General features: G+C 53.9%; 2 protein-coding genes across 2 annotated transcripts; both read left to right on the top strand.

Moving 5' to 3' along the window:
• The first annotated feature begins 21038 nt into the window (after positions 1–21038).
• LOC101526109 (uncharacterized protein C1orf127) lies at positions 21039–33571 on the top strand. Its single transcript, XM_058661009.1, has 10 exons — positions 21039–21060; positions 21233–21352; positions 24359–24483; positions 25538–25681; positions 29981–30019; positions 31048–31185; positions 31676–31760; positions 32739–32935; positions 33127–33318; positions 33476–33571. The coding sequence occupies exons 1-10, from the start codon at positions 21039–21041 to the stop codon at positions 33569–33571; spliced, it is 1158 nt and encodes a 385-aa protein (XP_058516992.1).
• A 3013-nt stretch (positions 33572–36584) lies between these two features.
• On the top strand, positions 36585–38356 carry LOC131479645 (uncharacterized protein C1orf127-like). The gene is made up of 2 exons (XM_058661008.1): positions 36585–36767; positions 36992–38356. Exons 1-2 carry the CDS (start codon positions 36585–36587, stop codon positions 38234–38236), a joined length of 1428 nt encoding a protein of 475 aa, XP_058516991.1. The 3' UTR covers positions 38237–38356.
• The last annotated feature ends 31177 nt before the right edge of the window (positions 38357–69533 follow it).

The following is a 69533-nucleotide window of genomic DNA, read 5'->3' as shown; positions in this document are numbered from 1 at the left end:
GCCAGGTGCAGCCGCCCAAGGGCTTCACCCCATACTTCCTGGCTCCACCTCTCTCATTTCCAGCTGCCTAATTTCTGCCATTTTGATGAGTGCGAAATGTTCATAATGTCGTCTTGATTTGCGCTTCTCTGATGTCTAGCGACTTGAATATTTCTAGTGTCTGGGTTCTTAACTGACAATTTTCTTCTTGAAATTAAACTAACATATTTTCTAAATGAGTTCAAGCAACATTTTTTTAAAATAAAAGATGTATTTATTCAAAAGATGGAGATTCAGTGACAGAGGGAGAGAAGTAGGGAGGGAGAAAAAGAGATTTTTTATTTACTGGCTTACACCCCAAAAGGCCACAACTTTCTGGTCTGGGTTGGACTGAAGCCAGGGGCTCCCTCCAGGTTCCCCACATGGCTAGCAGGAGCCCAAGTACTTAAGCCATCTTCAGTCCCATCTAGAGTGCCAGCGTTGCAAGTGGCAGCTTAATGTGCTGTACCACAATGTTGCTTCCATTCTAAATTTTTTTTTTTAAGATTTTATTATTATTGGAAAGCCAGATATACAGAGAGGAGGAGAGACAGAGAGGAAGATCTTCCATCCAATGTTTCACTTCCCAAGTGAGCCGCAACAGGCCGGTGGGCGCCGATCCGATGCCGGGAACCAGGAACCTCTTCCGGGTCTCCCACGCAGGTGCAGGGTCCCAAAGCTTTGGGCCGTCCTCGACTGCTTTCCCAGGCCACAAGCAGGGAGCTGGATGGGAAGTGGAGCTGCCGGGATTAGAACCGGTGCCCATATGGGATCCCGATGCATTCAAGGCGAGGACTTTAGCTGCTAGGCCACGCCGCCGGGCCCCCTAAAATGTTTTTTATTAAGACTTATTTATTTTTATTGGAAAGTCAGATATACAGAGAGGAAGAGAGACAGGGAAGAATATCTTCCATCTACTGATTCACTCCCCAAGTGGCCCCAGAGCTGAACCCACTCGAAGCCAGGAGCCAGGAGCCAGGAGCTTTCTCCAGGTCTCCCATGCGGGTGCAGGATCCCAAGGCTTTGGCCCATCCTGAACTGCTCTCCCAGGTCACAAGCAGGCAGCTGGATAGGAAGTGAAGCTGCTGGGATTAGAATTGGCACCAATATGGGATCCTGGTGCATGCAAGGCAAGTACCTTAGCCACTAGGCTACCATGCCAGATCCCCACATTTTTTAACCAAAACAAACAAACAAACAAACAAAAAACCCCAAAACAAAAACCAACCAATCAACCAAACAAAAAACCAAACATGCATACATTTACCCAATATTCCTCCCTGTTGTTCCGTGAAGTGCTTGTTCTAGAAAGGGGCTCACAGAGGCTGCTCTGATGGGCTTCTTTTATATCTGCCAGGATCAAAGTTCAGCTCTCTTCAGTCATGTGACTTCTCGGCAATCCCCAGGATCTGTGTTTCCTCGTGTGTCCAATGCAGCAACAGTGCTTAGATGAACATCCTTGGCAAGAGTAGGTGTTTGGTCCAGCAGTTAAGATACCTGCGTCTCAGGTGGGAGGGCCCAGAGTCCACGCTGGCCCTGTTCCCGGCTGTAGCTTCCTGCTCCTGCAGACCCTGGGAAGGTCCAGTGGCTGGATTCCTATCATGCATGTAGGACACCTGGATTGAGTTCCCTATTCCTAGCAACCAGCTCTGGCCCCAGCCACCGCAGGTGCCCGGAGAGTGACACTAAGTAGGTTAGGGAGGAATATCAGCTGTGATGGTTAAACGCCCTGGGGCTCAGGGAAAAGGGGCAGGGATCACTGCCTGAGATGTCAGAGAGCTGGAGGGGTCTCCCTGGGTGGGTGTAAGAGCTGCAGGGGGTCTCCCTCAGCTGGGGCAATTGGGCAATCTCAGGTCGAAGCTCCTTCAGAGGAAACTTACTCACCCTGAGCAGTTACAAGGCCTAAAGCTTGGATGGGCGGTAAAGCCTGAGCCCTGGCAGTGAGCTCCTTCACGACCTGGGGTGCATTGTCCTCCTGCCACGCTGGGGCGAGAGCACACAGGGCAGGGGCACAAGGGATGCCTGTGGCTACCCACTAGTGCCCAGGGGACCTCTCGGGCCTCCTGGCTCTGCTGGGGTCCTCACTGGGAGATCAGGCAGAAGCCAAGGGAAAATCCAGACACAGTGAGGATTGCCCAAGGAGTGGGAGTAGACAGAGGGCTGGCTCCTGCTCTGTGCATGCTGGCCCCTACCTTGGGCGTGGAGACTGGGACCTGATATGTGTTCTCAACTCTTCTGGAAGGGCCTCCTGGGAAAAAGCCCAATGCCCATTAAACCAGAGTTCAAGTTCTTTACAGGGAAGGGGAAGGCAGAGCATCTGGCTGGACTCTGGAGTCTGGCTGAGCTGGGCTAGAAGCCCAGGGAGGAGATGCTGAGCAGGTGGCACCTTCCTGGAGCCACACTATGTGTTACACACGGATCCCCTGCAGGCCAGGGAAACCCATGGGCCCTTTCTCAAAATAGAGTTGCAGGGGCCCAGCACTGTGCTGTAGCCGTTTAAGCTGCTGTTTGTGGTACCGGCACCCCTAACGGAGCACTAGTTCAACTCCTGGCTGCTCTACTTCAGATCCAGTTCCCCGTTACTGTGCCTGGGAAGGCAATACAAGATGGCCTAAATGCTTGGACCCTGGGCAACCTTGGCACACGAGCTGTTTACCTCTGGCCTCCCAGGCTAACAAGGTCTGATTGCTTGCTGTGTTTTGTAACTGACTAGCGAGACAAACATTCAGCAAACCTGGTGATCACTTGGTTAAATATTGGTTTCTGCATCATAAAATGGTAATGATGGTGCCAACTTTCCGAGGATGGCAAATTTTAAAGGCCTCTGATACGTGGCAGTTGGAGTTAATATTTTGATTCATACTTAGTTCAAAGGAGGTCTGTGAGTGGGCCAGGGGCATCTGTTTCGGAAAAGCTGGTTGAGTGGGTGGGCAAGCTTTCGGTTCAAAAAGGCTTTAGCAATTTCTCATTTGCAAGACAGGGTGACAGTGGATAGGGCCGTTGTGTAAACTTTGCGGGGGCTGTAAGCAGGCCAAGACTCAACTGCTGTTGCAAAGACAAGATTCGCTCTTAAAGCGTTTTTATTTATTTGCTTGTGAGAGGAACAGAGTAAAAGAGACAAGAGAGAGCAGACAGCAATTCATTCCCAAAAGCTCCCGGCACAGCCGGCTGCGAGCGGGCCTGGCGGGAGATGCAGCTAGGAGCTCAACCCACGTCACTCACTGACTCGAGACCCCACACCACTGCTTCCCGGGACTAGAGTCAGCATCAAACCCCAAGACTCTACTTCTTTTTTTAAATTAAATTTTAATTTTGTTTGAAAGGCAGAGTTACAGAGGAGAGAGAGAGGGAGAGAGGGAAGAGAGAGAGAGAGAGAAAGATATCTTTTCATCCACTGGTTCATTCTCCAAATGGCAGCAACAGCCAGAGATAGGCTGATTTGAAGCCAGGAGCCAGGAGTTTCTTCACTGTCTCCCAGATGGGTTCAGGGTCCAAGGACTGATCCAGCTTTTACTGCCTTCCCAGGCCACAAGCAAGGAGTCAGATTGGAAGTAGAGCAGCCGGGACACAAGCAGGTGCCCTATGGGATGCTGACATAGCAGACAGAGGCTTACTGTACTATACCATGGCACCACTACAAACCTAAGCTGCTACTTTTGTTCCTCCTCTTCCTCCTCGTTTTCATTCTTATCGGAAAGGCAGCTCAGATTTACAGAGAGGAAGATCTTCCAGCCACTAGTTCACTTCCCTAGTGGTCACAATGGCCGGAGCTGAGCCAACCCGAAGCCAGGAGCTTCTTCCAGGTCTCTCACGCGGGTGCAGGGTCCCAAGGCTTTGGGCCGTCCTGAACTGCTTTCTGAGGCCATAAGCAGGGAGCTGGATGGGAAGTGGAAGAGTTGGGATTTGAACCGGTGCCCATATGGGAACCTGGTACTTGTAAGGTAAGGATTTAGACACTGAGCCATCATGCTAGGCCCACACCTAAGTTTCTTAATTGATGTCTTCCTCACTAGGCCTATATCCCACCCCGATGTAATTTTGAAAATATGATTTTCCAAATGGAGGAATGAAATTTGAGCTCATTTGGAAGGACCTCAGTGTCACTGATTTTTCTAAGAATGCTCTAGAAAGGAGGCTTTTCTATGGGCATAGGGGTGTGTGTTTCTAAGAGTGGGCATTCATGGAAGAATTTGTATGGGGGTGCGTGGTACGTTTAATAAGGATATGTCTGTAGTTTGTGTGTGGGGGGGGCAGGAATGGAGCTTAGGTTGTTCACATAAGGAGGAAAGTGTACTTTTCAGTTTCTAGTTCTACTTCTCTAAGTTTCAGCAAGAGCACGGGGTGAACCTGCAGGTTCTCTTCAGGGAGTCCGGTGCCCAGACGTTTGCCCTGGCCTTGGCGTTCCTGTGTGAGGCCTAGGAAGTGGGCAGGACACGTCCCTGGTGAGCTTTGCCCAGCTGTGTGTTCTGTGTGCTTGTTGGGCGTGAGGCGGGCCTGCCACCTGTGTGTTGGGATCTTGGTGACAAACAGCTCCCACCTACCTCATTGGGACCAGAATTCCAGTTCTGTGCCCCTCAGGTGGTGGGGACACACCCAGGACCAGAAGGAATGGAGGGAGAAGCTGGTCAGCAGAGGGCTGGGGGGCAGGGGAAGCCAAAGAAAGTGGGTGTAACCATGGGTGACCCCTCTGGGTCAGACTTGGGGTTGGGTGTGTGGGCATACAGGGCACACTTGAAACTTTTCATCTCTTGTAAATTTTCACAAGAGAAGAGAGCCAGACCATAAAAAACTCTTGTTGGGCCCAGCGTAGTAGCCTAGTGGCTTAAGTCCTCGCCTTGCATGAGCCAGGATCCCATATGGGCGCCAGCTCTAAACCCAGAAGCTCCACTTCCCATCTAGCTCCCTGCTTGTGGTCTGGGAAAGCAGTTTAGGATGGCCCAAAGCCTTGGGACCCTGCACCCGCGTGGGAGACCTGGAAGAAGCTCCTGGCTTCGGGTTGGCTCAGCTCTGGTTGCTGTGGTCACTTGAGGAGTGAATCATCGGACAGAAGATCTTCCTCTCTGTCTCTCCTCCTCTCTGTATATCTGACTTTCCAATAAAAATAAATAAATCTTAAAAAAAAAAACTCTTGTTGTCTTAAGTCTTCCCAGATAAGTAAAGTAGCTGGAACGATTTTCCTCTAGTTTCATTTTTTAAAAAAGATTAACTTATTTTTATTGGAAAGGCAGATATACAGAGAGGAGGAGAGACAGAGAGGAAGATCTGTCCGATGATTCACTCCCCAAGTGACCGCAATGGCCAGTGCTGCACTGATCCGAAGCCAGGAGCCAGGAGCTTCTTCCGGGTTTCCCATGCGGGTGCAGGGTCCCAAAGCTTTGGACTGTCTTTGACTGCTTTCCTAGGCCACAGGCAGGGAGCTGGATGGGACGTGAGGCCGCTGGGATTAGAACCAGTGCCCATATGGGATTCCAGTGTGTTCAAGGCAAGGACTTTAACTGCTACACTATTGCGCCGGGTCCTAGTTTCGTTAAAAAAAAAAAAAAAAAAGGTTCCAGGCCCCACACAATGGCTCAGTGGCTAAATCCATTCCTTGCACTTGCCAGGATCCCACATGGGCGCTGGTTCATGAAAAGGCTGCTCCACTTCCCATCCAGCTCCCTGCTTGTGGCCTGGGAAAGCAGTAGAGGACGGCCCAAAGCCTGCAAGAGAGACATCCGAGGCAGGTTTCTGGCTTCGGATTGTCTTAGCACCGGCTCTTGCGGCCACTTGGGGAGTGATTGAGCCGATGGAAGATCTTCCTCTCTCCTCCTCTTTGTATATCTGCTTTCCATATCAATCAATCAATCAATAAATCTCAACGATAATAACAACAACATTCCAAGAATTATGAATAGCATCCCAAACAGGTTGGGGGCCACCACTAAATTAAGCAGCCAGCTGTGACACCATCATCCTATGGCTGCTCTGCTTCCAATCCGGCTCCCTGCTACTGTGCCTGGGAGAGCAGTAGCAGATGGCCTGAGGACTTGGACTTCGGCCACTGACATGGGGAGTCAGACAGAGGTCCCCGCTCCAGACGTTAGCCTAGCCTAGCCCTGAGTAATGTGGCCATTTTGGGACTGGCCAGAGGATGGATGGAAAAATCTGTGTATCTCCCTCTTACTCCATCACTCGAAATTTCAAGTACATAAAATAAATGTTTAAAAAATGTAATTTAAGTCTGATCATGAAGCAGAGAGTGCAATCCTGATGTTCTAATTGACCTCCCCATAGCCCGCAGCCTTGACCTTGGTGGGACTGCGGTCTCTGATGATGTAATCAAGTCAAGGTGAGGTCATACTGGGTTGAGGTGGGTTCCAGTCCTCGTGTGTCCTTGTGAGAAGATGGAAATTTGGACATAGAGATACACAGGAAGATCATACAATGATGATGATGAAGGCAGAAATGAAATGATGCGGCCAGAAGAAGGGCACCCCCAGGGGCTGCGGGCACCCCCAGGGGCTGCGGGCAACCCCTGGATGCTGTGGGGGAGGGAGCCTCTATCCCTAGGGCTCTCCAAGAGCGCATGCCTGCCAACAGCTGGAGTTTGGAATCTTCCTCTGAGGAAGATGCACTGCCCTTGGTTGAAGCCACCCAGTTGGTGATTCTTCGTTGTGCGACAGCATTGGGGCACTAAGAGTGTCTGGTTTGGGACTGGAACTGCAACAGAGCAAGCTGTCCTCATCAACTCTGGGCAGGTGCTGGTGTGCGGCGGGGGACCAACTGATAGGTAATATTGCATGACTTAGTTTTAAAACTTTTTTTTAACTTTTCCCATTTTTTATTGTAATTTTTACAATCTTTACCTAGTTAATTAGGGTAAAAAGTTCAAGGGCTATAGGGAAGGGGTAAGACTATTATTTCCATATTGTTTCCTTCATGTATCTGAGGTAAAGGGGGATATTAAGGGAGAAGCCCCACCCAGTCTCCCACCTATCCCAGGTCCCAGATGTGGGGCATGCTCCGAGATTCTTGCTCAAGTGGTTTTGATAGTTCACCAGTTATGAATTGCTGCCAATCTCGCCACTCCAAGCCCAATGAGGTCGTTGAAGAAGCCACTGATTGACATAGTCCATCATAGAGTCTCCATTTGCCCAGTGTTTCGCTGCCAACATATAGCTGAGGTGGTTGATTGACTTGTTCTGTCCTCTGTCTTTTCTTGGTTAGGGTTCTGAGTCCAGCAGTTACATTGGGGAGATCCCCAAAGAAACTTTGTCTGAGGTATTCCCAGACCAGATTCTTGTGTATACTAGCAAGTACAGGGCCCAGCACAGTCCATCGCCCCATCAGCTGGTGGTTACAATTGCTAGGTTGGTTCTGTTTTCAGGCCCGACTTCCACTGGAACCAATAGGTGTTGCAGTCCAGCCTGGTTCTACCCAGCACACACTTGGCCCTCACATAAACCAGTGAGAGCTGCAGCCTAGTCAGAGCGACCCACAATAACCCCCACCAGGCCCACCCCCTTCCCTGGTTTGCCAGTATGTGTAGCAGACTAGTCCAGTCTGTCCCACATCCCATTTGGCCCTCGTACATGTCAATGGATATTAAAGCTTAATTCCATCCAACCAGCTCAACTATCCAGCCCTCACGGATGTTGTTGAGTGCCTCTCTGTCTAGCCACCCCAGCTCTGTCCTATTATTCATGTCCTCCCGTGGGAGTGGTAACCCAAGAGGGAGGTGCCCACTATTTCCCTCCCAGGCCATTCCCACTCCCAGATTATGCACTTTCCAGATGGTTCTGTGGTTTGACTTGATAGAATTAGCCCCCAGTGCCAGCTTCTGCCAGCTGATGCTGCGGCTAAGCCCAAACAACCCTCACCCACTCTAATTTTGTTTGTACCAGTAGGAACAATCAGCTGAGCCTGGCTTTTCCCTGATCTAGTCCACATGAGGCCCACAGGTGTTGTAGTCCTGCTTAGTCTGGTCTGCACCCATCCCAGCTCACGCTCTCCAGTGGGAGTAGCTGTCCTCATCAACTCTGGGCAGGTGCTGGTGTGTGGCCGGGGGCCAACTGATAGGTAATACTGCATGACTTCGGTTTTAAAACTTTTTTTAAAATTTATTCATTTGAAAGGCATAGTCACACACACACACGAGGCCTTCCATTCTTGGTTCATTCCCTTAATGGCCACAATAAGCCAGAATTGAACCAAACGAAAGCCAGGAGGTAGCAGGACCGGGAACGTGGAACATCATCCCAGGGGCGTTAGCAGAGCAGCTAGGACCCTAACTGGTGCTGCAATCTGAGATGCAGGCACTGCAAGCAGCCATTTAACCCCTGCCACCACAGTGCCAGCCCCTGTGATTTTCTTACTTTCGTTCACTGCTGGAACCCCAGCCCTGGGGCAGGAGCTGGTACAGAGAAACGCTCGCTGGATGCTGGCTGAATGAACGCCCGAGTGAGCATCTTATCTATTTTACAGAACTTTGGGTAGTTCCCTACACCTGCTCTGCTCTTCCTTTACTCACTCGGCATAAGCATTAATTATTAATTTATGAGCTGCTGGGTGCCAGCATTTGGCTGGAATTTCTAAGCTTCTCGACTCTGAGGACTAAGCCAACTTTCGGTAGGGAAACAAGTGCCTGTCTGTAGAGCTGTTACTTGCTTCGCTTGTGAAGGGCAATAAAAACCACTGGAGCCCAGATCCCCATTTTGTAGGTGCCCTGTGAATTGTATCGCCACAATGTCCCGCAGACCGGCCTCACTCTCCGTTCTGAAGGCTGGCAGTCTGAGGTCAAAGTTCAGCAGGTGGTTTCGCCTCTCTGCCCTCCCCCCAGGCCTCCTTCCTCACCTGCCTCTCTGGCTGCCTGGATTCTGATCCCTACTTCTTAGAAAGGACACCAGGGACAGGCATTGTGGCTGCTGCTTGTCATGCTAGCATCCTTTATCAGAGCTTGGATTCAAGTCCTGGCTGTTCCACTGTCCATCCAGCTTTCTGCTAACATGCCTGGGAAGGCAGCAGAGGCTGGCCTGAGCACCCAGGTCCTTGCTACTCACATGGGGGGCTCTGGATGGAGTTCCCAGCTCCTGCTTCAGCCCTGGATGTTGCAACGTTAGTGTCAGCGAGCTGTGAGGGCCATGGCCCAGCAGCCTGCCAAGGGTGGAGGGAGGAAGCAGGTGGGAGAGGAACACAGGAAAAGGCTCCATTGCCAGGCAGGGCCCTGCCACCTGTGGGGGTGGGCGATGGGATGAGGCCTGCAGCTACTCTCATACTTCCTGCTTTGTTCCTCCTCGGCCATTCTCAACCCAGCAATCAGAGTGAGGCTACAAAAACCCGGGGCTGGTGCTAGAGCTTAGCAAACTAATCTACCTGTTAGTGATGGCATCCCATCACTTGACGACACCCCAGTTCATGTCCTGGCTACTCTATTTCCAATCCAGCTCCCTGTGTGTGGACTGGGAAAGCAGCTCAGGTCCTTGCGTTCCTGGGCATATTTGGGAGATCCGGAAGAAGCCTGGCTCCTGGCTCTGGATCAGCTCAGCTCTGGCTGTTAAAGGCCATTTGGGGAATGAACCAGCAGATGAAAAATCTGTCTTTTCTCTCTCTGTAACTGTCTTTCACAAAAAAAAAAAGATATAAAAAAAAGTCTATGTTGATAAAAAAACCCAACTGCTCCTTTTCCTCCCCTGTTCATGACTTTTGCGCATTGGCCTGTTTATTTGCAAATTCTCATTTGTTTTGCAGGAACTTGTCAAGGCCTAGCTTGCAGGCTGCTCTAGCTCCCTTGAGCTCAGCCAGGCAGGACCCTGGGGCTTTTGGGCAGCCCTGTGAGGACATAGGTGCTCTCCAGTTAAATTTTAAAGATGTCTTTAAACGGACAGAGCTACAGAGAGAGGGAGAGAGATCTCCCATCTGCTGGTTTCCTTCCCAATGGCTACGATAGCTGGGGCCCGGGGCAGGCTGAAGGCAGGAGCCAGAGCTCCATCTGGGTCTCCCACATGGATGGCAGGAGCCCAGGTACTTGGGCTTTTCCAGGTGCATCAGCAGGGAGCTGCTGGGACTTGGGACCCGCGCTCTGATGTGGGATGCTGGCATCCCAAGCTGCGGTCTAATGTGCTGCACGATTCTGGTCCCCAAGGTTGTCTTAACTTCTTTCTCCTGTTGGTCCAGGCTGGCTTCTACTAGGAGCAGAGGCGGAGGCTCTGCCACCCGGCCTCACCGAGGCCTTGACTGAGGCAGGTGCGGACATTTCCAAGCAACTGATTCCCGCTGTCCTGCTGTTCCTTGCTTTGACACCTGTTTGCACTCACCCGGAGCAGGGAGGTGGGAAAGGAGATGGGAGGAGTTGACGCCCACCTGTGCTTTCTGACACCTGGGTGACCCCTCAGGTTTAGCAGAGTGGGAGGCCGGGATGGGCTGGGAGGCAGGCTGGTCTTTCAGTCTGAACTTGGACTCACTCCCAGATAAATATCTGTGGGGCAGGAGAGGTCAGCAGCGGCAGGATGTGGGGGTCCCTGACGGCTGTCTGGTAAGTGCCCCTCTCCCAGGCTGTGGAGAGGCGGGTGAGGTTCAAGCAGCCCCATTCCGCAGGTGTTCCCTCTAATTTAGGAGTCTTCCGTCTGGAAGAATGGAGGGTGGTGTCAGAGCACACGGGGCTTGGCCGATGCAGTGGCTGCTTCGGACAGGCTGTCTCCCACCAGGTCTGGTCAGGGTCGTCCTGCCTTCCCCAGACCCCGTGTCGCCTCCAGCTCTGACTTTTCAGTCGTTCTGTCATTCTGCCAGACTGTTGGGAGGACATAAGCATCTCCTGTTTGTCCTGGGTGAGTCTTTAGAACAAACCAGGGCTCAGGTGGCCAAGAGATGTCCTGGCCACCAGGGGGTAGGGAGAACATCTTAGCTGGGATTTGCGGCAGGGTCTGCTGTCTCCTGCTGCCTCTCCCTGGCCTTCTCTTCAGCCAGTTCACAGATTAGTTCCCTGGAGGGAGAAAAGCAGAGCCACTTCCTGAGGATGCAGCCTCTTGCCTGCAGTCGGTGCTGAACGGCCGGTCTCAGCAGCCAGGCCCTCAGCTGCCTTGGAAAGAATAGTTCCATGGTCCTCATCTTGTGCCAGGGAGCCTTTAAATGTTTTACATTTTGTTTTTAATATTGTTTACACAGTTGAGAGGGATGCCCACCTGTGTGGGCCTCTGAAGGTGGATGGAACAAATGTTTCAGTTCTCTCTCTTTTTTTCTTCTGTGTCCATGGCAGGGGTGGAGGGGAAGGAGGGAAGGGGCCCTCTGCAACTGTCAAACTACATCAGCCCCTGGGGATGGGGGCAGTCTGTTTGATGACACCTCAGGGACCCGATGTAGGAAAGAGTGTTCTGAGGAGGTTACTTGAGTGGTTTGGATAGTTCTGAAATTACCAGAGTTGAGAAAATCTTTCCAAGGTCCATTGGCCGACCAAGTGCACCTTAGTGCCTCCACAGACCCACTTACTGCAAAGCTTGGCCAGGAGAGTGGTCCAGCCTGTTCTGCTTTCCATCCTCTGACAAGGCAGTCAATGTCTCGTGCTGGCCTAGATGACCGACTGTCACGTCCTCCGTGTACATCCGGGCATGCTGTCCACTTCATAGGCATCAGCAACTGAAGAGGCCCAGTTCTGATAGATGCACTCCAGGGTCTAGTTAGGGAGTTCCCCAAGAAAGCTAGCCTGGGGGGAACCTCAGACTTGACTCATGTGTGCATCCGTTCAGTCTATCATCTGCACCAGCTAACACACATACCGCTGGATACAGCTGCCCGGTCAGTTCTGCCCTAGCCCCATCTCTCATACAAGCTGGTGAGTACTGTGGCCTAGCCCTGCCCAGCCTGCCACAGGTCTGATTTCCATACATATCAGTGGGAGCCCTGGCCTTGTTGGGGTGACCCCCAATAACCACCCCAAGGCCCACCTCTAGTCTCAGTTGTTGTGCTACAGCCTAGTCTGGTCTGCGTGCATCCCATGGGTGCTGTAACCAGCTCAGCCTGACCCACCCCTAGACCTAGCCCATGCATGTGCCAACAGTGCTGCTGTCTTGACCAGCCAGATTAGCCCCCAGCCCCGCCCCAACTCCAATGCTCACCAGTGAGAGCTGCAGCCCAGCAGGGCAGGACCCACAGTTCCCCCACAAGGCTGTCCCTCCAGCTCTGGATTTTGTGCCTCTGAAAGGTCACTGTAGGCCAGCCTAACATGACTTGAACCCAATCCTGGCACTTGCTAGCAGGTGTGATGGCCCATTGACCCACCTGCATCCATTCTGGCTGTCTCTTATACCAGTGGGTACAGCAGCTTAGCCGAACCTAGCTTGCCGGCAGCCCCAATCCAGATGCTAGCTGAGGGGTGCTGCAGCCCTGCCTGGACTGGCCTGCCCCCAGTCCCAGGTCTCATGTTCACCAGTGGGAGCAGCAGCTCAGCAGGGGAGTCCCTGAGGTTTACTCATCAGGCCTGTACCCAGTCCCAGGTCTTGCATGTGCCAGCCTGGGTCTGAGATGGAGATCCTTGATAGACTCCTGGCCCAGCTCCCGAGCTGTCTCCTGGCTGTTGTGTACCCTGGGAGGCAGCAGATAATGGCTTAAGTACTTGGGCCTCTGCAACTCGTGTGGGAGATCCTGCTGGCCTGCCCCTGATGGGGCTCTTGGCTTCTGCCTGGCTCAGCCCCAGCTGTTGTGGGCATTTGGAAAGTGAAGCAGCAGAATGGAGACCTCTGTCTCTCTGCCTCTCAAATAGAAGAGAAATGAGTCCATGAAAAAGCAAAGGAGGAATGAAATGCTTCCAAAAGCCACCAGGAGTGGGACTGGAGGCAAGGTTGGGCTGCTCACACAGTAACTGGTGTTTGGTGTGAGGTTTGTAGGTCCACAGCGGGAGCCACGTGCCATGGGCTGGCCCTGTCCTGGCACCCACCCACCTCTGCCACATGCTTCCCATAGCGGCTCGGCTTTGCCCAAGGCTGGGACCAGGGGGCTGGGTCAGGGCTGTCCCAGGTGGGCTGCAGAGGTGAGGGAGTGAAACCCCCACCCACACTTTGTCGTTGGGGATGCTGAAGCAGGAGGAACAGTGCTGATGGGCAGGAGTGCCAGCGACCTGCTGCCCCTGGCAAGGCAGCTCCTGCGACCTCCCTCCTCCCCCAATAATGGCGGGGGAAAGGGTTCCTGTGGGGTTAGTGCTAAAGGCCAGCTTCACCCTCTGCTCCTGTCTGATTAATTCATGTTGGACTCCTTACTTCAAGCCCAGTTGCCCCAGCCAGGTCTCTGTGCTGTGAGTTAATGCCATAATAATAGCGTGCCTCCCCCTTGCTGGGGTCAGGAGGAACGCTGGCCACAGGGCCAGCAAGTGGCCAGCAGAGGCACAGGGCAGGGAGCAGTGGGCTCCAGGGATGGGACTCCACATTGGCCTCTTTGTGTGTCTCTTCTTTCCTTTTCTTTCTTTTTTTCCCCTTCTTTGTTCCTTTTTGTTTTGGGGTGGGTTTGTTCCTTCCCAGTAGCGCCCTGTATCCATCCCATCCTTTGAAGAGAGTGAATAAAGCTACAAAGCAGACAGCCTGCTGGCTCATGCTCTCCGAGGCTGCAGGCTCAGCCCAGACCCCGCAGGAAGGGGCTCTGTCATTGTTGGCCAACCACTCTGGGGTGACCATGGGCCTTGGCAGTTGGCCTGCTGGGACTTGGCCTCGGGCCCTGGCTCTCTCCTCACCTGCTTTTGTTTGTCTTTGTCAGTTTCATTTCTAATTTCTTTTTTAAAAAAGATTTATATTTATTTTTGTTGTAAAGTCAGATATACAGAGAAGAGAGACAGAGAGGAAGATTTTCTGTCTTGTCCACAACGGTTGGTGCTGAGCCGATTAGAAGCCAGGAGCCAGGAGTTTCCTCTGGGTATCCCACGTGGGTGTGTGATAGCCTAGTGGCTAAAGACCTTGCCTTGCATGCGACAGGATCCCATATGGCTGCTGGTTCTAATCCCGGCAGCTCCACTTCCCATCCAGCTCCGTGATTGTGGCCTGGGAAAGCAGTCGAGGACAGCCCAAAGCATTGGGACCCTGCACCCACATGGGAGACCCAGAAGAGGCTCATGGCTCCTGTTCCTGGCATCGGATTGGTGCAGCACCAGCCGTTGTGGTCACTTGGGGAGTGAATCATCGGATGGAAGATCTTTCTCTCTGTCTCTCCTCCTTTCTGCATGTCTGACTTTCCAATATCTTTGAAAATACAAAAGTTTTACAGAAAACTGAGTGAGAAGCCAGTCTTATTCTGGTACAAAAAAATTAGACCTCCTGACAGGTTTTTCATAATGTACATTTTCCAGGAACCTTTCAACGATAGAGACTTTAAAAGAATATTTGTTTATATTTTCCCTGAAAACAAGTGGCTGTTTAACGCACTGTACCACATGAGCTCCCATTTGCATGGACTTTAAACATTTTTTTTTGCAGCAAAATAAATTTATGTATGAGCTTTTTGGAAGTACCTCATGTGACATGACCATGTGACTGGATTTAACTCCTCAGGTAGTTAGGGAACCAACAAGATGTTACAATCTGCTCGAAGGAGATGCCACACAGCAGTAGTCAGGAATGCCTGGAGGAATTCTCTCTGAAGAAGCAAAATTGGTCAATATTGTTTAGTCATCCAGACACAGTTGCACTTTTCTGGAGAGGGACCATTTGCTGTGTGTGTCAGAGTCATTTGCAGAACTGTCAGAATTCCACAGCATTCCATGATGGGCAACGTTGTAAAATGGCTCAAAGACCATGAGTCAGCTAGCTTTGACATGAGTACTTGGACTGTTCTCAGCTTTCTACCAAAGAAATCTGGCAGTTTTGGGTCCGATTTTGGTTGCAGCTGGGATGTCAACTTAGGTCTCCTGTGAGTGTGGCAGGACCCAACTTAAACCATCACCTGTTGTGTCTCAGGGTCTCACTGGCAAGAGGCTGGATTTGGGAGCTTGAGCTGGCAGGATCAAACCCAGGATCTCTGACAGTGGGCTAGGCTGGCTAAATGCCTGTACTCAAACTTACCTTCTAATTATATTCTTCTACATGCTTTTTGAAGTGCCCTCAGGCTTTTCCATGGGGGGGGTCTTTTTCTCTGGTTTATGTGAGAGGCATGGGGGTTCGGGTAGGGTGGAGAAAGTGTTCCCATGTACTACTGGTTTATTCCCCAAATGCCTACCACAGCCAGGGCTGGGCCAGGCTGAAGATGGAATTCGGTCTGGATCTGCCACGTGACAGGTAGTGACATGAGCACCTGAAGAGAACCTGGGACTCCAGCCTAAGCACCCCAACATAGGATGTGGGAATTCCACCTGCAGCCTTTCCTTCAGCAAACTTTTTACTTTCTAAGGTTTATTTTTATTACAAAGTCAGATATACAGAGAGCAGGAGAGACAGAGAGGAAGATCTTCCATCCGATGTTTCACTCCCCAAGTGAGTGCAATGGTAGGTGCTGTGCCGATCCAAAGCCAGGAACCAGGAACCTCTTCCGGGTCTCCCACGCGGGTGCAGGGTCCCAAAGCATTGGGCCGTCCTCGACTGCTTTCCCAGGCCACAAGCAGGGAGCTGGATGGGAAGTGGAGCTGCTGGGATTAGAACCAGCACCCATATGGGATCCTGACATGTTCAAGACTAGGACTTAAGCCGCTAGGCCATGCCGCTGGGCCCTCCTTCAGCAAACTTTAAAAAGAAATTAATCTTATTAATCGAGAGGCAGAAAGATAGAGAAGTCTTCCAACCAACTGGCTCATTTTTCCAAATGTCTGTCACCGCCAGAACTGAATCAACAGGAAGCCAGATGCCAGGAGCTTAACCCAGGCCTTCACGTGGCGGGCAAGGAACCAACTCCTGGAGTTATGTATCACCTGTTGCCTTCCAGAGCTCACACGAGCAGGACTGGGAGTGGGCAGCGGAGCTGGACCTGAAGCCCAGGTGGTCCAGGCAGTCTGATGAGGGAAGTGGGCTTTGCATGCAGTGTCTTAGCCTGTGGCAGGTAGATGCCACGCATCTATGTTGCTGTTGCATCTGCTATGAGGTTGTTTTTGTGGAAGCGTAGTGCTCCGTTGGATAGTCGAGCACACTGTGCCTGCAGCTGACAGCATCTGGTGGCTTCCAGCTAGGAATAGGGTGCTGTCAGGAAGGCCCCGTGCATGTCTTTGGGGCCCCCTGTGCTGGCAACTTTTGTGGGGGAGGACCTGCACGGTCACAGATGGGGGTGTTATCAGTGTCCGCGGAGTCTACCGATCCCAGAAGTGCTTGAGCTAGGAGCGGGCAGGTGTCTGCCATGGCTTCCTGCCGTGGGTAGTCCTGTTTTCCAACTCTCCCCAAGGCACCTGCCCTAAGAATTTAGACTTTGCTGCATTTTAAAAAAATATTTATTTATTTATTTGAAAGGCAGAGTTAGAGAAAAGGAGCAGGATCTTGAATCTGCTAGTTTACTCTCAAATGCCGCAGAAGCCAGAGTCGAGCTTGTCTGAAGCCTCCTGCTCCACGTTTCCCACAATGCTGCAGGGGCCCAGGTCCTGAGCCACCCTCTACTGCTTCAGTGCCCATATGAGATGCTGGCACTACAGGCACAGACTTTGCCTGGCTTAACACAGTGCCAGGTCCTGGGCTGCAGGGCTGCAGCCTCAGCAGCCAGAACCATTTTTTAAAACAGGGTCCTGTCCCTTCGCTGCTTGGAGCTCTCCAGGCACCTCATCATTCCTGGGGTAGAATCCCCGTGGGCCCCAGGGCCACCCGAAGGCCTCGTGGTTCTGGCCCCTACTTTACGTCCTCTGCTTTCCTGGCTCCACTGACTTACTGGCTCCTCGAACATCCCTCAGTCTGCACCTGCTGCGCTTGGGCATCATCTCTCAGGCATGTTTTACTCCATGGGGAGAAAACCTGGAATAAACAAAACCCAAGCCAAGCCAAAGCTCACAGGGCACCTCTGGCATGTACGGTCCTGAGTAGCCCGTGTGGTCTTCCAGACACCATCTTCCGGCCGAATGGTTCCTGCCTGGGCACAGGCAGGCAGACTGCCCAGGAGAGGGCGTGGCTTCCCTCTCAGTGCCAGGAGGCTGATTTGAGTTTGCCTGCCAGCTCACCTGCTGTTACTGAAGCATTGATGTGTCTGCTCTCTTCACTCCTGTGAGCCGGCCGCACCATCTGCCTGGCTCCCTCATGAATAAGGAGTCAGTAAGCTTAGCCTCATTCATTTTAGCTGTGGTACAGTTATGCTGGAACCCTTTTTCTCAAAGATTTAGTTTTTACTGGAAAAGCAGATCTACAGCGAGAAGGAGAGACAGAAAGAACACTCCCCCATCTGCTGGTTCACTCCCCAAGTGGCCACAACAGTCAGAGCTGAGTCTATCTGAAGTCAGGAACCAAGAGCTTCCTTTGGATCTCCCACGTGGGTGCAGGGTCCCAAGGCTTTGGGCCGTCCTCCACTGCTTTTTCAGGCCATAAGCAGGGAGCTGGACCGAAGTAGAGCAGTTGGGACACAAACTGATGTCCATAAAGGATCCTGGTGCCTGCAAAGTGAGGACTTAGCCACTGAGCCATTGTGCTGTGTTGTTTTTCTAAAAGGCTTATTTATTTAAAGCAGGTGTGAGTGGGGGAAGAGGGAGAGACAGAGAAATCTTCCAAACACTGATTCACTTTCCAAATGACTGCAACAGCTGAGGCCGATCCAGGCTGATCCAAAGCTCCATCTGAGTCTCACACATGACTAGCAGGGCTCCCAGCACCGGGGTCATTTCCACTGCCTTCCCAGACGCATCAGGAGCGAGCTGGATCAGAAGCAGGATCACCAGGAGAAGAACTGACGCTCTGACGCGGGATGCTGGCTTTGCAGGCAGCAGCTTCACCCAGTGCATGGCAACACGGGGCCGAGTTCTGCTTCGGTGTTTACAGACCCGGGCATTATCTGTTTGTTTTTTCACTTGTTGATGCGTGAGTGAAGGGATGCAGACAGATCGGGCTCCACCGTCTTGTACATCTCCTCTGCAGTCTCCTTTCTGTTCTGCAGGGCCATCTGCTTTGCCAGTGTCCAGCCTACCGTGTCCGCAGGGAGCCTCCCCTCCAGGCCAGACAGGGACAGGGCAAGCCTGGCCCTCGAAGATTCGACAGGTACATTCTGGTTCATTTGACAGTGGTGCTTCTCCCAGGCTTTCGGTCAGGTTGGAGCCGTTCCAGCAGGGAGCGTGGCAATCAGTGTGTGTGTACAACTTACAAGCGAGAGGGCTTCAATACCTGCACACAGACTTTGTAATAAAAGTCAAATAAATCTTTAAAAAAAAAAGATTTATCTTATTTTTATTGGAAAATCAGATATACAGAGACGAAAAGAGACAGGAAAATTTTTCATCAGTTGATTTACTCCCCAAGCAGCTGCAACGGTCAAAACTGAGCCGATCCAAAGCCAGGAGCCCGGCGCCTCTCTTGGGTCTCCCATGCGGGTGCAGGGTCCCAAGGCCTTGGGCTGTCCTCAACTGCTTTCCGAGGCCACAATCAGGGAGCTGGAAGGGAAGCGGAGCCACCAGGATTAGAACCAGCACCCATATGGGATCCTGGAGTGTGCAAGGTGAAGACTTTAGCCACCAAGCTACCATACTGGACCCAAAGGGACTTGTTTAAGGTCCTACAGCAGTGGGTGGTAGGAATGGGGCTGCAACACTGGGCAGCTGAGCCCCTGCACCTGGTGAAGGCCCTGTGAGAGGGAGGGAGAAAGAAAGAGAATGAGAAGGGAGAGGTGTTCTCTGGTTCATTCCTCTGATGCCTGCAACCACCAGAGCTGGGCCATCTGAGGCCAGGAGCCTGGAATTCCATCCTGGTCTCCCTCGTGGGTGGGAGGGGCCCAGCGCTGAACCATCCTCTGCTGTTTTCTTAGCTGTGTTAGCAGGAAGCTGGATGGGGAGCAGAGCAGCTGAGACTCGAACTCAGGATTCCAGTATGGAGTGTGGGTGCCCCAGGCAGTATCTTCTTTTCCTTTTTAGTATTTATTTTCTTTTTAATATTGTTTACATAGTTGAGAGGGATGCATGCCATGTGGGCCTCTGATTAGGGTCGGAGGGTCGAGGTATGTAGGAGGAGCAGGATGGTGGGTGGGACACATATTTAAAGTTTTTTTCCCTTTTCTTTTGTATCTGTGTGAGGAGGAGAGAGGGTCACTCCTTGTCAAACTGCCTTAATATCCCGGAATGGGGGACGATTCCTTGATGGCGCCTTAGAGACACCCATGTAGGGGAGAGTGTTCCGAGGTGTTACTTGAGTGGTTTTGATAGTTCTGAGAAGTTGTTGGTTTCATTACTCCAGAGTTGGGCAAACCTTTCCAAGGTCTATTGGCTGACCAAGTCCACTTTAGTGCATCCCCAGAGCCTGACATTTGCTGCAAAGCTTGACCAGAAGAGTGGTTCAACCTGTTGTGCTTTCCATCCTCTGAAATGAGCTGGCCATCATGTGCCCCATGCGCATCTAGACATGCTGTCGACCACTCAGGCATCAGAAACGGAGGAGGCTCAGTTCTGATACGTGCACTGCAAGGTTGGACCACACATCCTGTGATCTTCCCTGTGGCTGGGGTTTGAATTCAACAGTCTAGTGCAGGAGTTCTCCAAGAAACCTCACCTGGAGTGACCTCAGACTTGACTCTTGTGTGTGCCAGCTGATGCAGGGTCAGGTTTGGTCTGTCACCTGCACCAGCCAGTGCCCATGTCAGCAGATGCAGCTTCCCACGAAGTGGCTGCTTGCCCACGACAACACTGCAGTGCCTGCACCAGGACTATTTTCACTTTTTTTTTTTTTAAAAAAAGGATTTATTGGTTTATTTGAAAGGCACCGTGATAGAGGAGAAGGAAGAGAATCTTCTATCTTCTGGTTCCCAAGTACTTGGGTCATCTTCCAGATGTGTTCTTGGAAGCTGGATCGGAAGCGGAACGAGCTGGGACTTGAACTGGCACTGATACGGATGCAGTACTACGGGCAGTGGCTTCATCAACTGTGCCACAATGTCAGCCCTGGTGATGCTCACTTACATTGTTTGGATTTTTATTTTGTATTTACTTGAAAGATACAGTTACACAAGGAGAGAGGGTGAGACAGAGAAACAGAGATCTTCCATCTGCTGGCTCTCTCCCCAAAAGGCTACAGTGGACATGGCTGGCCCAGACTGAAGCCAGGAGCCAGGAGCTTCATCCGGGACTCCCACATGTGTGCAGAGGCCTGAGGACTTGGGCCATCTTCCACTGCTTTCTTAGGCCCTAAGCAGGGAACTGGATCAGAGGTGGAGCAGCCAGTACTCAAATCGACACAGCAGGAGGTAGCTCTACCCACAATGCCACAATGCCAGCCCTTGGAGCCTCACTTTTGACTTTAACTTCACGTCTGGAGGCCCCCAAAACCATTTTAAATTGAAATACCCCAGAATCCATGGGCAACGCAGGGCCAGGCTTCTGAGTATCATCTCCCTGGGGAAGTGGGTTCTCCCACTACCTTCTCCTGGCTACGAGGTGCAACCACACATGGGGCAGGCTGCCAACCAGGGCAGAGGCTTCTGTAGCTGTCACATGGGTGCTGCCCATGGTCTCCACTTGATTGACCTGTGCTGGGTCCCCTGCTGGAGTCAGGTTGAACCCTGAGCATCCATCCCCGGTGTGGGCTGTCCGCATGGGTCCCTCCTGGCGGCTTTAGCCCAAGCTGATAGGAGAAATGGTGCCAAGAGACAGGAAGCTGCCATCTTCCCGCTCCTCCAGGTGTCAGATGGCTCACGTCGGGAGTGGCTTTAGTTCCAGCTCTCTTAGCTCTCCACTGTGAGGGAGAATTAAGTTCATACTGCAAGGTTGCACTTCCAGTGACAGCTACCTGACTGGTGTGAAAACTTCAAGAAAAACGCTGCTGTGTTTGATGGCGAACACACACACACACACACACACACACACACACACACACACCCCTAACACCACCACAACTCACGCCTTTTTATGGAGTGTGTGGCGAGGGGCGGGGCAGCAGACCCTCCCACTGTCACTGACTGGCAAGTCCTGACCCAGGAGCATGTGGGCTCTGGGCACTGGGGGTGAGGTCCCTGTCCTCCCTGAGCCTGTGGTTTACATGGGGCAGAAGCAAGCTCCCAAATCCTGCGAGCGCTTAGACACCCTGATTCCCCCATGGTGGCAGAGGCTGGGGCCTGGAAGGGGGGAGCCGCCTGCCTCCTCTCCCTCCCTCCCTCCCTCCCCTTGTCCCTCCAGAAGCGTCATCCTGGTCAACAGATGAGGTCGAGTGCTTCTCTGGTTACATGACCCTGTGGATCCCCAGACTCCGCCTGGTGGGGCTGAAGCGGTGGCTGGGCCAAGTGCTGCATGTGCCAGGTAAGAGTCACCGTGGGCCGCGGGAGGGACCCCCACAAACTCATCGTGGGGCCTCAGCAGCCCAGCTTCCTGCCTGGAGTTTTCTCTCCCATATGGCGCTGTTCCGTCCTGTCACTCAAAGCTGTGCTCCCTGGGGCTTGTCTGATTGTCTCTAAAGTCCTCCCCATCTCCCACCTAGCCCCCAGCCCCAGTCACAGTCCCAGCCATCAATGGGGCTCTGCACAGGTGCGGCCCGCATGCCCTTTGTCTGGAGCCAGGTCCTCGAGCTATCCTGCTGTCAGAAGCCTCTTTGCGACCATGGCAGGAGTGCCCACTGGAGCTACATCGCCCTGCCAAAGGAAGGGACCAGAGGCCTACAGGGCCCTGGGTAGCCACTGGACGCAGGAAGGCACTGCCCACCTGTGTGGATTCCTGCACATTCTGAATATGTTAAACAATATTTACTATTTCATGTATTTGAAAGGTGGAGAGAGGGAAGGAGAGAGAGAGAGAGAGAGAGAGAGAGAGATTTGGTTTACTTCCCAAATGTCCAGAGCAGTAGGAACTGGACAAGGCCAAAGCCAGCAGCGGCCAGGAACTCAGGCCGGGTCCCCCACATGGGCTGTTACCAGGGGCCCCGGTACTTGAGTCATCACCTGCTGCCCCTCAAGGTGCACTTTGGTCGGAAGCTGGAATAGAAAGCAGTCGGGAACTGAGCCCAGCCTCTTCAGTATATAGAACCTGGGTAGCTCCGGGCAGTGTTCTGTACGCTGCAGCCCACCCTTGGAAATCCCAACAGCACCCTCTGATGGCTCATGCAGCCTAAGCATGTCCAGGGAGGCTCGGCCGCCCGGTGCCCACTGGCTCGGGACATCTCTGGAGGCAGCATTTGTGTGTGAAAAGGCCACTTTTCCAGCAGAAATGCTGTGGCCACATTAAGCTGTCGCCTGTTCTTTGGAGAGCCATTATTAATGGAAAACAATAGATTAATAGTTTTAAAACGCTTGTTCAATAAGTAATTTTTATGGCTCTGGATAGAGGCCATTAAACATTTTCTGTATGTTATTATAAAGAAGTTTTAAGCGTAAAATCATAAAGTCAATAATCAGAGAATTAGTCACAGCGGCCAGCCACAGCCCATTAGTTTCCGGTGCTGTCAGAGACACCTGTGGCTTTTGAGGGAGCGTTTTCATTTCGTGCTGTAGCGCCAGGTGGGGCTGGAGAAATGACGGTGCCTGCTGCCTTCCATAAACTTGAGGGGACAGCGAGCAGGTGTGAGCAGCGGGATGCCAGGCAAATATTTACAAAGTGCAAACGTGAATGCAAAACCTAAGCGACCCGGGTCAATTTGCACATCTCGCTCCAGACACCTTATTTCCCCAGCGATCTGCCTCTGCCCGAGGCCTTGATGTCTTGCTAAAGATAGCCGGGAAAGCTGTGAGCTGTGGAGAGGGGAGCCTGTCGCCAGAGAATCCACCACGCCAGCCGGGCTGGAAACCGCCTGCTCATCTCCCATCAAGCACACACTTGAGTCTTTGAAAATGAAGCTGGGAGCTTTTAAAGATGACTTAAAAAAAAACAAACCTTGATGGGCGATGCAAGATAATCATGGAAAGTAAAAGAAACTGAAGGCAGGTAGTATAAGGTGCCCAGTGTGTTCCCACTCGGTGATGCATTCCTCTTGATGCCTCACCCACCCACCCAACCAAGACCGGCTGGGTATCCTCTCCCGTCAGACCAGCTCCGGGCACTGCACAGGCAACCATGTCCCACACAGCCTATTTCTCAGGGCCCTGACAGCAGAGTGCAAGGTGGCAAGCAAACATTATCAGAGATAAGCAAATGGTCTGATGGCAGGTTGGAAGGAAATGAGCACTGTACCAGGAAAGCCGGCCGAGAAAGCAGGGTCAGGGTGGGCCCCGATGGGGTCAGGGAGCCGGACAGGTGTGTAGGAGAGAGTTCCAGACCCAGGGCCCATCCCATGCGTCCTGAGCATGCTGGGGAGATGGGGGAAGCAGACAGCAAGGGGAGGGGCTGTGAAGGGCTTGGGAGGCGCCCAAGCAGAGGAGGGACCTGCATCTGACTTGGTTCTCAGCAGGATCCCACTGGTGGCAGTGTGGGTGGCAGACACCAGCCCAAGTGAGGCACCCACATCTGACACAGGAGGGAGCTGCAGGAACCTGGACCAGAGCGGGGAGACCAGACCAGGCTGATTTAATGGGATTTGCCACTCCTGCTACTTGGTGGCTTAACCTCCCAGTCTCTGTGATTTGTGGCCCAGAAAACAGCCAATGGAAAATTCCAGAAACAGTTCATAGGGTTTTTTCTTAAGTTGTGTTTTTTTTTTTTTTTTTTTGTAAGTGGAAAGATCTTCCATCTGCTGATTCACTCCCCAAATGGTTGCAATGGCCAGTGTTGAGCTGGTGCAAAGCCAGGAGCCGGGAGCCTCTTCCAGGTCTCCCATGTGGGTGCAGGGTGCCAAGGCCTTGGGCCATCCTCCACTGCTTTCCCAGGCCATAAGCAGAGAGCTGGAAGGGAAGTGGAGTAGCCGGGATATGAACTGGCACCCATATGGGAATCTCAGTGCTTGCAAGGCAAGGATTTTAGCCACAAGGCTACTGTGCCGGGCCCCAGTTAATAGATTTTAAGTAGTTTTTATCATATCACACTGTAATCCTTGTTCTAGTTTAGTATTAGTTACTGCTGTCTCACTCCGTTTGGCTAATCTAATGAATAAGATTTTCAGTGCACTTCAAAAACAACGAAACTATTTGGTACCACCTCTGATTTCTGCTGACCACAGAGCAGGGTATCTCAGAGAGGACCCCTGAAGGTGAGGGGTCTGCTGTGGCTGGCAGGTGCATCCACTGGGCCTTTCTGTGGGTGCAATGCTTCCCAGATCTTTCCCTGTCGCTGCCTCTCTCAGGCACCCCTAGGTGAGGAGCAGACTGGCCGGGCTGCGTTCCTGTGGTGTCCAGCAGTGTCTCCAGCAGGCTTGAGCCATGATGCTCCACTTTCTCATTGCAGGGACCTGGAGGGAGCCCAGCCACCTGGATCCTTTACTTGCCAAATGTGGCTACTCCCTGCATCCTACTCCCAATGGGGACTTCATTTTTCGAGTCCAATACTCGGCCTGCTTTGTGCAGAAGGAGGTAGGCATGTAAAATATATGTATTTTTTCTCATTTAAAAGATAGAGACAGACTACAGTTATTTGTTGGTCCACTCCACAAATGCCTGAAACAGCAATCTTAGCTGGGCCAGGCCAAAGCCAGGAGCCAGCAGTCTGGGTCAGCGGGGCCCCCATCTGCTGCTGCTCACCCAAGGTGGACGTCAGCAGGAAATTGGAATGGGAAGCAGAGCTGGGTCTTGAACTGAAGCAACCCAGCTCGCGTCTTTACTGCCAGAGCACGTGCCCTGCCATGGGGACCATTTCTTTTTAGATTGACTTATTTGTATTGGAAAGGCAGATCCACAGAGAGGAGAGACAGAGAGAAAGATCTTCCATCCACTGGTTCACTCAAATGGCCACAATGGCCAGAGCTGTGCTGATCTGAAGTCAGGAGCCGACAGCTTCCTTCAGGTCTCCCACACAGGTACAGGTTCCCAAGGCTTTGAGCCGTCTTCCACTGCTTCTCCAGGCCATGAGCAGGGAGTTGGATGGGAAGTAGAGCAGCAGGGACACAAACCCGTGCTCATATAGGATGCCTGTGTTTGCAAGTGGGGGATTAGCCAATTGAATCATCACACTGTGCCCCCTCAGTGGCCTAATTCTTACGGAGAACCTCCCCCTGCCTGCAAATCCAGGAGCTCCAAAATTGGTCACGTGCCTTTACCTCGGAGTCTCATTCTCAGCTGCCTTGGCTGTAAAAGGGACACAGAAAGGCAGTCTTGAGACTGTGAGAGTTGAAGGACATGTGGGCTCTGAGTTCATGTCTGCCAGCTGTCAAAGGGAGCTCGATGGCAGCGGGGTCCGAGGACGCTCCCGTGGGGGCTGGGAGGCCAGAGCCCGGGGGTAGGGGCTGACCTGGGTACCGGCTCCCTGCTGCTCTTGGCCTGGCCTCCCACCCCTTCACTCTGACATGTGCCAGCTTTCGGGCAGTGCGCGTTAATCAGATTCGCTGCCAATCGCGCTGACCTGTAATTGTGGCCTATTAACTATGTTTTCCTCTTTCATCTGGACGCACGCCTCTCACCCCGCCTCCAGACGGCAAATTACAGGTTGGAAATCAGGATATTTCAGAAAGGGGTGAAGAGGTTGGAGCGCAGTGATCGCTACGTGATGCGGTGTCCTCGCATCCAGCCGGGGCTCGGCTGGCAGAGCATTCGCTGCAGCCCCAAGTTCATGCAGGTACTGGGTTCCCAGGGTCCGGGAGGCGGCTTCGGGGGCGGAGGCATGGCTCTGGACTTCCCTGGCAAGGTCTGGGCAGGCAGCCGAGGCTCCTAGCAGCAGCTGGAACGCATCATGGCACCCTCCCCTGGAGGGCTCTGTTTGAACATGGGTTAGGGGTCTCTGAAGTGCTGGCTTCATTCCCTATGTGGGAGCCACCTGCCTTGTTATCATGAATTGCTCAAGTTCTCATTTATTCAGCTAAAATGGAAAGCAGTTCACCAAGTCTCTGGAGAAACAGAGCTGAGAGATGTTTGTTTTTCTCTCTGTCTCCCTACTTCTTCTGTAGATAAACATTTGAATAGACAATTAAAAGGAGCAGGCGTGTGCTGCAGCCCGCACTGAGGGGGTCTGGGATTGAATCCTACCTGTGGCTCCTGAGTCCAGCTTCCTGCTAGGGCAGACCCCGGGAGGCAGCGGCGAAGGTGCCTGCTGGTGGTCTGGGAGACTTGGATTGAGTTCTCACTCCCAGGTCTGACCCCAGCCTGACCCTGGCTGTTGCAGGCAACAAATGGGGGCTCTCTTTCAAATAACAATAATAAAGATGCTTATTGTGATGCAAAGACAACTTTTATGAGTTCTTATAAAGGATATATTTATTTTTATTGGAAAGGTAAATTTACAGAGAGGAGAGACAGAGGGAGAAGATTTTTCTGGTTCATTCTCCAAATGATCTCAATATCGGGAGCTGATCTAATCTGAAGCCCAGAGCTTCCTCTGGGTCTCCCATGCAGGTGCAAGGCCCAAGCACTGGGCTGTCCTCCACTGCCTTTCCAGGCCACAAGCAGGGAGCTGGATGGGAAACGGAGCAACCGGGACACAAACTGGCACCCACATGGGTTGCTGGCATTGCAGGCTTTACTCCCTTCATGCAGACCTCCCAAAATTTTGGGGCCCAGCTTGATGGCTCAATTCGCTAATCCTCACTTCTGAGCATTGCTGGGAGCCCAGTTTGTATCCTGGCTGCTCCACTTCCCATCTCAGGCCCTGCTTGTGGCCTGAGAAAGCAGAGGAGGATGGCCCAAAGCCTTGGGACCCTGCTATGGGAGAACAAGAGGAGGTTCCTGGCTCCTGGCTTTGGATCAGCTCAGCTCTGGCCATTGTGGCCATTTGAGGAGTGAACCAGCGGATGGATGATCTTTCTCTCTGTCTCTTCTTCTCTCTGTGGATCTGCTTTTCCAATTAAAAAAATAGGAATAGTTTTACACAATATGCATCTTCCAAGAGCTTTGTGAAAATGCCTCATGTGTCTAGCTTGCTCTGTGCCAGACTTTGTTCTGACTCACTTCACCTCCACAGAACTCATGTGCAGCAGGCGCTCTCACCGTCCACATCCCAAGGATGAGAGAACTGGACAGAGATTGGGAGGTGGTCCGTGGTGCCACAGCTGGTGAGGGCAGGGCCGAGTTCACACCAGCTGGTAGCTGAAGCCACGTGAGCCTCACCCTGGCTCCTGAGGACAGACAGCCACCATTCAGACTCCTGCCTGACTGCCTAGATGTCTACCTTTGATGAATAGCTGGAAATGTGTAATTGGATGCGAAATAGAGGAAAAAAGTCAGGCTTTATTTTTATAAACATGAAAATGTCCAAGAGAAGGCTGTGTTTGGCTGGCGGGATGAGAAGGGAGGAGGAGGGGAGAAGCGAGGGGAGGAATGTGGTGATGGCCAGAATTCATTCCGCAAGTGTACCTGCCACCAGGGGTTTTGGGAAAGCTCATGGATTTGCAAGGTAGCTCCAGATAACTTCCAGGAAAAAAAAAAAAAAGCTTGTGAAGGTCTGATTTTCTGCTCCAACTTCTCTTTCAATTTGTTTTCCCATGAAGTTTCTAAAGCCTCCTTGTGTAATGGCAGGTGCTAAGACACATATCTGAATCAGACAGAGACCCTGGTCCCAGGAGCTTGTCATGCTGTTCTCATCTGGCCTGGGTTTTTAATCCCTTGTAGCCAGCATTTGGTTGTATGCTTTTTATTCTGTTGCTTTTAAAGAGTGTGTGAGAGAGACACACACACAGAGATCTTTTGTCTGTTGGTTCACTTCCAGGTGAGCCACACCAGCCAGGGCTGAGCCAAGGAGCTCAGGACTCCTTCCAGGTGTCCCTTATGAGTGCAGGGGCCCAAGCACCGCAGCCATCTTCTGCTGCTTTCCCAAGCACATTCGCGGAGAGCTGGGCTGGAAACAGAGCAGTCAGAACTTGAACTGGTGCTCCCAGGAGATAGATGCTGGTGCTGCAAACAGCAGCTTAAGGCACTGCACTGGAATGCTGGTACCCGGCCTGGGTTTGGGAGCAAAAGCTGTGGCTGCGGTCCGGGCTCTGCCTCCCTGCCTCTCTACCTTCTGCGATTCGGCCTTCAGGAACAGAGGCTGAAGGGCCTGGTCTTTCTCTGCCCACTTGCCTTGGTCAGGGCTCCCAGGAACCCGTGGACCCTCCAGGACCTGCCATTTCTCCTCTGCACTGGGCCTGTAATTCTGGGAGCAGCCGCCAGGGGGACAAATCTTGCTGGTGTCATGAGACACCAGACACAATTGCTCAGAGAGGCTTGACCGACTCCCTACCCTGGAGCTCTCTCTGTCTCCTTCTGCAGATGAGGTGCGGGACTGTGTGGGGGACGGGGGGAGTCACGAGGGCGCAGCACATAAGCACAGAAAGTGGGCCTTGGTTGCCCCAGCCCCCTCTTCCCCTGCCCCCAGAACCTCATCGAATTTACTGATTCATTCCTGGTGACTTCTGCAGCCGCTGCTTCCATGGCTGCACCTTGAACTTGCATTAAGTTTTAATTAAAGCCGTTTCACTGGCCTTGCCCTTGGCTAAATGCAGCTGTGGGCACAGGGCACATAGATATTTAATACTCTGCCTACCCCCCCCCCCCGCTGATGGCACAAGGTGCCCAAGGGGGTACCCGAGCTGTACCCTGCTCCAGCGATCCGCCAGCTCGCTTAAGTGTGCCCACAGGCCCTGAGCGGGAGGCCGAGCAATAACTATTCATTGCCCTGGGTTAAGTGTGCCCAGGGGCACCCGTAAACTCAACGCAGTGATTAGCGATGGCTCCCAGTGAAGACTGCCCCAGGTCCTGGGCCATGTCTGCAGGCCCTAAATATAGCCTACAGCAGGCAACTTAAAGGGCAGCATGTGCTCCGGCTGCAAAGTGGTCACCTCGCCCCTTCCTTCTCACCAGGGGGACAGTCACCCACCTTCCTAAAACCCATCTTCCTAGTGCCCCATTGCCTCCGTCCAGGGGCATTGGGGATAGTGGGCAGCTCCGGCCATGGCAGGGGTATGCTGAGTTATATGTGGCCTCTTGCCAGCTGCAGGCATCTTCCTGAGTCTTCCTCAAGTCTTCCCGTTTTTCCCAGAGTCAAGTTCATGGCCAGGCCCACAGGAAGAGCTCGCTGTGGGCTGTCCTGATCCTGCTGCTCTCTGGGGCCTGGAGCAGGCAGTGGAGCTGGGACAGCTGAGAGGCCCAGGAGGTGTGGGGGACCCAACTGCTGCTCTTTGCTGCTGGGGTAAGGGAGGGGACAGGTGGCCCTGGCAGGGGAGTTGTCCAGGTGGGTCAGTCCCTACTGGCCTCAATTATGGAGGGTGGGGGTCAGATGACCTTGGAGGGCCCGTGGGTTTGTGACTCTGCCCTGAGTGTCCAGCACAGGCAAAGCCATTGTGGTGACTGACGGCAGGTGGAGTGCGGGGTTTCGGGAACGCCCCCCCGGCCCCTCCCCTGTGAGGTCTATTCCCTTAGTTGGGGCGCTGTGGGCTGCCCCGTTTGCTAGGAGACTGGCCTGTCCTGTTTGGGTCCTGAGCAGAGGGACCTCCCACACCTGACAGGCACTACCCTGGCACCCGCGTGGAAGCTCTCTCCCTCTGCCCTCACCTGTTGGACCCAGAAAAGGAAGAGAAGCAGGGTGAGAAAGAGGAGAGAGAGAAGAAATAAACTAGAACAAAGGCAGCTGGGAGGCCTGGGAAACCACGCCGATGTTGAGCGGGTTCAGAACAGCATTTGCGCCACACGCACCCCACCCTTGGCCTTGCCAGCTGTGCCCGGGACCCCAGCTGGCCCCTTGGCCAGGCCCGGTGCGGTAGCTGAGGCTGCGACATTTCCCTGGCTCTGTTGACACTCAAGTCCCAGAACATAAATGATTTTCTGGTCTTAATGAGCAAACAACCCAGCAGCTGGGCTCTCTCGCTGGCCTCCTGCTGGGGTGATTACCAGCAGCTCACCTTGTCTCACCATGGCCAGGAAATGATGCCTTGTGTTTGTCCTACAGGTCTCCCGGCCTCTGCCCTTTGGGAGCGATGGTGGACGGGTAGGTAGCACCGGGATCACTTTCTGGAAGGTTCTGCCAGGCATGGGGCCACAGGGGGTAGTCCCAGGCAGGTGTGTGTGGATGGCAGCAGCTTTCGGAAATTTGGACATGCTGGCAGGAGGCCAAGGTCATCCGGCAGCCATCCTGGGAAGGCTTTGGGACACTGCCAAGGTTCGTTCCCATGCTGAGTTTCTCTCTGTTGAGGCCTGGGGACAGGGAGCTGAGCCCTACACAAGGCTCACTGGGCCCACGTCGCATGGCTGTTTCCCTGGATTTGCCTTCTGCTGGTTCAGTGTGCTTTCCATAACCTTCTAGAAGGAGCCACCCCGTTCTTCCATTTCATATCCCCTTGAATCTGGAATCTGTGTGTGACCTTGAGCTTGCCCAAGGCCCAAGTTCTCCCTGCCAGTCCTCCTAGGCTGGAGCCTCCTGCTGTGCCCTGCTCCCAAAAGCAGGCACCCCCTTTACACAAGGCCCTGGATGTAAAGTCCACTTGAATGTGACAACAGGATCCAAAGACAGGACCTCTGGACCGAGTGGTTGGCATTACTGCTGGCTCACCGTGCCTTTGCTTCTTTTGGCTTTGTAACTTATTTATTTCTTTGAATGCCAAATGGCTGCCACTCTCAGGGCTGAGCCAGGCTGGTGGCAGGAGCGAGAAACTCCATCAGGGTCTCCTACAGGGCACATGAGCAGGGAGCTGGACTGGAGGTGGAGCATCTAGGACTCCAATGGGCTCTGTAAGACAGGATGCTGCGTTGCAAGCAGTGGCTTAACGTGCTGCTCCACAAAGCCAGCCCCAGCTCCGTTTCTTTAACTGCACTGTGTATGCCAGGCACCCGGCAAAGGACCTGAACCGCACGGTGCAAGGACACCCAGGTCTACTTTGTCTCCCCCTATCAGTAGCCTGGCACACTGTTCCTGCCCCAGCATATCCTCCCAGGGCCCTGTCACTGTCCTGATGTCCCCTCCAGTGTCCCCTGTGTCTCCTTGGCTAACCAGTTGGTGCCTGTGTCTTGCTTCTTCAGATGCCCTGGCTGCTGTCCCTTCGAGGGGAGCTGGTTACCTCCCTGGAGGACGCTGGCCTGATGGGATTGTCCGTGGACATCAATGCCACCACGGTCACCGTGCAAAGCCTGCGACAAGACCTTCTTCAGAGGCGAGAGGTCAGCAGCCCCTCCAGGCTGGGGTTTCCTCCAGGCACTGCGTGCATGGGAGTAGTTTACCTTAGCACCCTGCAAGCGCCGACTCCCATGTCCACCTGTGAGACTGGCCAGATTTAGGCAGGCGGCTTTGAAAATTGGACCCCATTAGTGTAAAGTGCTCTGCTCGGCAGACGAGGGGCCCTGCAATCATGCACTCAGCACGTCCTGATGGTGGTGGCAGGAACGTAATTACCGTCTCTTTAAATAGCCCCAAGTTGCCGGGTAAGAGAAGACGGCTCACATGACATTTGCTCCGAGCTAGCTTCCTTCTAAAAATATCCCTGCTAAATAATATTTCCTGGTTGCGTCGAGGCGATGGTCCCAGCCAGGGCTTGGGGCTGAGTCCAGAGACAAGTTTGAAGGGGGGGCGGGGAGGGCTGGAGAGGGGTGCATCCAGAAGGAGCCATTTCAGAGGCCACAGTGGGGGCGGGGGACCCTTCTCCCTCACCAGGTGCTCAACACCTCAGTAGAGCTGCTGCCGCTCTGGCTGCTGGGCGGCCCCTACGCCTACTCGCTGGAAGCTGCCTGCCCACTGGGTAAGACCCAGGAGTGCCTTGATGTCTCCCTCAGAGCCCTCTGCACCTCACCCCCCTTCCCCAACCTCATCTCAGCTTGGAAACGCTTGGGAGGAAGGGAGTGTGCACTTGCTGTAAGAGTAAGGGCCTGCAAAGCTGGGACTCAGTAATTCGTAGGGGGTCCCGAGATGGGCCCCAAAGACAGGAGACCCCTCATCCCCTACCGACAGTCATTCCTCAGGGCCCTGCTGACCTATGTGAAACTGTCCAGGCTCAGCCCCTGGTGACATGGTCGCCACGTGTGTTAGGTAACACCAAGAAGTCCCAAAACTGGAAGACTACTTCCTCCCTGCAGAAAATTTAAGTTCTAAAGAATTTTGTATGAAAAGCAAGGTGGATTAAAGGCTGTATCCTGTGTGGGAAGAGCAGGGTGACTAAGAAGACGTGTGTGTGTGTGTGTGTGTGTGTGTGTGTGTGTGTGTGTGTGTAATTCATCAAGGTCTGAGCTTCAGGAGGAGGGCCTCTGGGGAGTTTCTGGCCTCACTTTGGGGCCAGCTCTTGCCAAGCCTGAAAACCTCCGTCCTCTCTTCTCATGTTTGCAATCCCTTTATTGGGAGACAAACGGTTTCATTTAGCAACTGGAGAGCTGGCTTCACACACCTCCGGAGAGCTGACACCATGAAATTCTTGCTAAAGTGTAAGCAACTGCCAGGAGCCGCAGCTCAGGAGCAGCGAGAGGCCCTGGGGCCGCAGGCAACCTTGGCAGGGACTTCCTGCTCCTGATGGCTGTTTGCTTGGGGGTCTCTGCCAGCGCCAGACTCCCCTCCCCCCTGCCGGTGGCCGGTGGCTGGTGGTGGCCTTTTCCTCTTCTCTTTTCCATCCTTTTCACCCGGGGCAGCGATGCCGGGACACACAGTCATCTGGTGTCGCTGCCTCGGCAGCAGGTGGCTCCACACCAGCCAGAGACGAAGCTCACAGCGCATCATGTCCTCATTCTAGGGTGGTCACCATCTGCCTCAGAGGTCTTCATTCATGTCCCCAAGCAGAGGCTGGGTCTGGTCAAAAGAGGTTCCCGCATCAAAGGAACTCTGGGCCTACGATTCCTCCGGGTCCACCAGTCAGACACCTACACAGTCACTGAAAACAGGGACTTTGTGGTGGTTGGCATCCCCGCGGCTGGGCTGCTCAACGGCCAGGTCAGTGTCCTGGCGGCGTTACTGTCCTGTCCTTTCCGGAGGCCACTTCTCCTCTGGGCAGTCAGACCTCGGGTGCAGCACAGAATGGGCCTGGCCACTTCTGCCCCCAAGGACAGCCGCTGGGAGACCCCAGCATGCCACCCTCATCCCGCCAGCCCACCAGGCCCAATTTGGTCCTTGTTGTCCCACAGTACTGCCAGGTGGCCCAAGGAATCCCAGGAATGCAAGCTTCCTACCGGGTGGACTTGAGCTTGCAGTTCACAGAGATGGAGACCCCGGTCCTGTGGACACTGGAGAGCACCTTTCCGTGCGTGGGTAAGGGAGGCACTTCGAGGGTGTGTCTGTGGTGGAGAGACATGCCCAGCATCTACCCTCTCTTTCATGCCCTGGGCCGCTTTCTCTTGGGACAATGTTTTGCTCCTTGGATCGGGGGACCCACCTACCCAACCGGACAAGGGAGGCATGAGGTCGAACAGGAATGGGAGAACAAGAGCCGCACAGGATTCCTTGGTGCCGAGGTCCCCGCTTCTGGAGTCTCAGTGCCAGGAGTGCGAAGGGGCTGGGGACGGCAGGGGAGGGGGTGGTGGCCAGGGCCGGAGTGGCACGGAACGCAGTGAGGCAGGCCATGAGCGTTGATGTCCCAGCCATCTGTAGCACCTTGGTGAGTAATCTGGCAGTCTCGGTTTTTCCATCTGGAAAATGGGAACACCAGTTCCTGTTGGTTGGCTGAAAAGAGGGAGGGGGACCAGTGGCTCCTAAGAGCCTGTCTACCTGTCTCCAGGCAAGCCCAGGTCCTCAGCTCATTTCAAAGACCATTCAGGCTTCTGGGGCTAAAAGCACTCCACGATACAACTTCCCTTCTTTTAAAATTGATGTGTGAGGGAAGGAAGGGGAACATCTGCCAATAATACTTCCCAAACGCTGCCTCCGGTGCCAGGGCTGGGCGAGGCTGCAGCCAGAAGCCTGGAATTTGACCCAGGGCCCCCGTTCAGTTCGTGGGCTGCCCCGGCTGCCTCCTGCGGTGTGTCTTCTCTGGGACCTGAGTCAGGAGTCAGCTGGGACCCAGGCTAGGGCACCTGACGCTGGTTGCGGGCATCCCAGGGGGTTCTGCACCGCTGGGGCGAACACCCGCCCTGTGACTCACTTCTTAGCCCCCCTTCCCCTGCGGAGCCTCTTCTAAACGTGGTGTGTGTCCGCCATGCCAGCATGTGGGGATTTCATCTTGAAAGGGGCTTTGGTGCCGGCGCGGCTACCAGCTGACCTGGCGTTCACACGTGTGAAACCACCACGAGCAAACCCTGTTGCAACAGAGCGTAAGGAAACACACATAATCTACAAATGCTGTTGCTCACTTTCATCTCTGACTTCCTCACTGTCCTCAATCGAAGACAGACGCGTAGGAGATTCGACTCAGATGTCACAAGCGGCAGGAATGCCTGGTTACCAGGATATGATGTTTCGGTGCTGCATAAAAACGTAATTATATTCAGAACTATATTTAAAGATTCAAAGGGGGACTTGCCTACCACGTCTAGCCCCTCGATTCAGAATTGGAAACAAAGGAAAAGACGGAGTGGAGGAGGATCCACTAAAAACGGCATCGGTTCCCCAAAGTTTTGTACGCACCTCGGCTGGTTTTTAACAGCCTCCTGCAGCAACAATATGGATGTTGGAAGGGGAGAGAGTTAAGACTTTATCCCGCAAAGGTTCACTAAGCATTTGCTGGGCAGGAGGCCCCCACGCGAGGCTCAGGAGTCTGTCCCAATGGACCCTGGGTGTCCAGCAGCGTCCAGTCTGCAGGGGGAGATAAGAGAGGCCAGAGGTTACTCATTGAGTGGGGAGCCCGGGAGGGAGACAGACAGCCGCTGGGCCCAGTCTGGGGCTTTGAAGAGAGGATAACAATTAATGAGTCAAATGCAAAAATAGTAGCAGCAATTAAAAAAAAATTTAGGAATTTTTTTTCCCTCTTTCGGCCTCTCTGGAAAGATTTACACAAGAAAAGAACTCTTGTAGTCCCTGTCTTGTGAATTTCATATCAGCAGCCAGAGTGAGTTCTCTCCCCTCCCCGGCTCCCGCCGCACCTAGCCAGTCTCTCCTGCGGCCTCTTGGTTTTTCTATTCTTATCATGGCTGCGAGTGCACGCTCCTGCTGCTTGCCTACCTGTGGGGAGCCCTGAGATCCAAGACTGAGTCTTGTCTGGATTTTTCTTCTTCACCAGCCTCGTCTGTGGCCTGGCTTTTTCTCCACACATCGCATGCACTGGCTGGATTGCAATTTTGCTAGGAAGTTTTCAAAGAATGTTCCAAGGAAGTCCTGGAGCTCACGGGCCACATCCTGGCTGTTGCGGGCAGGGGAGTGTTCAAAACAGTGGGCAGGTGGAGTGTGCACCTTGCGAGAAACCTGCAAACGGTTGAGAGAATTGCTTGCACATCTGTAGAGGAAGCTTTGTTGATTTATTTGGAAGGTGGAGTTACAGCTAGAGAGGAGAACGAGAAAGAGATGTTCCATCGCTGGTTCGCTCCCCGGATGGCTGAAATGGCCAGTGCTGGGCTGAGGCTGGACTTTTACCCCGTCTTCACCTAGCACCGGGGCCATCTTCCGCAGCTTTCTCAGTTGCATTCACAGGGAGCTGGATTGGAAGTGGAGCAGCTTGGGGTTTGAGCTCACGCGGGATGCTGGCAGGGGCTTTGCCTGCTGCACCCCAATGGTGGCCTCTGTTTTCATATTAAAAATAAAGGCAAACTAGTTATTCATTTGTTTGAGAGAGGCAACCATCATCTGCTAGTTTACTCTTCGGATGCCTGTAACAGTTGGGCCTGGAGAGCTAGGAACTCAATCCGGGTTTTCTGTGTGTGTCCCAGGGACTTAATTCCTTGAGTTCACCTGGCAGGAGAGCTCTGGTGGGCACTTGCAGTCGGGGATTGTTGCTGGGAGTCAAGCACAGGTACTTGGAGCATGCGACGCTGGGGTCCTGGCAGACCTACCTGCCCTCGGTTTGTACATGTTACACAGAGGTCATGGCAGACAAGGCCTCTACAGGTAGAAGGAAGGAAGCCCATGGCTCATGGGTGTGGGGGTGGGAGCTCCTGAAATCCACAGCCCCCGCACCCTCTGCTAGGCTGGAGCCCAACCCCATACCATAGTGCTCTGATCACCCATGAGAAGAAGGTTCTAGAAAGACTTCTGCCTTTGAACTCTTGTCAGTTGAGGAAACTCTGTGGGTCAAATCAGACTTGTGTCAGGACCAAGGTCTGTAAGCTGGGATTGTTTTTTGTGCACCCCTCTCCCAACCAGGGGCACTCAGTAGCGTCTGGCATTTTTGGTTGTCATGACCCAGGGAGCTGACAGAGTTGGGGGAGTCCTGGGGTGCTGCTGGCTTTCCAACAATGCACAGGACATCTCCCCAAACTCCACAGCAGAGTGGGTTGGGCCCAGAACATCTGTGGTGCCAGGGCTGGGCCTGGCCTCAGGGTGGCTGCCAGGGAGCTCTGCCCAGTGCCATGAACTCTCTGGGGCCAGGTCTCTCCAAGCTCCCCCTTCCTGCACCAGCAGAAACGGGAACGTGCCGGTCCTGACGGCAGGGTATCCCAGCAATTTTACTTTTTCAGGAGAAAAGCCGATTACTGCCTCTTTTCTGGAAGGTTCAGGCATGGAGCTGCCGGTCCTAACAACCGTATCGGGCATTGCCCCGTCCACCCCGTCCCCAGGGCTGGAGAGCCCTCTGGCAGGAGTGTTGCCTGCTGCCTCTAGCCAGCTCGCTGTTGCAGGACCTGCTGCCCGGGAAGGACTTTCTCAGGGCCCCGAAGAGCTATTGCCTGATGTGTCCGTTAAGGCAAGTCCCCGGCTGTCCTCCGCCCATGGGTTCCTCCAAAGGGTTCGGTGCTCACAGACCATGGTGAGGTCAGTTGGGCATGAGATTCTTCCAAAGAAAGCTGGCACCCTTGCTCCCTCTACCTGTCTTGTCTGCCCACAGGAGGCAGGACAGGGGTCCAACAGTTGCAAACATAGAGCAGGGGAGGGCAACTGAGGGGTCCCACCCAGGTCCATTCCACCCAGGGGACCCATGGCACAAAGCCCAGTGCCAGCCCTGGACAGCCAGCTCAGGTCTGGCAGCTTCCACGGGCTCTCTTTTCTGATGTAGCTGCTTTCTCTCCACAGCAGGGGCTTGGGCAGTTCCTGCCAGCAGCCAGACCCACAGGAGGAAGCTGGGCCTCCACTGCCTCTCTCACCCCCCAAGCCATCGAGGATGAGCTTGGTCCCCAGGCTCCCTGGGGGGAAGCGGGATTACCCGGGCCTCCCCCACCTCCCACCACACTGTCCCCTGAGCCCCTAGCAGCCTCCAATCCTCCACCCCCAGGGTCCCCAGACACCACTGCTCTGACTCTGCCTTTGTCCTCCGAAGTCTTCCGTCCTCTTTCTGCTCCATCAGAACTGCCCAAAGCATTCCTGGGCTGGGGTCCATCGGTGGCCCGTACTGAAGGTCTAACGACAGAGGGGCCCTGGAAGGACCCTGCCCAGTCTGCAGGAAGTCCCCTGCTGCAGGGAGGGTGGTCAGGGCAGGTGGTGGCTGCATCTGAGGACCTCAGCAGTAAGGATCTCCAGTCGCTGGTGAAAGCCTCAGTGGCCAGCCTGACAGAGGAGGTGCTGGTCCCCTGTCACTCTCCTGCAGAGACCCAAAAAGCTGTCTCTCTCCCTAGTGTGGACCTAGCCTCCCCAGAACCAAGTCAGGACATACAAGGGCTGGGACACACCAGCCTGCGAAGGTTGGAAGTCACAGATGTCACCCCAAGGGTGAGGTGGACAGACCTCAGAGCTAAGCCAGGGACCTCACTGCCCCAGCCCACAGGGAAGCCCAAGGTGAGCCCAGCAGCACATTCAGAGAAGCCTCTGGCCTCCTCCAGGAAGCCCACAGCCTTAACCATGGTCAGGTCATCACATAGAATGCAGGGCATGAAGTCAATCCCCAGGTGGCTACAGGGCCAGGACGTGTGGGGGGCTGTACAAACATCCAGCTCTTCATCTTTGCAAGCCCTGAGCCCCTGGGCACCCGCAGAAGCATCGGTGCCCAGCGTGGCTGGGCCCAGAGATAGGCTCTCTACTGGCCACAGGACCTTGGCTCCTCAGAAAACAGGGCCACCCACATGGGCATCTAGCTCTACAAGTGCTCCTGAAACTGGGCGTCCCACGGAGGGCCCCTGTGGGGATGCTGGGGGTGAGTCCCAGGAGTGCCCGCTATCCACACCTTCCCCCTGCAGCCGAGGGTGCACTGCTGGCTCCGAGGGTTCCAGTGATGCCCGATAACCCAGCGGTCCACGGTGCCCAGCCCCGGAGCCCGGCTATGGTTGGACAAAGCAGCTTGGGCCAACCAGAGGAACCACATTTAGTGCTTCCCTGCCAAGGCAGCACTCCCATCCCCGCCCCCTCCCCAGGCTGCCCCCCTGGAAGTGGGATTTGGAGCGCGGCCAAGACAGGAGGCCCCTCCTGACAGGCTTGTGGAGTAAATAAATAAATAAATAATCAGGGTTGTCTTGGCTGATAAACGGCCCCACCTCGAGGATGACGGCCCCTCAGCCCCCCGCCCGGCTGCCCCCTCCTTGCTTCTTCCCCAGGCAGATCCATCCCCAGCAAAGGCCTAATAGCCCCATTTAAGGCTTTTCCTTCTCACCACGGAATTGAGCCGCTTCTGCCATTACGAGGTTTTCAGCTTCTCTCTGAAATCAAATTACCGACTCCATTTAATTTTTTAAAAGCTTGGATGATTTCCCTTCTTGAATGGGAGCCGTGACTTCAAGGCCAGCCCTCCCCTCGCCCCATGCTGCCAGGCTGTCCCTGTGGGCAGCAGCCCCCTCCCTGGGCAAGCCTGACACCTAGAGGGAAGGCAGGCCCATGCCTCCGTGCTCCCCGGGCACCTGGCCCACGCAGCCTGGCCCTGGGCTTGCATCAGCTCCTACAGCCCACATCCCTGGGGGTTTCAGAAGCTGGGGGGTGGTTGGGTGGAGTCCAGTGCTGCTCCCCCAGTTACTTCCCATGGCATGTGTGCAGGGAGGCCCCTAGCCCTCGATAGGTGTCTGTGGAGTACCTTGTCCATGCCAGGTGCTGTGCCAACTCTGGGGAGGTTGGGGTGAATCCCACAAAAAGGCCCTCATGCGGAAGGGAGTGTGTGTGTGTGTGTGTGTGTGTGTGAGTGTGTGAAGGCTGACAGGCTGTGTGGACACATTCATATACCGCCTGACAGCACACAAGGGTGAGGAGGCTGGAGACAACCTTGCAAAATGCTGGGGACAATGTGGGGGCCTGAGGAGGCTGGAAGGACAGAAGGAGGCTGTTGGACTGGGTAGCAGGACCAGGAGGATGTGGGTGGTGATGGAACGGCAGGGCTCCATGGCCCACAGGGAACCTGCCAGTGCCTTTATTCCTGCTCCACAGGGGGAGTGACAGGAGTGGCCTTGGGTTGAGGCTTTCCAAGGCTGCCTGGTGGAGAGTGGGGCTGCGGCGAGGCCTCAGGGCACTGGGCTGGTTCAGGGTCCTTCCTTGGAGTTTTGGAGCAGGTGGCACAGCGGGGGGCGTGGCAGTGTTGTGTGCTGATGTGGGCAGGTGTCTCTCTTTTTAAAGATTTAATTTTATTGGAAAGACAGATTTACAGAGAGAAGAAGAAACAGAAAGCTCTTCCATCTACTGATTCACTCCCCAAGTGGCCTCAATGGCTGGAGCTGAGCTAATCTGAAGCCAGGAGCCAGGAACATTTTCCAGGTCGCCCATGAGGGTGCAAGGTCCCAGGGCTTTGGGCCATCCTCCACTGCTTTCCCAGGCCACAAACAGGGAGCTGGATGGGAAGTGGAGCAGCTGGGACATGAACTGGAGCTTGTATGGGATTCTGGTGCGTGCAAGGTGAGGATTTAGCCATTAAGCCATCGCACCGCCCTTCCCACCCCCTTAAACCTGGGCCTCTATGTGTATCCCAGCAATCTCTGTTTCCATGTCCTCTGGCCCCCAGCCACCTCTCTCCCTCTGTGCCACACCGCTCTATGGCATCTTACCCCAGGGATGCCCTGAGAGCCAGGGGACACCTTCCCGGATCCTCCGGTTCCCCACCCCTATACTGGAGACGAGACTGAGGGCCTGGAGTTAAGCAAGTCGCCAGCTCCACCTGGCATGAAAAGGTTTCCACCACTCAGGGGCTGGGCGCTTGCCCGCAGGAACAAGCTGCTTCCTTTTCTCCCTTCCCTGGCCCCCGCTCCGAGAATGAGCAGGTGTGCTGAGCAGGCACTGGGGCCACTGCTGCTCTCCTTCGAGCCGGACAGCCTTGGCTCTGTGCTTCGCGCTCTGGGACCCCAGGGTGAGGCGTGTGCTCCTGTGGGTGTCATGGTCAAAAGGCTGAGCTATGAACAGTGACGTCCTGGCAGGGCCACGGCTGCCAGGCGGAGGTCTCTGGACTCCCTTGTGTCCTACAGAGCAGCCAATGTTGATCTTTCCGGATCTTTACTGAGAACAGAACCTGTCTTGGCTGCACCTTGCGACACCCAGGCCTGGGGGTTCCCCTTGCAGAAGCGCTGGATCCCCGGGGGTTTAGGTGCTCCCACTCTGACCTGGCAGAATGCCGATCGCTCTGTCTCTTGCATGATTTGATACTGGGCATTTGCATGTTACTTAAACTGGGGCTGGAGTCACAGCTTGGTAATTCCCCACGCTACTGCATAACCAGGGGTCAAAGAGTGAGGGAGGGAGTGAGCGTGGAGAGAAGACCTCTTGCTGGGTGCCAGACCAGTTCTGCCCTGCCCCACCCCAGTCTTGGGATTTGAGCAAGTCAGCCCACTCTCTAAGCCTTGGGTTTCAGCTCTAGGAACAGGTGTCTGGAGTCTGCAGATCTAGGGTGGGCCCTGCCAGCTGCTGGAGATGGTGAGCTAAGGGTCCCCACCGTGGCTCAGGGGCGCCGTCCTTCTGACTCCTGTGCATCCTCCATTTCTAGCTTGGCCCTGCCCCTCTGAAGCTCACGGTCAGGGCCAAAGGCTGCCAGACACAGGTGGGAGGCCAGGACGGCACTGTGTGGACAGAAGCCCATTTTGGCGTAGCCGGACAGATGCCAAACTTACCTTGCTGCGCAGGCAGTGGTTCACCTACCCTTCATTCCCCACCGACGTGTCTGGATCGCAAAGTCAGCAACACCAATGTCCCCTGGGAACTTGCTAGAAATGCAGATTTTTAGACCTCCCCCAGCCCTTACAGACCTAGAAACCCTGGCAGTGGATCCTAAGAGATCAGAGGGACCACTCTGTCAGCTGAGAAGCAGTGCCTGGAAGATGATGAGCAACTGGCAGCCAGAGGAAGCCCCCTCAAAACAGCCAAGGCAGCCGTGCCAGTCCGCGGCAGCAGCCCCCAGCCTCGAACCCCAGCTGCCTCATAGCAAGGCCAGGGCTTTCTCCTGGATCCCTTGGGTTCCTGGGCTTCCTTAGAAGGGTAACCCACACATCCACCAGCTGGAAGGGACGTGGGAACCTTTCAGCTTCTGTGGCCCAACTTGCAGTTGCAGTCTAAGAAGGCAGCATCCAGGAAATATAAATTTGCCTGGCAGTTGAGTAAGAGCTCTGAAAGGAGTCACACGTCAGGGAGATGGGACTTTATTTCTCAATGAAATAGCCTTTTTATGGCTGGAATAAAAGTGCCAGGGGGAGCTGATGCCAGGAAGTAGCAAAGACCATTTGATAAACTCCTTCAGCCAGGGTGGGGCTGCCCAGGGGAGGGGAGGCTTGGCAGAGAGCAGGCCCCACGTTCCCGCATGCATGTCTCTCTGCAGGTTGAAACCGCAGAACCTCCTGGAGGTGGGAGCGCAGCTGCAGTGCCGAGAGCAGGCAGCAGGGGGAAGCATACCCCACTGTTCCAGCCCGTCCAGTGGGCGCTGTCTGGGGGCTGCCAGGCGGGCAGTGGGCGGGGGGGTGGTCTCGGAGGCTCAGCTCTCAGGGGAGATCAACAGTCACCCCTCCTTGGGACATGTTCTGTTTGCATCCAACACTCCCATCCCCGACCCTTTCACCATCTCCAGCAGCCTCTGCCCACATCCCAATGGGGGTCTTGGGGGTTAGGGCTCCGGCAGCCCCCTGCTCTTTTTGGGGCTGGATTCTCAAAGCCTGTGCAGCCCTTACTTTGCCCCTGATGAGTCCCTTGGCTTCCCTCCGTGGGGCTCCCGGGAGGGTCTTGGCATGCGTAAGTGTGAATGTGGGTCCACCACCTTCATGGTCATTGAGGTCAGGCAACGATTTTGAAGGACGGAAGAGATTGCAGGGAGGCCTTTTCATCTCTGGGAAGGTGTGATTGGCAGGTTTACGGCCTCCAGAAGATGCATGGTATTCCGCACAATCAAGTCATTTTTAAAAATAATCTCCCTGCTTAAGTCGTACACGCTGCTAATTGCATTTTAATAAGTCTCTTAAAATCTTGCCATATTTTTTAATATCCTAATATTAGGTAAGTGATTGCGGGGGACACTGGAGGGCATGGGGAGTTTATCTAACAGAGGGAGGGCTGTCAGGAAGCTGGGGGTTAGCCACCGTGTGGCCTGCACCGGGCATGGCTGCATGGATGGGTGTCTGTTCCTGAGATGTGTGTGCTTTCAGGCATGAGTGTGTGTCCACGTGGGAGTGTATCTGTCGTGTGTGTCCGCGGACACGGCTTCCCCTGCAGGCAGCTTCAGTGGCCTCCCAGTGGGCAGCCCCAATAGTCCCATGGTCAGCCATGGAACCGGCAGTAACTGGGCACCCCTGCCTCGCTCCTGTCAGCTGCCATGGGGAGATAGTCTTCTTCCGTCTTTTATACACATGTCCCCCGACCCCCAGTCCAGGCTATCCCAGCCCTGCAAGACTTTGGATCCAGACCAACCTTGATGCTTTTGTCTTCAAAGATGACGCTCTGAGGCCCAGGGAGGGGTCCAGACTAGGGAGAATTAGAAGGGGGCTTCGGGGGACCCCAAAGCCCAGTCTTGGGGAGGCAAGGAAGGCCCGCTGGGCCTCCCAGCACAGGCATTGTCTCAGTCCCGGGGGCAGGGGATAGCATAGCTGCTGCAGGCAGTGACTTGCCCCTGAGTCCCCCATGCCTACTGGGCGTAGGCTAAGAGTTTTTCCCAAGATAAACCCACGGGGTCAGTGTTCCAGGGTTCTGGGGTGGACTCACTGCCAAGAAACGGCAGATCTGGGACCGGCATTATGGCGTAGCAGGTGAAATGACTGCCTGGCATGCTCTATGGTCACCAGTTCCTGTTGCAGCTCTCTGCTTCTAGGAAAGTGTAAGATGGCCCAAGTCCCTGGACCCCTGCTCTCTGTGGAAGACCTGAAAGAAGTTTCTGGCTTTGAGCTGGCCCAGTGCTGGCCATTGCAGCCAGCAATGGGAGTGATCCAGCAGATAAAAGGTCTTCCTCTGTCTCTTTCTGTAACTCTACCTTTCAAATAAATAATTAAATTGAGAGAGAGAGAGAGAGAGAGAAAGGAATGGCAGGGCTGGCATTTGAACTCACAGTGGGCTCCTATGCATGGTCGGGGGTAGGGGGACGTTAAGCAGGACTGGACATGAAGTATCCCCAGAGTCCACGGGTGGGCCTGGCATCCCCAAGGCCCATGGCTGTGGAGGACTGTGCTGACAATCGAGGCCAGGGGGTGGGATGGTGGGAGGCTGTGATCTCTTGCAGGATCCCAAGGCCGAGGTCCACCCAGAAGCTTCTGGAAGTCAGAGGCCTGGGAGGCCCCACTGGCTCCGGCCTTCCTCCTCTCCCTCCTCCTCCTGCTGCTCCTGGCTGCTCGTCCCCCCCCCCCCCCCCCGCCGACCGGGTGGGAGGCACATGTTGAACGAACTTCTGAACAGGAAGTGAGCGTCCAGGTTGCCCCAGCCCCTTTTCATGTGGTTTCTTTAATCCCCGGGCTGGGTTTCAGCAGCGCTTTACAGTTTGAGTTTTACAAAGCTACGCTCCCTTTAATGTTGGCGTTTTTGGGGGAGGTGGGGGAGATCGGCTTCAGTCAAAACATGTGTGTTTCACATCAGCCAGCTGCTGGAGGAGAGGGGAGGCGGCAATGTGGCCTGCAGGCCCGGTGGGGCCCCGGGCTGGGGGCCGTGGCGTCCACTCGCCTCTCTGCCCCCGAATCCATGACCTTCCCCTGTGCCTGGCCGGGCTCGTGCACAAGGCAAATCCTTTCCAGGTCTCTCCCACCTGGCACTCCACCAGCTCCGGTGCCCCGCCCCATGCACCTGGGCGTGTCATCCCATCACCTGCTTTTTCTTTCCCCTCCCTCCCTCCCTCCCTCCCTCCCTCCCTTCCTTCCTTCCTTCCTTCCTTTTTCTCTTTCTCTCTCTCTCCCATCACTTCTTTTTTTTTTAAAGATTGATTTACTTATTTCACAGAGTGTGCGAGGGATCTTCCATTCATGAGGTCTTTCCTCAGATGCCTCCAGCAGCAGGGACTGGGCCAGGCAGAAGCCAGGAGCCAGGACCTCCGCCTGGGGCTCCATGTGGGTGGCAGGGGTCAGTTTTCCAGGTGTGTTGGCACACAGCTGGGTTGGAACCAGAGAGGCCAGGATTTGAACTGAGGCTCGGATGTGGGTGCTGGTGTCGCAGGCACCACCCTACCCCACTTTCTCCACCTACATTTTTATTTACCCCATTTTCCCCTGAAATCGATGCACTTTTTTTTTTGCACGGACATAGACACTACCTAAGCAAAAATAAGTAAATAAATAAATAAAAAATCGTGTTTGATGTGCTAGTTCCATCTGCTGTTCCAATACACGATCAAACAAATCTACCACTGTTCAAAGAAAAAGAATCCTGCTGGCCAGACGTGTTCCGGGAAAGCCAGGGCTGTGTGTTCCTCTTCCCCGGCAGAGGCGAAGGTTGTGAGCTGGTGACAGTCCCCAGGGCCCAGCGCCTGGTCATCCCCTCAGCAGGTCTCTTGTCACAGTTTCGGGCTACGCAGCAGCTGAGCTCCGTGGCCCAGCAGCGGAGTGGGAAGGACGCAGACCTTGGAGTCAGCTCGAGCGTTCTCAATGTGTAGCCATGGCTTCTGGCCTTTCTCCCCATCTCCGAGACCCCACCCGCCTGGCACATCTGGAAAGGGCTCTGGGACCCTGGTTCTCACCCACCTGGCTCCACCCTCACCCTTCCCGTCTTTCCCCATGGGAAGCAGCAAGAGGTCAGCAGATGGGCAAGGGTGAGGGACTCCCAGACGTACCCCCCCACCCCCTACCCACCACTCCTGGCCGCTGTTGGGAACCGCATGACGGGCTGGGACAATTGGCTCTGTGCTGCCCTTCTCTTGTTGGTCACAGAGCTGGGCCACCGTCTGTGGCCTCCAGCTGCTCGAGGGGCTCCCAGTGGTGGGGCTTTGCCTCGTGGTCACCCCAGACAGTGGGGCATCTGGTCTGAGCTGCTGTTCTCAAACCAAGCGAGGTTGTGGTCCCACCTCCTCCAGGTCAAGGCTGGCCCTGGAGGACCAAGGGCACAGAGGAACAGAGAGCGGTGGGTCGTGTGGGTGGGCATCACAGCAGCTGCTGGGATAATGATGATGAAGATGATGATGGTGGTGGTGGCACAGAGTGAGTTCTCCATGCCAGGTATGGTGCCAAACCCTCTGCACACTGACGCTTACGGGGAGGGCACGGAGGACACCCAGCAGCCCTTGCTCTGCCTGTGCGCTCCACAGCACCAACCAGGAGGGTGCTCCCTGCCTCTTCCTGCTCTGCGTGGGTCTGTGGGGAGGGCAGAGTCCCCAGGACGTACACCGGCAGCCACCCAGGGGAGACACCCTGGGCCTGTGGCCTCTCCTGCTCTCTGGGGGCAGCGAGGGGCTGGGTGCTGGCCCGGCTGCAGCTGCTCAGGGCCGGGGAGGAGAGCAGCAGAGGCAGCCATGTGCACCCTGCTTTCATCTCCCAGCTTCAAAGAGGTGCAAACAAACCCTGTCCCTGTGCCAGGCGGCGAGGCGGCTCCCTGCTCACAGCCCCAGCCGGCTCTCCTCCTTCTCCTCCTCCTTCCTGGATAGCTTGCAGCAGCTCTAGCTCCCGCCTGGGCCCAGGGCTCCCCTAAGGGGTCCAGACTCCCTGCCTGTGCCAGAGACACAGCAGATGGAAGCGGCTGGGAGACGGGGGCGGGCCTGCAGAACTGTTTCCCCAGTCAGCCGGGCAGCTGAGGGCTGACAGACCTCCACCCAGAGCCTTCCAACAGAGCTGAGTAGGGTGGAGGCGGACGCAGGTGGCCCTGGGCTGTTTCGAGGCTGTGAGGGGTCTTGGCCTGTGGCTCCCACCGTGGTGCTCAGCCAATGGTCTACGAATTGAATGACCCACTTGTTCTTGATGCCCCACTGCCTGCACCTGCTCCCAGGGTGTCATGGAGGGACGCTGTCTCTCACGGGGCCTCCATTCCTGAGCCTTGGCCAGAGACAGGCAGGAGGGGCTGGGATCAGAAAGCCAGCCTGTGACCAGCTTGGGGAGGGCTGTTCAGAGGCCACTGGACCCCGCGGCTGGCTTCCCTGCTTACCACTCTGTGGCCTCAGGCCAGTTATTTAACTTCCTTACGCCTCAGCACTCTCATCTAGCAATCATAATGTTATTTATTTTTATGTACTTAAAAGGCAGAGCAACAGTAAGACACAAAGAATTGTGGGGTCTTCCATCTGTTGACTTATTTCCCACTCCACTTCCAGATGTTTGCACCTGCTGGGGCTGGGCCAGGATGTTCATCCAGGTCTCCCATGTGGCTGTGAGGAGCTGTCACCTGCTAGCGGGAAGTGGGATCAGAAGTGGAGAGACAGAGGCTGCGATATGGGCGGCTGACGTCTCTGCGGTGCCACGATGCCCGCCCTGCCCGCCATTTTGACTCCTTCCGGGAGTTGCAAAGACAGAGGAGTTGACCCGCTTAGCCTACGTGTGGATAATGAAGGTGACAGCTGGACCGGTGCTGAGGAGCATGCATCGCAGGGCCTGGCTGAGGCCTGGGAGAAGGAGGCCCAGACCTGCCCTGCAGAGAGCGGCATCCAGCTGGCTCCCTAGCGGCTGCTGCACTGAGCAGGTGCCTGGCATCCCACAGTGGGGTCCATCCCCGCCCATCATCCTTAGCTCTCTGACACTCCACCCAGCTGTGCCCCTGCTGTTCCATGGCCACAGACAGTGACTCTGGCACTTTCTCTTGGCTCTCCAGGCACCCTGTCTCCTCCTGCTCCTGTCCTCTCAGACACAGCCCCCCAGAACTCCCCAGGAGGGTGGTAGGACCCCCAGGGGCCCAGCAGGTGCCTGATGCTGGAGGGCCCTTCCAGGGGAGTGAAGGGGACCAAGCCAAGGGAATAGCCCTTGGAAGGCGGCGGAAGCCCTTGGAAGGCTCTGGAAGCCCTACAGAAGCCCAGGGCTAATGTCTGCAGACAATCTGGGGGGCAGTAGGGTGAACCCCCTACCCTGGAAGAGGGAGTCAGGGTGGGAGAGGGCAGATGGAGGGGATTGTGGGCTGTTCCCACAGCTTGGGGGGGGAGGGGGGTCGGGCTGCTCCGAGTCGGTAGCAGGATGTGGGGCGATTGGAACCAAATGGGCCCAATGAGAAGCAGATGTTAGTGGGGTGGGGGAATCTCGCAGGGGGCCGAGGTTCCCTTTGCCCTGAAGGCTGTGGCTGCGGGAACAGTAGGAGCCAAGCCAAGCTTGCCCTTTCTCTTCCTTCTCCTCCTGCTCCACCTCCTAGGCCAGCCCAGCACAGGCAGGAGCTCCTGGCCACCCATCAGTGGGTGAGGGGCATTGGTGGTGGGAACAGCTCCAAGCCTACCCACCCCCCCTAGTCTTCGCCTGCAGCCTGAGGGTCCTTGAAGGTCCAGGCCAGGTGTTGCTCTGATTTCCTGATTTCCCTGGACACACACTCCACACTGCTGTGCTAGCTGCTTCTTCCAGGAAGCCTTCTGGGATCCTCAGGCTAGATCAGGCATTTTCCTTGGGTCTTCGGTGGATTAAAACTCCCTCTGGGATAGTGCAGTGAATGGGGTGGGGAGGGCTTAACTGCCCCTTGAAAGGCCACAGCTCCTGCCCTCCCAGGCCTGCCCAGAACCAGCCCCTCCCCTGTGTGCACCTTCTGATTCTACTTCCAGGGTCACTTTGAAAACGTGTATGTGTGTGTGTGTGAACGTATCTTCACCACTGATTCTTCAAGATCAGGCAGGGCAGGGTCAGGGCTGTGGCTCAGTAGGTTAAGCTGCTGCCAACATCTTTTTGGCTGCCACTATGAGTCTTGGCTGCTTTGAGATCCCGCTCCCTGCTAACGCACCCAGGACATCAGCAGAAGACGGCCCAAATCCTTGGCTCCTATATCCACAATAACAGACTCAGATGAAGTTCCAGGCTCCTGGCTTTCGCCTGGCCCAACTCTGATCATGGTGACTATGTGGGGAGAGAACCAGCGGGTCGACAGTCTGTGTCTCTGCCCCTCTCTCTGTAACTCTGCATTGCAAATAAATGAATAAATATTAAAAAAAAAATAGATCATGCAGGTGACTCAAGAGTAAATGCTCATTGCAAACACAACGACATGGGGAATAAAATGGGAAGACCGCTCTGCCTGCATGGTGGCCGTGTCTCCCTTCCCCGCCAATGCTTTCCAACTTGTGGGAGTGTGAGTAAATGTAGTAAATGTAGCCCGACACTTACCAAGTCAGCCACAGGGGGCACCAGGCACACTCCCATCCCCAAGTAGCCCTCAACAACGCCCACCTTCACAAACCTTCCGTCTCCCGCAGGCACCATGCATCTGTGGGCTCAGTGCCCTCGGCCGCGTGGTGTGACGGCTTAAAGGGTTGTCTCTGTATCCATCACAGGCGTGTGTCAGAATTCTCTTCCAGGGGCCAGTGTTGTGGAGTAACAGATTGGGCCACCACCTACAGTGCTGGCATCCCATGTGAGCGCCACTTGGAGTCCTGCTTGCTCCGCTTCTGATCCAGCTCCCTGCTAATGTGACTGGCACCTCAGAGGACAATGCGCCAGTGCTTGGGTTCTCTGTACCCACGTGGGCAGCGCCAGGAGCCTCCTGGAGCGGAATTGTCAGGTCAAGGGTCAAGTGCATTCCAAGCATTGCTAAAGAATCTGTATTGATGGTCTTCTGTCACCACTCCGCAAGGTCCTAGGCTCAGGAACACATCACGGGGGGCGAGTCCCCATGCTGGACTGCATGTCCACGGTGCTCCACAGTCCCCATGTCCCCAACTGTCAGTGTGCAGGTCAGGACTTGCCCGAAGACGATGGGTCCTCCTTAATGTGTGGTGACCGGCATTTGCAAATCCACATGGAAACAGGATGAACTTGAATGAGAAACCGCCGATCACCTGCAGCAGGGGAGACGTTGTGGTGTGGAACTTCCTCATACAGGTGTGGGTGTGTCACAACCTCCAATACATCAGGGGGCTTCACAAAGTTGTAGAAATGTGTTTTAGGAAAAAAAAAAAATCTTGTGTGGATCTCAAACCATCTCTTTCAGGTGAATTTTGAAAGTTCCTCATCTCTCTCTTACTCTAAAGCATTTGACACTGAGTGCCCGCACAGGACAGTGCACTCCTGCCCTCAGCATGCCCACCCGGGTCCTCCTACCGAGGCACCCTCCTCTTCCTCTGCCTCTGTCCAAGTCTTTCCTGCCTCCCAAAACTCAGCTCAGCCCCCTGTCTCTGGAGAGCCCCACAAACCGTGTTCCCTGTAGCCTCTCTCCCTGGTGCCTGCAGTGTTGTAGGTCCCAGGCAGGTACCACTAAATATGAAATTGCATGAAATAACTGACTGTTAAAAACAAAGGTTAAAAAAATACACCTGTCCCTTCCTCCCTGTTCCATGCGGGGTTAACGCCTGCCTGCGAGGTGGCTTATGTCTGTGGCGCTGTGTGTCCAGCAGCTGGGCGCAGCTACGTGGCTCTGCTCTGAGCTTAGCCACCCCACGTGGACAACTTGAGACCGGCCACGGTGGCAGTGCCACACTGGAGCAGCCTGCCAATGCTACCAATCACAGTGTTTGATTTATGGTGCTGCTGATTGTCTAGACAGAAGAAAGCAGCGGAGAAATGGCAGGTAAGGCAGAGGAAACTTGAAGGTATGTAGCAGCTGGAGCTGTGACACTAAAGGGACTATTCTTCCAGGATTTAAAAACCATGATTCAGCAAAGAAGTCATTCATATCATTGAGAACTAAGGAGATTCTGACATATGTCTTTGTCGTTTAGTCTTTGTCTTTCTCTTGTCAAATAGCAAGTTCTCAAATATCAGCAATATAACCTGTTGCTAAGACAAAGCTGAACGGCTGGCTGACGTTACAGTTCAGTGGATTTAGCTATTGCTTGTGCACCGGCATCGCACTGGCTCAAATCCGGCTCTTCCACATCCGATCTAGCTCTCTGCCAACGAACCTTGAGAAACAGCAGAAGATGGATTGGGTGCTTGGGCCCCTGCCACCCACTTTTGAGATCAGGGAGGCACTCCTGGTCCTGGATTCCACTGGGACCAAATCTGGCTGCTACACTCCCCCAAATGGTGGGAGTGAATCAGCAGATGGAAACTCTCTGTTTCTCCCTCTCTTTGTCTGTTGCCCTACCTTTTGACTAAATAAATTTTGAAACAGATAAAGCCGAGCTGGCTGCTTCCTATGGCACAGCGGGCACTACGGGGGGTGGGGCTCTGTCAGCGACTCACCATGGAGAGGCACAGCTGGGTTTGTCAAGAACTGACAGCTTGATTTCAGAAGTGGTCTTTCTCTGCTATGGTTTGATTAGGAGGGGGCTGGAGCACAGTAAGACAATGCACGAGGGATGGCCTTTGGCTCAGCGTGGGACACCCACAACCTGCATTGGAGTGCTTGGTTTGAGTCACTGAGCTATTTCCAGTCATGCGTATTCTGAGAGGCAGCGAGTGGGGACCCTGACACCCGAGGGGAGACCTGGATGGAGGTCCTTGGTGTGGCCCAGCCCTGGCTGTCGTGAGCGTCAGAGGAGTGAAGCAGGGTGGGAGTTTTGTCTCTGTCTTTCAGATGAAAACGAAGAACACACAATCTGGAATTGGAAGTAGCAGCAAAGTAAGACTTTTTGAGGCAAAAGGAACTAAGACTCTCAGGATAGAGAGTGTCTGCTCCCCGGGGCAGCACTGTTGAGTCTCTGGGGAAGCCCCGTCGAGGCACAGGTGGGCAGCAGTCTGGGCAAGTCTCCTTCCACTCATGTCAGGGGAGGTGGCCCCGGGCCCCAGTGCTCGGCGTGTGTAGGTCTCCCTCTTCAGTGTTAGGAAAATATCAACCAACGCACACGTTGGATCCACACTTGTTGGTCAGGCTCCACCGCAGGTGAACGCTACGGAAACATGAGTTTGGCAAAATTACCTGCAGCGCTTTGTGAATGTTCACGATTGCTATGAGATTTAGAATTTTAGTATTTGGAAAATGCGTGCTACACATTGAACAAAGCTGCTTCAGTGGACCAGATCAACACGCAGAGGCCAACTGCATTTCTAGTTAGCAGCAAGGAACAGTTTGAAAAGAAAGTATAGACAATCCCATTTATAAGAGATTCAAACAGCTGGGAAACAATTTAACCAACGACATGACACCTGGCAAAGTACATTGATGAAAAACATGAAAATCTGAATGAAATAAAGACATTCCATGTTCATTGATTGGGAAGGATAATACGCTTTCCAAGCCAATCTACAGGTGTGGGGCAGATGAGCTAAGAACCCTGCGTCCCACAGGGCTTCCTTCTGACTCCGACTCCTTCCCATGGATGCAGACCTGCCTCACGTGTGGGAGACCTGGGTTGTATTCTTGGTTGTTGGCTAAGGCCGTGACCCAGCCTCAGCTGGCATGAGCCTCTGGGGAGTGAACCAGAAGATGGGCGCTCTGTCTGCTGGTCGCTTGGTTCCTCCTTCTTCTCTTCTTCTAAGTCTTCCTGCTTCATAAATATACTTGAAGTGTGTGTTTCTGGGCACCAGTTCATGTCCCAGCTGCTCTCTGTCCCATCCAGCTCACTGCTTGTGGCCTGGGAAAGCAGTAGAGGATGGCCCAAAGCCTTGGGACCCTGCCTCCATGTGATCTGTGTGGGAGATCTGGAAGAAGTTCCTGGCTCCTGGCTTCAGTTCAGCTCAGCTCCGGCCATTGTGGTCATTTGGGGAGTGAACCAGTGAATGGAAGATCTTTCTCTCTGTTTCTTCTTCTCTTTGTAAGTCTGACATATATATATATATTTAACTCCAATGAATTTTTGGAGCAGAAATTTTTAAAAGATTTATTTTTTTTTAAAGGCTGACAGAAAGAGAGATCTTTCATGTGTTGGTTCACACCTCGTATGTTGCAATGGCTGCAGCTGGGCCAGGCAGACACCAGGATTCCAGAGCTCCCTCCAGGTCTCCCTCGTGGGTGTGGGAGTCCCGGGACTTGGGCCATCTGCTGCTTTCCAAGGCACGTGAGCAACAGCTTGATTGGAAGCTGAGCAGCCGGGATGCAGATATATGGGCACTTCCATATGAGATGCTGGCATAGCTCACGGGGCCCCCAAAGGACGCTTGTAAGGACACTGGCCTATGGGAATAGGGTCCACTGTAATGCTGTCACTTTAGCTGCATGGCCCCTCACAGGACTTTCTGCCCAACACTGCAGAGTTCTGAGTTGCTGCCCATTAGGGAGGGAGACAACTCAGCTCACAGCCAGGCCCAGGCTTCTGGATCTCAAAGCTTCCTTCCAGGGACGGTGACCGACGGTGGGGAACTGGCAAAGGACAGACAATAAAGGGAAACAACTGAGAGTCCAGAAATAAACCCAAGAGATGACTGAGGTCCCACAGGCGCCAATAATGTCACCTGGTGCTGGGAGCCCTGGACCAGCTCTGGCAAGGGAAGGTGTCTGCGTCTCTGTCGCATTCCATGAACAAAAACCAAATGAAAAGGCCCAATGACCCTAAATACAAGGGCAAACACTTTAAATTTGTCATAAGAAAATCTTACGACAATAAGTACATTGAAAAGAGATTTATTTATTTTTATTGGAAAGGCAGATTAGGTTTACAGAGAGGAGAGACAGAAAGATCTTCTGTCTGCTGGTTCACTCCCCACGTGGCCACAATGGCTTGAGCTGAGCCCATCTGAAGTCAGGAGCCAGGAGCTTCTTCTGGGTCTCCCATGGTGGTGCAGGGCCCCAAGACTTTGGGCCATCCTCAACTGCTTTCCCAGGCCACAAGTAGGCAGCTGGATGGAAGTGGAGCAGCCAGGATATGAACTGGCAGTCATATGGGATTCTGGTGCGTGCAAGATGAGAATCTAGCCACTGAGCCGTTGCACCAGGCCTTGATAATAAGTAAAATTTTATGACTTCAGTTTTAGCAATGGATTCTGAGATTTTTTTTTTTTTTGAAAGTTTTTTTATTTGAAAGGCAGAGTTACAGAGGAGTTGGGGCAAAGACAGAGATTTTCCATCCACTGGTTCACTCCCCGAATGGATGCAATGCTCAGGGCTAAACCAGGATGAAGCCAGGGGCCCTGAGTTTCTTTGAGGTCTCTCACGTGGGTGCAGGGCCCAAGTGTTTGGGTTATCCTGTGCTGCTTTCCCGGGAGTGTTAGCAGGGAACTGTACTGGAAGTGGGGCAGCCGGGTCTTGAACTGGCACCCATCGGCAATGCCAGTGTCACAGGCACCCATCGGCAATGCCAGTGTCATAGGCAGAGGCTTAAATAGCACTGCGTGCTCTAGATTCTTAGACTTGGATAACCCCCCCAAAAAAAACCCTCATAACCAATTAAAAAAAAGATAAATTAGAATTTACAAGATCAAAATTTTGTGTGCCTGAGGGTATTTGTAAGAATATGAAAAAATAGGGGCTCGGCAGCGTGGCCTAGTGGCTAAGGTCCTCGCCTTGATCCCATATGGCTGCTGGTTCTGATCCCGGCAGCTCCACTTCCTCTCTATCTCTCCTCCTCTCAGTATATCTGACTTTGTAATGAAAATAAAATAAATAAACCTTAAAAAAAAAAAAAAAAAAAAGAATATGAAAAAATAAGTTATCAAATGTGAGAACGTATTCGCATATGTCCGGTGTCTGGGTTTAGAACCCCTATACTTCAATGACAAAATGACACCCTATCTAATTTTAAATGGGTGAAAGAATCAAGCATTTCCCCACTGAAGATCCACAAATGGTTAACCAGCATGTGAAAGCAACATCATTATGTTACGGAAGAGCATGTTGAAATCACAGAAAGGGGTGGATCCAGCGGGGCTTGGGTCACCTGGCACCGGTCCCTCGGCCCACCTGAGCAGTGGGTGCTGGGTTTGTCAGCCCCGGGGGCAGGGGATCCGGCTCACATCTCCTGGCTCTGGTCCTTGGTCCTGCCTGCAAGTGGACGCCGATCCTGATGCGCATGGGGAATATAGCAGCCCATCTGATGTCATCGCAGAGCAAGGAGAACAGAGCAAACTGGACAAGTACCCAGCACATGATGACGTGAGGTGGACTGTGTCAGCCAGTGGACACTGGGAGGGCTGCTTCACCCTTCCATCGGCGAAATCAGCAGCATTTCAGAACTTTCCAAGCCACTTGCTCAGAGCCTTCGGGACATGCACTGTAACGGGACGCTGGGCTGATATGGAGTGGGGATACTGGGACATTTGGGAGGCTAGATGTGGCTTCTTTCCTTATCTCTGCCCTTTCCCCAGAGATAAGAAAAAATGGAGAATTAGGAAACATTGAATTCACCCACTTTTCCCTGATCCTCGATCCTTCCCACCCTGGTCAACCTTGTAATCATCATCAAATAAATAAATAAAATGAATTGAATTAAAGAAAAAGAACAGCATTCCAAATACCTCTAAAAGTATTTAAATTAAAGGACAGCAGAATTGCATAACAAATAAAGTCTCACTCCCAAGTATAATAAAATAATATTGGATGGAATATAAGGGCAGAGAATTACACTTGGTGATACATTCATTTCCATTCACATTTTGAGAGCCTATAACTGTGGCACAGCAAGGCAGGCCTGTGATGCCAGCATCCCACATGAGCACCAGTCAGTCCCAGCTGCTCCAGCTCAAATGCAGCTCCCTGCTCAGGCACCAGGGGAGACCCAACTGGCGTTCCAGGCTGGTGCATTCAGCCTGGCCCAGCCCAAAACATTGTTGCAATTTAAGGAGTAAGTGAAACAGCAGATGGAACATTAATCACTCTCTCTCTTTCTCTTAGGCTCCCTCTCCTCTCACCCGCTTTTCAAATGCATAAATAAATCTCTGAAACAAACAAAAGAAGGGGCTGACACTGTGGCACAGCAGGCAAAGCCACTGCCTGTGATGCCAGCACCCCACATGGCTGCCAGTTCAAGTCCTGACGGCTGCACTTCTGTTCCAGCTCCCTGCTAATGGCCTGGGAAATCAGCAAGAGAGGGCCCAAGAGCTTGGATCCCTGCACCCGGGTAGGAGACCCAGAAGGAACTCTTGCTCCTGGCTTTGGTCTCTCTGGTCCAGCCTGGGTGGTTGTGACCATTTGGGAATGAGCCAGTGGATGGTAAATCTGTGTGTGTCTCCCTCTGTGTAAATCTTTGAATTAGATAAATGATTTTAAAAGATTTATTTTTATTATAGGTGCTTCTTTCAGATATTTACAAAATTATTATTTTGACATTTATTATGAAGGTGAGGGGTTGCAAACCCATGTGAGCCTCCTTTTGGATGGGGGGCTTTGGGGTGGGGAGGAGATGGGTCGGATCCATGCTTTGGTCTTTCTCCTGTGCCCAGTGGGGAAGGGAGATGGACACGGGGGAGGGGCAGAAGCACGTGCACCTCTCCTGGCTGTCACACTGCGTTGGCATCCAGGGACGGGGATGGTCACTCGATGTTGCTCCAGAGATGGGGAGCTGGCTGGTGGTTGTTGGGGAACTGGGCCGGAAAAACAGGGAGTCGTTCCTCAATAGAGTGTGGGGCTTCTTTAGGGATGATGGGAAAGTTTTGAGAGCAGCTAGAAGTGGTGGTTGCATGGCATTGTGAATGGATTAAATGCCTCTGAAAGGCACACTTGAAAATGGGTCATTAGGGCCGGGCACCGTGGCCTAGCAGTTTAAGTTCTCGCCTTGAACGCACCAGGATCCCATATGGGCGCCGGTTCTAATCCCGGCAGCTCCACTTCCCATCCAGCTCCCTGCTTGTGGCCTGGGAAAGCAGTCGAGGACGGCCCAGAGCTTTGGAACCCTGCACCCGCGTGGGAGACCCGGAGGAGGTTCCAGGTTCCTGGCTTTGGATCTGTGCAGCACCGGCCGTTGCGGCTCACTTGGGGAGTGAATCATAGGATGGAAGATCTTCCTCTTTGTCTCTCCTGCTCGCTGTATATCTGACTTTGTAATAAAAAATAAATAAATCTTTAAAAAAAAAAAATAAAATGGGTCATTATACACGACGTGAGTTTCGCTGCAATAAACAATCGTGTTATGACGTCTTAGATTAGGATGACATCACTGACAAGAGCCTCTTTGGGTGTGTGCGATGCATGTCAGAGAGGCCTTGCAAGAGTTCTTGGGGCATGTGTGTTATGAATAAACCATGCCTGGATTTCCAAATTATCTGCATCAACATAATTTTTTTTTAAGATATATCTGAAGGAGGAAGAGAGATGTTCTATTTGCTGGTTCTTATCTCGGAAGGTTGTTCTTGCAGGAAGGTTGGTCATCAAAGTCCAGTTAGGTCTTGCTTTTCTGGGTCCTCCCTGGTCACGTTACCTCCCCTCTGCACACGTACCACCATTGGTGTCCTCCAGCCCCATGATCTGGTCAAACCAAAGATGCCGGGCCAGTCTTGGATTGTGACTTTCCAAAACTGTAAATCCGAACGTACCTCCTTCCTTCACATGTAGTTTCTCTCAGGAATTTTGTTATAGTATAGCACACTAAAGCACATGTCATTGCAAGTCTCTTTTGTAGGCACCTAGGAATAAGATTTGCACATAATATGTTAAGTTATATCTACCTTCAAAAGAAACTATCAAGGGCCCAGTGTGATGGCTCAGTGGCTAAATCCTCACCTTGCATGCGCTAGGATCCCATGTAGGTGCCGGTTTGTGTCCCAGCTGCTCCACTTCCCTGCCTGGGAAAGCAGCTGAGGATGGCCCAAAGCCTTGGGACCCTGAACTCATGTAGGAGACCCAGAAGAAGCTCCTGGCTCCTGGCTCCGGATCGACACAGCTCTAACTGTTGCATCACTTGGGCAGTGCACCAGTGGATGGAAGATCTTTTTCTGTTTCTCCTTCTCTGTAACTCTGCCTTAAAGAAAAAAAAAAAAAAACTTTAAAAAAGTCTGTCAAAGGAGTTTCCTGTAGTGCTGTATCACTTTTCATCCCCATGAGCAGTGGGTAGGCTTTCCAGTCAGTATCGCGTGTTTTGCAGTCTTGCAGTATTCGGTGCGCCCAGGATTTTTTGGTCTGCCAGACTGTGGCTCATACCCCAGGTCCTGCAGCACTTGGGATCAGGCCAAAACCGAGAGCCCAGCACTCCTGGTGGGGACTCAACTGCTCAAACCATCCCAGCACGGCATGGGGGTGTCGCAGGCGGTGTCCAACCAGCCAAGTGCTCCCACAGTCTTTTTCCTCCGTGTGCAATGGTGTCTGCCTGTGAGTTTCACCGCTCACGTCGCTCAGGATGGGCCGTTGACCGTGTTTTTCACGTGCTTGTTCCCTGCAGCGCTCAGCCTCAGAGCGGGACGGATCTAAGCATTCGGCCTGTGGTTTTCTTGGGCTGTTCCTTTTCTTATTTTGGAGTTTTGAGCTACCTTTCCACATCAGGGTGTTGGTTCTTGGTTGCATATGTGTTTAACCGTCTTCTCCCCATTTGTGACTTTTCCCATCAGTGTCTTGGAAGAGCAGGTTTTGATCCTGACATAGTTAGATGTAATCCTTATGTTCTTTTTTTTTTCTATTCTTCTTCTTTGAAGGTCTGTGCTTTTGCATCCTAAGAAATCTTTGCTAAACCAAGCTCTTAAGAAATTTCACCCATGTTCTTACTAAGCATTTTGTAGTTTTATTTATTTATTAAAGATTTACTTATTTGACAGAGAGAGAAAGAGAGAGAGAATTTTCTCCTCCACTTGCTGGTTCACTCCCCAAATGGCTGTGACACCTGGGGCCGCACCAGGCTGCAGCCAGGAGCTAGGACTTCTGTCTAGGTCTCCTACATGGGTGACAGGGGCCCCAAAAAGCTAATGCACTTTCTCAGTTCATTAACATGGAGTTGAATCAGAAACGCAGCAGCCGGGCCTTGAACTGGTAATCTGATGTAGGATGATGATCTTACAAGCAGTGGCTTAACTTGCTGTGCCACAACATTTAATGACCCTCTAGGGGTTTTATAGTCTTCTGGTTCACATTTGGGTGCATGCCCAGTACCCGTTTGTAACATCTTCCCATTTTACGCAGAGCAGAGTCTCTCAGGTGAGTCTGATGGGAAGTGGTGGAGGGAGAGTTGGGGAGCAGCGGGAACATGGGCAGCAGAGACTGGCCCAGTGCTGGTGGTAAGAACGGAAGTGAAGGGGCCTGACATGGTGGCCTAGCAGTTAAAGTCCTCACCTTGAACACGCTGGGATCCCATATGGGCGCCGGTTCTAATCCTGGCAGCCCGCTTCCCATCCAGCTCCCTGCTTGTGGCCTGGGAAAACAGACGAAGACAGCCCAAAGCCTTGGGGCCCTGCACCCGCGTGGGAGACCTGGAGGAAGTTCCTGGCTCCTAGCTTCGGATTGGCTCAGCTCTGGCCATTGCGGTCACTTGGGGAATGACTCATCGGACTGAAGATCTTCCTCTCTGTCTCTCCTCTTCTCTGTATATCTGACTTTGCAATAAAAAAAAAATCTTAAAAAAAAAGATCCACTGGTGTAGATCTGTTTTTGATTGAAACTTCACGCTGCGGGACACCTTGTGCGTCCCAGCTTGCCTCTTGTCATCCCAAGTCCATGGGTCTTTTCACTCTACCTCATTGGTTTCTTATAAAACAAGATGGAGAGCAGGGTGAGCCCCAACGCTATCCCCAGGACGCACCTGTGTCTACATCTGGACGAGTGCTCACAGATGCACACATGCGGGTACTCACTAGATACTTGTCTTTTGTAGGAAAAAAGCAAAACCAACCTGAATGGTGTATGTGGCTCAGTGCATTAAGCCTCTGACTGGGACAAAGCATCCCTAGCGGGAGGCTGCTTCCTGCTTCCAAACCAGCCAGGGAGGCAGTGGGTGAGTTCCTGACACCTCTGTGAGACCCAGATGGAAAGCTCCTGGCTTGGATTTGGCCCAGGCCTTGCTGGTGCGGCCATTCATGAGGATGGAAAGATCGGTCCCTCGCTCTCTCTGTGATACTCTGCCTTTCAAACAAACAAAACTATTACATTTCAAAAAGAGAAATCAACCTCAATGCTCATCGGTCGGAAGAGGAGACCTGCTATACAATGAGCTCAGCAGCCAGTGCTCGTGGAAGATTGCACACAGAGCCAGGTGACTTTGGGAGCGCATCTAGGCGCTGTCGCTAGGTGGGAGAAAAAAGAACCCTGAAGGCTAACAGTGCCGACATCCCATTTTTGCAGAAGCACATGCAGAAATTCGTTGGTGCTTGCAAAGGAAACATCTGGAACCACACGCAAGGAGCCCTTATCTGTGGCATCGCTCAGGGAATTTGCACTTAACCTGTTTCACATCTGTTTGAATTCTTTGCCTGGAGCAGTTGCTACTTTAATCTCAAAGGAAAACACACACAAACACACTCGCATACACAAGAGGGGGCCCGGGCGAGATTATTCCCTTTATTTTAGAAATCAGGAAGGGCAGGCAGGGAGACGAGCTGCCTGGACTCGCCCGGTGGGTGGCCCAGCAAGCCAGCGGGAGGAACTGGCTAGACAGGAGTCCTGTTGTCTGGCTTCCCTGCTCTGTTCCACCCTGCCCTCCTTGGAAGCCAGGGCTCCTGCCTGCCTCCCTGCCTCTCTGTCCCTGGGCTAGATGGGCCTCTAAGCTCCGCTCAGCCACAGCGACGGGAGTACCCCGGGCCGACTGACCGCCCCCCCACTCTCCGTTGGCATCCCCCCCGGGGAGTGGGTCTAGGGCAGACGCAGGTGTAGATGGGCTGTGGATAAGCTCTGGTTGATGTGTGGTCTCAGTATCCGCTGTGAAGTGTGAGAAGAATGCTGGTTCCTGGTCCCCACCCCGCCCCACAGTGTGCGACTCTAAAAGATGGGAATATTAAGACCTGGGACCGCTGGTGCTGCGTGAGCTGCGTGCTCCTGCAGGAGGATGCTTCAGTTTGTTCAAGGAGAAGCAAAATTAAAAGAGAAACTTACGGGCAGGTGTCTCTCCCTTGTCCCACACTGCAGGGAACAAGGGGGCAATCTCTCTGACTTCAGCTTTGAACAGGTGATGCCTGGAGTACTGACTTCCCACTCACATGGGGGAGGCCAGGATTGAGTCCCCAGCTCCCCACTTCCGCCGGTGCTGGGCCATCAAGGGTGTGAGCCAGTGGGTGGGCGCCCTGTTCAGACCCCTCTCAAATCAATCAATTGATGAAATTATTCGGGGCAGAAAAGCTTGAAGTCTGGGTCTCCTCTCTCTCTCTCTTTAAAGAGTATTAAGTGTATTAAATCTCCCTCTTTTAAATATTTATTTATTTTTATTGGAAAGGCAGATTTTTATTGGAGAGACAGACCTTCTGTCTGCAGGTTCACTCACCGAGTGGCCGCAATGACAGGAGATAAGCTGATCCGAAGCTAGGAGCTAGGAGCCAGGAGCTTCTTCTGGGTTGCTCAGGCAGGTGTAGGGTTCCAAGGCCCTGAACTGTCTTCCACTGCTTTCCTAGGCCACTAGCAGGGAGCTGGATGGGAAGTACAGCAGCCAGGATTAGAACCGGCGCCCATGTGGGATCCTGGTGCATGCAAGGTGGGGATTTAGCCACTGAGCCATCATGCCAGACCCTTAAGTCTCTTTCTGCTTGCCCATTAGAATTGATAGGATTTGAGGAGGGGCGCATTGGGGGGACTTTCAGGCAGCCAGTGTCTGGAGTTTGTCTGTTTGGGAGGTGGCCGGGGTGTAAGTACTTTTCCAACGTACCCCAAGTGATTCAAATGTGTGCCTGGGTCTGAAAACCACAGTCTCCTCTTCTCCCCCACCCCCTGCCAGGGAATTTGTGTCCATGGGTTTCTCAGTTCTGCACTGCCAGGACCCTCCAACTGGAAACCTTCCAATGCACAGTGTGGTCCTTGGGCCAGCAGCCATTGGCCACAACTGGGAGCTGGCTCAAAACACAAAATCCCAGGCTCCTGCCCACTCAGGCCTGTGGCGGCATGGGGTCCCCAGGGGCCTGGGCACAGTTTATGGTGGAAGATGCCCAGGAGAGTTTGGCAGGGAACATCCATCTGCTGAACTCCCCATCACCAAACTCCAGAGGGCTTCATAAGTCCCCAGGGCATAAACAACACCTGGGCCACCTCCAACCTGGCCATCTGCAGTTCTAGAAATTTCCAGAGTGTGGAGCTAAGGAACACCACACCAGGGCGTTGCTGAACAGGTGCAGGGCAGAAGGACCCAGTGGAGGACACCTCAAAGTTGACCACCCTCTGCGCTGGGGTCTACCCCAGGTCTGCTACCTTGCTGGTGCTGTAGGGTGGGAATAAGCACAGCCCCTCGCTCACCACGAAGGCTTAAGCAGTGTGTGGCCCTCAGCCACTGCCTCCTGTTTGCCTCTGCTTTTCTTGCCACGGGGGAGAACCTTCAAGAACGTTCTGGCAGAGCCCAGAGCCTGAGAGCCGAGGGTCTGAGGACAACCCTAGGGTGTGAGCCTGTGAGGTGCAGGCCACCACACCATTCCTCCCGAGCTGCTGTCACTGGCACAAAGTGCAACTCCTGTTAGCACCCACCTGGCAGCTGCCACGGGCTCTTTGACCTTGTCCACCAGGAGGCCACAGAGTTCACACAGGCACACAGTGCCCTCCTGGGGAGGCAGGAGAGGGTATTTTAGTTAAGACTCCCTTTTTATTACTAGAAAAGATGATTTTATTTAAAAGGCCGAGTGACGGGAGGTGGGGCAAACACACACAGAGAAGAACCTTTTATCTATTGGTTCCCTCTGCAAATGGCCACACTGGCCTGGTATGAGCCAATCAGCAGTAGGGAAACCCACTCAGGCCTCTCATGTGGGTGGCAGGGGTCCAAGTACTTGGACAATCTCCCACTGCTTTCCCAGCTGCATCGGCAGGGAGCTGGATCAGAAGTGGAGCAGCCGGGACTTGAACTGGCGTTCTGAGATGGAATGCCTGTGGTGGGAGCAGCAGTTTTACCCGATGCCCCGTGACCTCGGCCCCTGAAGATTTGTTATGGAGATGAGGAAGAAGGTGTGCCCTCAGCAGCCGAGACTGGCAATTCGTGTCTTCTCTCCAGGTTCCTGTCTGGGGGCTGCCCCTCCTCTCCTTGGCACCCTGTGCGCAGCCTCCGCAAGACCCACCCGAACCCCGCAGTGCCCTGGTTCGCTCACCCCCAAGTGCAGCAGGAGCTGCCTGCCAGACTCCGCTCTGACCTGATGTCTCAGCTGTGATGTCCATTTCACAGCTGAGAAGACTGAGGCAAAGGCTTGGCATCATTCCCAAGGTCCTGGTGCTGTGAGCGTGGAACTGAGATTCCGAGACAGGCTCTGTGCCTGCCCGTCACCCCCTCACCTCCTGGTGTCTCCTGTGTGCTTGGGGATCCAGTGGGGCTGTGGCTGCACCCACACCGGCTGGGAGAGGGGAGGAATCAGAGATCATTGTGCATGGCTGCCTTCAGGCACATCGAGTATGTACTGGGTGTCAGATATCAGGACACGAGGTGCCCCATGCTCAGAGCTAATTGTTAAAAAAAGAGGAGAAAAAAAGAAAGGAAAGGAAAGAAGGAAGGAAGGAAAGAAAAAGGAAAGAAAGAAAGAAAGGCAAAGAAAAGAAAGGCAAAGCAAAGAAAGGCAAAGCAAAGCAAAGCAAAGCAAAGCAAAGCAAAGCAAAGCAAAGAAAAGAAAAGAAAAGAAAAGAAAAGAAAAGAAAAGAAGAGAAAAGAAAAGAACGAGTGAGCTCAACCCCAGGTGAAGCCAGGAGGGTGTGTACAGTTTCGCAGTGGTCCAAATCTTCTAGAACTGCCTGGTCCATGGCCAAACCTGACCGCTGCTTCCACCAGTGTCGCCTGGGGTGGGTCCCCTCTGTGACGGATCACCAGCTGCAGATGAATGAGCTCGGCCTGCTCACCAACGCCAGTGCAGGATCTGGCTGCCCCACCCACCCTTCCCCTCCTCCCCCTGCCGTGTGGGTAATTGGTAGACAAAGGTGGTTCAGACAGTTGGGGACCTGCGTCCTTTGAGTCCCTGAAAACATGCTATTATTAATTAGCGAGTTTGGCTTTGGTGGGGCCCTGGCCTGCGTTTTCCTGGCTGGGTCTCAGACTCGTGTCTTCTCCAGTCATTTCTTCTTGCTAAATTTTTCAGTGTTTTTCACATCAGACTGATGTTACATATAATTACCAACTTTGCACCCAAATTATATTTGACGTGGCTTGTGTGGGAAATTAGACCATTTCAGTGCCTACCAATTCACCTGGGAAGCCAAGGCAGGCGGGCGGGCGTGCCAAGGGGAAGTCATTTAAATATTACATGTGCCCTCACAAAGACGCCCAACTCTTGGAGCTGCTAGGAGAGATCTGGTCCCCCCCTCCGCTCCCCTGAGGCATGGCTGGTCAGGAAGCAGGGGTCTTGGCACAGAGGCCTGCTGGACGCCCTCGCCATGGGGATGCGCATGGGGACAGATTGCCTGGATGGCTGGAGGGAGAGGGGCCTCCAGAGATGCGAGTGGGGACCTCCTGTCACCCCAGCAGTGGCGCCTGTCCATCTGTCCTCCCTGTTGCTGATCTTTCCCGAATGAGGGTCTGGGCCCCATGATGTCCCACATGTCCTGGGACACCAAGGTCAGTGCTCCGGACACTCCATCACCGATGTTGCCTTTGGTCGAGACAGGTTCCCACGGGTGTCGCTGTCATTTCAACAAATCCTGCATGCATCTATACTAGATGTCAGACAGTAACTTTCTCCTTCCTTCCTTCCTTCCTTCTTTCCTTCCTTCCTTCCTTCTTTCCTTCCACAAATGCCTATTGAGCATCTGCATGTTACAATCACAATGCTAAGCCTTAGAAGTAAGGATAGAGATGTTTTAAAGAATTGTTTATTTGAAAGCCAGAGAGAGAGAGAGCTCATCCATTACCTGCTTCACTCCTCAAATGGCGTCAACAGACAGAGGTGATCTAGACCAATGTCAGGAGCCTGGAGTCCACTCACATCCCCCACATGGGTGGCAGGGGCCCAAGTGGTGGGTCCTCACCATGCCTTTTCCAGGCGTGATAGCGGGGGAGCAGCAGGACTCAATCAGCACTCAAAAATCTGGGATGCCAGCGTCCCCGGTGCTAGCTTAACTCACTGTGCTACAACGCCAGCTCTGGAAAAAAGAATTTTTTTTTGTTTGTTTTGTTTAATGCCCAACATGGTGGCCTAGTGGCTAAATCCTCGTCTTGTAAGCACCAGACTCCCATACGGGTGGGCACCCATTTGTGTCCTGGCTGCTCCACTTCTCTTCCAGCTCAGCTGTTTGTGGCCTGGAAAAGCAGTAGAGGACAGCCCAAAGCCTTGGGATCCTGTACCTGTGTAAGAGATCTGGAGGAAGCTCCTGGCTCCTGGCTTTGGATTGGTTCAATTCCGACCGTTGCAGCCACTTGGGGAGTGAACCAGCAGATGGAAGATCTTTCTGTCTCTCCTCCTCTCTGTAAATCTGCCTTTTCAATAAAAATAAACAAAGTTTGTTTTTTTTTTTAAAGAGAGAAAGAGAAAGGTGGTGGGGAAGTTGTTTGAACCTGTTGGTTCATTCTGGAAACATTTGCCACAGCCGGCGCTCAGTCAGGCCAGACCTAGGGACCTAAAACTCCAAGCCTCCTGCATGGGTGGCAAGGGCCCAGCCACCTGAGCCATCTTCCATGGCTTTCTCAAGCACATGAGCAGGAAGCTGGATTGGAAGTGGAGCAGCTGGACTTGAATCAGTGCCCAAACAGGATGGCAGTGTCACGGTGGCAGATTGACCTGTCATGTCACAGCGCCCACCGAACGAGTGACATCTCCCCATGAAGTACAGGAGTCCAGTCATTTGTTCCTTCACGCAACACACACCTCACTAAGCACCTGCTATGTGAGGTTACTGCTAATGCAGCCACAGCGTCTTTCTGCTCGCAGGAAGTTGAGGAGACAGGATTCCGGCCAACCATGAGTTCTGTGGTCTTTCTAGCTGGAGGGCAACCCCTGCCTCAGTTGCTGCCTTGCTGGTGGAGGGGGCTTCCCTGGTGAGGAAGGAATAGCCTGCAGACTGCCAGGCACCGTCTCTTGGACAGGCTCTGCAGGCAGAGGGGGCTGGGAGGCTCAGCCTAGAAGCTTCTAAAACAGAGGCCTGCTTTCTCTCCCCGGACCTGCACACTGACATCGTTTCTGAGCTGGAGCATGTGTGACGGGCTGCCACCTGCTGGGAGTGCCCCCCCACTGCTTGTTTCAGCAACAGGGCTGTGTGGGCACCTGCTGCCCTCTCCTAGCTGGGTCTGAGCTGGTCTGAGCGCCAGAGCACAGCAGCTCCATGCAGCCATTCAGCTTCTCTCTCCAATTACAGGCGCTTATGAGAGCACCGTTCGGTGGCACTTACGTCTGGCTGTGCCATCCCATGGACTCTTGCCCATGCCCATGGGACGCTTGCCTCTGGAGCCACCATGCTGAGGTGGCAGCCTTTGCAGAACCATGGGAGGCACCGGGTGGAGAGCTCGCGTGTGGGGTCCTAGCCAGCAGGCAGGCACGAGGTTGGGGGTACTTCTGAAGCTTTGGGATGAAGGAACAGGACAAGCCACTTCCACCACACCCTGTACAATCCTCACGAGAGCGCGGGAGGCAGGGATTCACGTGGCCCTAGTTTCCGAAGCAATCACTTGGACTCCCCCACCCCTCCCCTGGCCACCACGGAAGTGGTCGGAGGTCCCAGCATGTTGCTGTGTCTTACCTGCCTGGGACCAGCTGTTCGCCCACCTCGGGCGCCCTTCCTTCTCCATTGGTCCAGAAATGTCTGGTAGATGCTTTTTTTTTTTTAGGATTTATTTAATTTTTTTTTATTGGAAGACAGATTGACAGAGCAGGATAGAGAATGAAACATCTTCCATCCACTGGTTCACTCCCCAAGTGGTCGCAACTCTTACATCTGAGCCTAGCAGTAAGGAACTTCCTCCAGGTCTCCCAAACAGGGGCTGAGTCCCAAGGCTTTGGGCCATCCTTTATTGCTTTCCCAAGCCACAAGCAGGGAGCTGGATGGGAAGTGGAGCAACCAGGATATGAACCAGCACCCATATGGGATGCTGGCGCTCGCAAGTGGACGGTTAGCCAGTTGAGTCTTTGCACCAGCCCAACAAGACTGGGACTTGGGAAGGAAAGGCCTCCTCCTCCTCTCCCAGGAAGCCCTCGTGACCACCCCTGGCCAGGTCTGGGTTCTCCTCTGTGTCGCCTTACTGAGTTCTGTTATTTTACTCCTCCCGGTTTCCCTGCAGGGTTGGCCCACAGGGTCTGCTACTCCCAGGCGATTTGGCTTCAGCCCTTGTTCTGGGCACACTTCTGGAGCCTGGGGTTGCTCCCCTCCAGTGTGGACTCCATCTCCCGGTCTGTGCCCTCACGCTGTCATCATAGGGATCCCTCCTGGACCCCTCAGGCTTGATCTGGACTGGGGGTACCTGGGTCTCCAGGTCTCAGCCTTCCCACTTGTGAAACATGCCATTGAGCAGGGAAGAAACCTGGTTGATGTGGAGAGGGCTTCCTGGGGTCCTGCCTGCCAGGCCGACTGCACCGGCCGGAGGGGAGGAAGATGGGGGGGACGGGATCTCTGAGTTCCCTTAGCTTCTGTCTTTCCTCTCTAAGCTTGTGACACTCAGCAAAACCCAGCCCTGGGGACTGCACTGGGGTGACTTGGAGTGGGAAGAGTCGGCTGGGAGCTGGAGCACCCCAAGGCTGGTGGGACTACAGAGCATCCAGTACAGCCTGGAGTCAGCCAGTTTGTGAGCAGGCCCAGCTCTCCTACTGGCTGGCTGTGTGGCTCAGGCAGCTTGCGCCACCCTTCCAAGCCTCAGTTGCCTTATCTGCAGAATGGGTACAACAGTGAGGTGGTCACTATGGAGAAGGGCTGGGAATGGGACACCAGAGGTCTGGCAGCCCAGCCCTTCCTCCCTGGGAACTCCACACAGAAGTGGGACCCAGAATTGTGACAGTCACAGCAGGCACACACGGAGCCAGTCTCAGCACTGCCCTTGATTTTGACAGTAGAGAAAACTACAGGCTATCTGCACCCTGGTCCCCACCCTGCAGACCAGAGCAGACCCCCTGACCCAGGCACACACTGAACTGTCCCTGCAGGTGGAGACTTGTAGGGTTGGGCACAGGCAGCTCCCTCTCCTCCGCTCTGACAGGCAGCAGCTGGGGGGCATCCTAGCAGGTTGTGAGGGAACGTGTTCCCCATCGAGGTCCCTGTGCAGTTGGCAGTGACGGTGGCCCCTGCCCGGTCACAGATGCTCACAGGCTTGCCACCTGTGTTGATGCCCAGGTCACTCTCAGGGCACACAGAGCAACTGCACACACTGTCAGCCTCGTGGTGACACTAGGACCCCTGCGTGTGTCTCCATGCCCTGGTGTGCCTCTGCTGTGTGTGTGTGTGTGTGTGAGATGAGGAAGATGGGCCAGTGTCCTGAGAGGCAGCACTGCCTTGCCCCGACAGGCATAGCCAGACAGGAGTCCAGCAGCCTGGCAGCTCAGGGGCCTGAGGTCCTTAACCATCAGGCTACACTGTCGCCCCGTTTCCAGGACAACCTCCCTGCCTGCCCGTCCCCTGCTCTGTGTCCTTTGGTTCTAGGGCCATCTGTTCCCTGTGGAACGTGATGTGAATTTCTTTTACCGGTTCTTCGTCCCCTCCTTGCCTCCTTCTCATGGGGTGGGCGGCTGCTCTGGATCTCTGCGCACAGTAGGGTCTCTGTGGATAGATACTGAAGAGGCAGACTTGGTGGCAGAACCATCCGCCTGCTGCTGTTTCAGGTGGATGGGAGGCCAGGACCACTGTCGGCAGCCTTTGGCCTCACACGGCCTTTCTCTCTGGGCTGCGGCAGGTGGACCTGGCTGGGGTCTCCAGAGCTGGATGACCTGGAGTGGCTCCTCCCTGTTCTGTTCTCCAGGGACAGCCTTCAGGCTGTGGGAGAGGTGACTGTATGGGCACATGCTGCCTCCAGGCAGTGCCAGAGACACGGCTAGCCTCCTGCTTCTGGTATCCATCCTGCCTCTGGCCAGGTCTTCTGAGTCGCACCCACCACTAGGTGGCGCCAAGCGCCCTGAGCAGGTGAGGAAGCTGCCCAGGGAGGGGCGGAAGGGGATGGAGGGGCTGGTTTCCACGTCCTTCTTTTCCGCCCTGCCTCCTGGCAGGTGCAGCCCCTAGGAGAGAGTGCGGTGCTTCAGGGTTTTCCTATGTTTCCTCTTGGTCCTCTTGTAGGCCTTGTTCACCGAGGCTGACAAGGTAAACAGCATTCTTGCCCCCATTTTACAGATTAGAACACTGAGGCACAGAGAAGCTGAGCAGTGTATCCAAGTCACAGGGCTCATAGGAAGCAGAGGTGGTCTAGAAGCTGATGTTGCTTCCTGCAAGCTCTCCTGTAAGAGTCAGCTCCCCCTGTCCTGAGTGAGCTGTGGGGCCCCAGAGCTGGCCACCGACTATAGGAACAGCCAAAGAAAAAAGCTGGCCTGGGGAGGGTGCAGTGGTGGGAGGAAGTCCTAGGGTCTGAGAGCAGATGGAGAGGGGGTGGAAGAGCCAGACCCCTCAGCAGCCTGAAGGGGCTGGGGGAGGACAAGCAGGGAGAGAGCCAGGGCCCAGAGGGAACTCTCAGGGGCTGGAGAGCAGCTGGGGAGCCGGAATCCCAGCACAGGATGCGGGAGGAGTTGTTCCAGATGCTGCAGGCCCAGGTAGAGCTGAAAGTGGAGGCCCCGAATTCCTCAGGCTGGGGCCCTGGCTGCAGCGGAGTGGGAGCTCTTCGCTCGGGGGAGCCTGGAGCCAGAGGCACCTGGAGCTGCTGCTGTTTATCTACTCATCCATCCATCTGTCCATCCATCCAGCCATTCATCCATCCATCCACCCAGCCAGCCAGCCAGCCAGCCAGCCAGCAAACCAACCAGCCGGCCAGCCAGCCAGCCAGCCAGCCAGCTGTCCGTCCATCCATCCTTCCAACTGTCCGTCCATCCATCCATCTGTCTGTCCATCCATCCAGCCAGTCAGCATCTGTCCATTCATCCATCCCTCTCTTCCCCCATCCATTCACTCAATCATCCATGTTCCCTCCCTCCCTCCCTCCCTCCATCCATCCATCCATCCATCCCTCCCTCCCTCCATCCATCCATCCATCCATCCCTCCCTCCATCCAGCCCTCCCTCCCTCCATCCAGCCCTCCCTCCTTCCCTCCCATCCACTGACATGCACATTGTGTAAAGCAACAAAGTCCCTGCCATCTTGTGACCTACGCTGCAGTTCAGGCAAAGCAGGT

Source organism: Ochotona princeps, chromosome 2 (genome assembly GCF_030435755.1).
Source record: "Ochotona princeps isolate mOchPri1 chromosome 2, mOchPri1.hap1, whole genome shotgun sequence".
NCBI lineage: Eukaryota > Metazoa > Chordata > Mammalia > Lagomorpha > Ochotonidae > Ochotona > Ochotona princeps.
The sequence above is the reverse complement of the archived record's forward strand: the minus strand, read 5'-3'. Positions and strand labels throughout refer to the sequence as shown.

What these genes read in the sequence shown, in the direction of transcription:
- LOC101526109 (XM_058661009.1), top strand. Translation starts at nt 21,039, where the DNA reads ATGTGGGCTCTGGGCACTGGGG. An exon ending in CCAAGTGCTGCATGTGCCAG is followed by an intron (nt 21,353 to 24,358) that starts GTAAGAGTCACC and finishes TTCTCATTGCAG; the next exon opens with GGACCTGGAGGGAGCCCAGC. An exon ending in ACCTTCTTCAGAGGCGAGAG is followed by an intron (nt 31,186 to 31,675) that starts GTCAGCAGCCCC and finishes CTCCCTCACCAG; the next exon opens with GTGCTCAACACCTCAGTAGA.
- LOC131479645 (XM_058661008.1), top strand. Translation starts at nt 36,585, where the DNA reads ATGGAGCTGCCGGTCCTAACAACCGTATCGGGCATTGCCCCGTCCACC. An exon ending in TGCCTGATGTGTCCGTTAAG is followed by an intron (nt 36,768 to 36,991) that starts GCAAGTCCCCGG and finishes CATTCCACCCAG; the next exon opens with GGGACCCATGGCACAAAGCC.